The sequence below is a fragment of the Dermacentor andersoni genome, chromosome 4 (assembly GCF_023375885.2).
Source record: "Dermacentor andersoni chromosome 4, qqDerAnde1_hic_scaffold, whole genome shotgun sequence".
Taxonomy (NCBI): domain Eukaryota; kingdom Metazoa; phylum Arthropoda; class Arachnida; order Ixodida; family Ixodidae; genus Dermacentor; species Dermacentor andersoni.
Genome location: NC_092817.1, coordinates 193,449,978 through 193,522,066, shown reverse-complemented (window position 1 = coordinate 193,522,066; position 72,089 = coordinate 193,449,978). Strand labels below are relative to the sequence as shown.

The window sequence follows — 72,089 nt, the reverse complement described above, 5'->3', positions numbered from 1 at the left end:
TTATTACAAAGATAAGTCAATCAATCAATCAAAAGTTTATTTCACCAGAAAATTCTGGGTAGTCTTCAGGGCTAAAAGCTGCTCTGGGCAGCTTGACTGAGTCCCTGAAGACCCTTACATTGGCAGCATCCGACGTTCACAGCACATATATGCATATGAAATCATAATTATAACATGTGAGCAATACTGTAACAAGTTTACGTAAGGCTCACTTGAAGTTAACATACAGAGTTGCAGCAGGGTTCACATCAATTGTTTTATACAGCATAAAATAAACATCATCGTTTAAAGACTTTTGACTGTACAAGGAAAAAAAAAGGAAAACACTTGGCAGTGGTGACGACGGCACTGCATCTCGCCTAACCGCTGTCGGTTATTTGGTGCAGGTCTCCGATCGTTCAGCTGCACTTCGTCCTTCCGTTCCTGCGCATCACCATCTGCACATCACTGTTTGCTGCCTTCCAGCGACGTGTGAAGATAACATCCGGACGGAAGTTGAACAGTCAGCAGTGCTTGGAACCTGTTACAACTAGCGGCGGCGTTTATCAACCTCAAGAAAGCGCATATAAGGACCTGCAAGAGCTGCTACCGGCCACACTTGGCAGTGGTGACGACGGCACTGCATCTCGCCTAACCGCTGTCGGTTATTTGGTGCAGGTCTCCGATCGTTCAGCTGCACTTCGTCCTTCCGTTCCTGCGCATCACCATCTGCACATCACTGTTTGCTGCCTTCCAGCGACGTGTGAAGATAACATCCGGACGGAAGTTGAATAGTCAGCAGTGCTTGGAACCTGTTACAACTAGCGGCGGCGTTTATCAACCTCAAGAAAGCGCATATCAGGACCTGCAAGAGCTGCTACCGGCCACACTTGGCAGTGGTGACGACGGCACTGCATCTCGCCTAACCGCTGTCGGTTATTTGGTGCAGGTCTCCGATCGTTCAGCTGCACTTCGTCCTTCCGTTCCTGCGCATCACCATCTGCACATCACTGTTTGCTGCCTTCCAGCGACGTGTGAAGATAACATCCGGACGGAAGTTGAACAGTCAGCAGTGCTTGGAACCTGTTACAACTAGCGGCGGCGTTTATCAACCTCAAGAAAGCGCATATAAGGACCTGCAAGAGCTGCTACCGGCCACACTTGGCAGTGGTGACGACGGCACTGCATCTCGCCTAACCGCTGTCGGTTATTTGGTGCAGGTCTCCGATCGTTCAGCTGCACTTCGTCCTTCCGTTCCTGCGCATCACCATCTGCACATCACTGTTTGCTGCCTTCCAGCGACGTGTGAAGATAACATCCGGACGGAAGTTGAACAGTCAGCAGTGCTTGGAACCTGTTACAACTAGCGGCGGCGTTTATCAACCTCAAGAAAGCGCATATAAGGACCTGCAAGAGCTGCTACCGGCCACACTTGGCAGTGGTGACGACGGCACTGCATCTCGCCTAACCGCTGTCGGTTATTTGGTGCAGGTCTCCGATCGTTCAGCTGCACTTCGTCCTTCCGTTCCTGCGCATCACCATCTGCACATCACTGTTTGCTGCCTTCCAGCGACGTGTGAAGATAACATCCGGACGGAAGTTGAACAGTCAGCAGTGCTTGGAACCTGTTACAACTAGCGGCGGCGTTTATCAACCTCAAGAAAGCGCATATCAGGACCTGCAAGAGCTGCTACCGGCCACACTTGGCAGTGGTGACGACGGCACTGCATCTCGCCTAACCGCTGTCGGTTATTTGGTGCAGGTTAGTGCTCGCTAAACTTGCAGTATTTTCCGGTTCTTCTTAGACGTATTCGTTGTTGCCACTGCCATAGTTTGTTGTTTGTTTGTTTTTGTAAACATACTTCTTTTGCACTCTTCGGCTTGCTACTACAGCGTTGTATGAGTGAAATGGCCAAGGAATTGAGCAAGTTAAAAGAAGATTTTAAGGCAGAATTTAATAAACTCAAAGAGGAACTTAAGACGTCGAGAGAGTCATTGGAGAGAGACTTGCGAATTGAAATTCGTGAGCTCCGCAACGAACAAAGAAAAATGACGGAAAGCCTTGAATTCTCACACGGTACTGTGGCGGAATTAAAGAAGAGTCTGGAAGCAGAAATTGCAAGAAATGCTAAGTTGAACAGGGAAAATGAAGCTTTGCAAACCAGGTGTACAACTCTTGAAAGGCGTGCTTGTGAGCTTGAAAGACGTATCACGAATCAAGAACAGTACTCGAGAAACTGCAATGTCGAAATTCAAGGGGTCGAAAAACGTGAAGACGAACAGGTCAGCGACATTGTTTCTAAGATTGGTACTGCTATTGGCGAACCAATAGCACTTTCCGATATCGAATCCTGCCATCGTGTGCCGACAAGAAATCCTGACAAAACAAACATTATTGTGCAGTTTAAAACGCGCGCGAAACGCGACATAACGCTGAGAAAGGCCAAAAGGACAAAGCTCACTAACTTGCAGATTGGGCTTAATAGCTCGAACTCCGTTTTTTTTAATGAGCATTTGTGCCCTACTCTGAAGCGGCTTCTGGGCATGGCTATCAGACGTAAACATGAACACAAGTGGAAGTCTGTGTGGACGTTCGGTGGCAGGATATTTGCGAGGCAGTTTGATGACTCAGTCATGATTCAGATCACAGACGAGGCTGACCTTGACAAAATACGCTAGTTTTTTCGGGTTACATCTGTTGGTTGCTACTAAGAAACAGAAAACCTCCAAAAATGGATTATCACGAATTTGTCTTGCCACGTCACATTAACCCAGCTAACGCAAATTGTCGCTCTGTTCTGCACATGAATGCACGCTCAGCTTCTAGTAAGCATGTAGAAATATATGATTTTGTAACTGCATTTAGTTTCCAATTTTCTGCCGTACTAATCACAGAAACTTGGTATAATGATGGATGCACTATGCTAAATTTACCTGGCTATAATAATTTCTTTCTAAATAGGCCTCAACAACGAGGTGGAGGCGTCGCTATATATGTTAAAAAGGGACAAACGTATGTCTTAGTACCAGAGTTTTGCAGGGTTACTGATGACTACGAAATACTAACACTGCGGGACAACACAGAGTTCATAGCTGTCGTATACCGCCCACCACGTGGCAATACGTATGCATTTTTTACTTACCTCGAAAGCTTCCTAGACTACATCTCAGTAAATAATTTTAACCTTATTAGCGGCGGTGACTTCAATATAAATATCTCGGAGAACACACGCGAAACGACCGCCTTCAAAAATATCCTTGGCTCTACTGGTTTCACTAATTTAATTAGTACTGCGACACGCGTGACACTTACTACTGCATCAACTCTCGACTTAATAATTACGAACGTCGAAACCATTGTACTGCATGCGGGAACGTTGGCATCAGGTCTCAGTGACCACTGCCCCATATTTGCTGTATTTGATAGCATTATACGTGACAAAAGACGCGAACCTGAGCCTCTCGTTGTTCAGCACTTATCTGAAACAGCCTTGCAGTCGTTCAAACATGAAATAACTAAGTGCGATTGGTCACATGTTACGCGTACAAGAGACGTAAATGAAGCCTATTGCAGATTTCTTGAAACCTTTCTTCACGTGTACACTAAGCATTTTCCGTTTAAAACTCTTAAACAATCCAAAAAGATAAGGAAGCCATGGGTTACACGCGACCACCTAGTAATGATAAAAAATAAAAATAAACTGTATCATCTATTTCTACGCACACGGTGCCCGTCACAGCTGAAAGAATTCAAGGCACTACGAAATAAGCTAAACAGTGAGCTAAAGCGTGCTAAAATTATTTATTATCATTCACTTTTCTCTGATATCAATAAGAAACGCCCAGAGGCTGTTTGGAGGGTGGTGAACTCTGTTTTGGGTCGCGGCAAGAAGCATATCACTCCAGATAGTATCACAGTTAATGGTCAGCATATTACTGGCACAAATCTAGCTGAACACTTCAATGCATACTTTGTGAATGCTGGCGTGCCTGATTACAAGAAGAGCCCTACGAACGTGTCACATACGCAATTTTTGAACTACAACATTAGTGACAGCTTGTTTTTAGCTCCAACCGATGAATCTGAAATCTTCAGAACCTTCATAAACCTGAAAAACAGCAGGGCCTTGGATATAAATGACGTGCAGATAAAGCCAGTAAAATACGTCATTGCATGTATCTCTCCCGTTCTAAAGCATATATTTAACCTTGCACTAACTTCTGCTGCTTTCCCCGAAGAAATGAAGATAGCAAGGGTGTCTGTAATACACAAAGGAGGTGATCATCAGTCCATGAAAAACTACAGGCCAATATCCGTTCTGCCAGTTTTTTCCAAAGGCTTAGAAAAAATAATCTGTACGCGTATAACTGTTTTTTTCTCTAATAAACATATCTTATCAGATGCGCAATTTGGCTTTCGTAAGGGAAGGTCGACAGAAACTGCTCTACTAACAATGAAAGAAATTATAGTTTCCAACATAGATAACAGACTTTACACGTTAGGCCTTTTTATTGACTTCTCCAAGGCGTTCGATTCTCTCAGTCATGAGATTCTTGCGGACAAGTTGTTCGCATGTGGAATTCGTGGGAAACCTTTGGACTTGTTGAAATCTTACTTAAAAAACCGCCAGCAGAACGTATGTTTGCAGAGTTTCCAATCGTCTCTCCGTCCTATTTCAAGAGGTGTGCCACAAGGGAGCATTCTGGGTCCCCTCTTGTTCAATCTTTATATCAATGACCTCGTAAATATTGAAAAATCAGCAAAATTTATCATATATGCCGATGACAGTAGCATACTATTTTCTGGGCCAAACATAAATGATCTAGTCCTTCAATGTAATAACACACTTTCAAAGCTATCCACATGGTCGCGTCTTAACGAAATAAAGATTAATCCTCTAAAAACCAAAATTATTATATTTCGTGCAAGGAGTAAAGTAGTTACACGGTTAAGCCCTATTGTATATGAAGGTCTGAACATAGCTGTAGTAAACGAACACAAGATACTCGGCGTTACGTTTTCCGCTCACCTTAGTTGGAACTCGCATGTGGAAGAACTATGGAGGAAACTGTCATCAACTACTGGAGCATTATCACGATGTCAACGCTTACTCCCCTCAAAGGTAAAACTTCAAGTGTATTACGAACTGTTCGCATCCTATATTAACTACTGTAGTCTAGTCTGGGCTACCACAACTAAACGGAACTTAAATAAAATCTTGCTTTTACAAAAAAAGATTCTTCGCCATGTTGCAAACATTTCCTACCTGGCTTCAACTGAAACGGTGTTTCAGGAATATGGCATCATACGGGTACAGCACTTATACAAATTTCGGATTTTGCGATCCTTCTTCTTTTAAAACACTTATAAAGAATTCCTTGTAACTATATCAAACCTAACACCTAACTACCCTAATAGGCTTACGCGACATACCTTAACATGGTCTGTTCCTCGTTACCGAACCACCTACAACTCACAGGCACTCCACTTCAATTTACCATCTATTCTAAACGAATTTCCTGAACTAACTACTGCTAGACAACGGCAGCTATGTCAGTTCTTCACATCAATGTCGTAAATAGAGGTCGCATAGTTATCTTTGGGATGGCGTGCATGTGTCTTGTTTGCGTGGCTTTTGCCCATCCTGTACTTATTGCATTTTTTTTTTCTCTTTTTTTTTTTGGTCCTGTCATCGTTGCGCGATGTCTGTTATCAGTGCTATTTTTACTCTTTATTGTTTGTGAAACCTGTTAAATAAACAGAATTTTATTTTTATTTACATTTTTTTTTTAGACTTGGCAGTGGTGGTTATCCTATATAATGCCTACACTACTTAACAAATATGTGAAAGCTGGTATAGATTTTCTGCAGTGTAGATCGGTCGAATTGCGAAAACTGCATATGCTAGATTTTTAAATTGCGTTGCTTCTCTGGTCACCCTCATGCTTGTTCCTGTGCTTTGTCTCTTTATGAAACTAAGATATCCTCTGTATTTGTTTTTATTTTCTTGCTGTATGTTGCACGATACTGCAATTGCCGCTGCTGGTTGTTATGTACAAAGTTAGCTGTGGGCTTGTGTCAAGCTGCCTCAACGGAGAGCAACATTTACCTACAGCTTCCTTCATCAGTGTGATGATGAAAAATAAACTTTATTGCTATTATTTATTATTATTATTATTATTATTATTATTATTATTATTATTAGTCGCAAAATAAAGTGCTTTACTTCAAGAGACTTTAGCCCGCCTGTGTGTTAATGGTAACGTCAATGTCCTGGACATTGAATCCCTATACAAACAGCGATTATCAGAGCTTGCATTTTCAGATTTCAAAATTGATGCTCAACTATTTTTTTTGAGGTATACCAAACATGAATCCCATGGGGCTCCTGCATTACCCAAGGGGCGCTGCGAAATTGGTGCTAAAAAGCGCCCTTTGTCTTGAACTGGGTAGTACCAAGCTCACTCGTCTGCTTCGGAAAGCACGTTTACAATATGGACCCGCCACTTTCGGTTGTGTTGTACTACGGCTTGCAGCGAATATCAGGGGCCGAAGATTTTTTTCAGTGGTGGCACGCTGCGTAAAGGCAAGAAATTATGCAACGCCGAATACGTGTACGCCGTTCAAGAAATAAACGGCGAAGTTTTAGCGCGGTATCAATCGCAAGTGAAGCGAGTCGCGTACAAAGTAGAACTTCAGGTAACGTTTCACACTGCTAGATTCAGGTGCACAAACGCGAGGAAATGCTTGCTATAAATCAACTAACAGCAGCGATAAGCAGACGTCATGTGTATGGAACTGCTCGAGCGCACGATCGTACGCGCCGCGACGGCAGCGGTCTTTCGACATGCCGCGAAACGGAGGCCCTCCTGCAATTTTTGTTGACTGCACGCCGCTAGACAAGTAGTTATGCCTGCACTGTAGTAGCGGCCATCTGTCCCTTTAGCAACTGATAAATAACTCATGCAATGCATATGAGCTGGATGTAACGTACGTGCGAATCGCGCTGCAGCGCGAGCTCGTGCGCTGCTCGCTTGATGTAGCTTTTAATGACAGCGCTCGAACAGCAATGTGCTGCAATCAATACTACCTTTCTGCGCTGCCTCAACGTGCTGGCTTGAGGTCAAGGATAAGCCCATTTAACTCTCTAACCTGTGCGGCCCGTAGTGTGGTAGCGAATTGTCACCGAATCAACCCGACCATTTGTGGTCATTTGCACACACCTTGTAACTTCACCACTTAGCACTGGTCGAATTGTTAATTGTCGCTGTGACCGGGTCTCGAATCGTGAATCACCAGCCATGCCTGCTGCTGTGTCGGTCTGTCGTCGGGACTGTAGGTGCCAAAAACCGAATTTTAGAACGCAGATAATCAAGCAAGCTTCAAGATAGGCGAAGCAGTCAGCATGGAGCGAAGTTTCGCTTACCCAGTGCGACGAACTGCAGCTATCCAGCGCGCCCGAGGCTCCGCTTCTTGAGGCCTTGAAGGAAAATGGTACAATCTGATGTTGAGATTAAGGCCTTCTTCATTGCAGCCCATGACGCAGCAGTAACGACGGTGACGCTTTTTCGAGGCTGAGCTAGGTCGCTCAGGATCGGCGTCGCCGACTCCTTCTACCTCCAGCATTACGTAACAAAATCAACGTAATCATCCGAAGAGCGTACAAGACGGCGCTGGGCCTCTTCGAATCCCTGAGCACGACCCGCTTCTTACAACTCGGTATACAACGGACCTCTCAAGTGGAGTGGCAGTCCACGACCAAAGCCGGGAGGAAGACACTGCACGACCTGGGTATAGGACGCTCCAACGAGGCGGAGATCAAGCTCCCCCTCCCCGAAGAGGTCCAACGCCGGACCAGAATCGACCCCATACCGAAGAACATGAATCCGAGTTCAACAAGGGAAGAAGAGCGGCGAGGGCCAAGGCTCGCATCGACCTGCACGCCAAAGACGAGCATGCGCGGTACGTGGACGCTACCGGATACCAACAGAACGCCTTCGCAGCGGTCGTCATAGAGGCGCCAACCGGCCCCACGAGGATGGCAGCGAGCGTGAGAATTGCCGGAGTGGAACGAGCGGAGGATGTAGCTATCGTCCTGGCCATCGCCGCAGGCTGCCACACGGTGCTGAATGACTCGAGACAGGTGGCGCGAAACTTCGCTAGAGGCCAAATCGCGTACTGCGAGCGGCCAAACTGCAAGACATAAAAGTAAGAATGAAGTGGTTCCCGGCGCACGCGGGCGACACGTCGGAACGCAATGAGAACCCCAATGAGACGGCACACGCTGCGGCGCGAGCGCTAACCTGCCGCGCCTCGGTGACAGACCGTCCGACATGGTTCGGAGCCAAGGACCGCATGACGGACTACAACGACATCACGAAGGCCTACCGCCTGGCTCGCAAGACTCTCCCACCCCCGAACCCGAGGCTTAGTCGAGCTGAGGCGGTACTACTGAGACAGCTCCAGACCGGAACACTACCGAGCCCGGGCCTGATGCATCGCATGTACCCCGAGACATACCCTACCGATAAGTGCAGGGTCTGCCGGAGGGAGACGGCAGATTACACGCACATCTTGTGAGACTGCATCGAAAATTCAGAAGAAGCTAGATCAAGAACGATCGCGCCGTGGCTCGAGGCAGCCGCAAAGAGCTACGACCAAGACCAACAGCTCTGGGCCGTCCAGCAGGTCCTGGGGGCGCTAGAAAGGCAGGGGCCCAGCGAGTCGGCAACGGCGAGCGGAGACTAGCGCCAAGTAAAGGCAACCTCGTAGATGACGTAGGCCCTCGTCGGGGCGCGCGAGCGCCCACCTGCCGGCACAAATAAACTTTGCTCCAATCCAATCTAATGTCATACAGGTTTAAGCGGAAACACTTGCGTCGTGACCGCAGTGTCGGTAGACTTAAGTTAGCTTTCATATAAGATACGTTGGCGTAGCGAGAGTAATTACAGAGTACATATCGGACACATAAGTAATACCTAGGTCTGACGTGAAGCAGCTATTCGGGTTTAGTTTAACCCCTCGAATCTGAAGACCAAGTCGCTGTTGTTAGGCTGAGTTTGATTACTCGAAACTCGTATTCAAGCTCGGACTAAGGCAGAACGCGAATATACTTTGACCGTAATATATTGAACAGACCGAGAAATAAAAAAAAAATATTTCTCACATGGATCGACCAATATTGTTCTTAAAAAACAAAGAACATTAAACTTAGCACACCTTTACTTACCCGTAAGCTCGGCTACTAGAACTCGCTAGCAGGTGCCACAAGTGGAATCCTTGTCCCGAGTGGCGGAAAAGTGGTCCGCATCATACCCTTCTCAGGCACCCTCGCCCCGACGTCGCCCTCGAACCAGTCGGATGCATTGTATATCCAGTATTTTCTAACTCCAGTTTGATAATCTCCAGGCTGATTTTATGCTGGTCACGATGGAGGAATTTCGTAAGCTCGGTACTTCGCTAGCTTTGTTCACGATTATAGGTCCATATTCTCTGGCTAGGAATATTGATTCATAGCTCATTTTTATTGCACGTTTTTGGAAAAAGAAAGATTGACCCTATGTTCGAGTATATACGACAGTAGCGTTTCTGGTACGCTGCATCGAATCTTCAATTTCAGATAGTTCAGCAAGCATATTACTAATAAAATACTAGATTTTAATTATCTTTCTGGGGTTTTACGATTATGAAGCACACCGTAGTGGTGGACTCTGTATTTATAATAAACTTCGGGGATTCCTGCCCGTCCACCGAATGCATGGTACACAATCGCTTTTGTATTATGCCCCTAAAAGAATGCTGCTACCACGGCGGGTCCATTTATTTTTTTCCTCAATTGCCATTTCAATTGTTTCTTGGTTCGAATGTGGTTTCCATGGCCACAAGCAGAAGTTAAAAAGTCGTTATACATTTTCATGACTTGGATTGGTTATTGGACATTTCGGGCTCATACGAATGAAATTCAAGACTCAAGTAGAGGGCTGGGAGCATGCCCTTGATCGTTGTTTAGACATTTCGGTTTGCACAGTCATGATTTTCTGATTTGCAGTCTGATGCAAACACTACCGGATATTCCAATGCTATTTTATATGGAGCTATGCTGTTGTGTCGTGTATACCTGATATAGAATTTCTTGAGAGCTGCAGTGGATACACGCAAAACATCGTTTTGTGAAGCGATAGCTGAAAAACTTCCTACGCGCAAGGTATGAACTAGGCAGGTAGGAGTAAAGAATGCGAGAAACTGGCGCGATCTCGCTTTTCATAAGCAACTTTTTTCTGGGCGACGTTACGAACGCGAAGGACAATGGTAAGGTTCCCTATTGTTGGCTAGTTCCATCCGTGCGCTTGTGGCCTGAGAGAAACTGGCGCATGGGCGCGTATGTTTGCTTTTCTAATGAAACCGTTGCTATGCGGCTTGACACCCACGCCAATGGCCTGAAAGGACTATACGGTGTTGATACGAGAGAATATTGCCTGCGGCTGGGCCAAAATGTTGATGTTTATAAGTTGCATTTTTATTTTGTAGGAGATAAGTGGCATTTCCGGTCGGTCACCGAAACCATATTGTTTCAGGTAGCTTTCACGAGGTGAAGCCCATCGAAGTAGATCTGCCTAAAGCATTTGATAAAGTGAGGCATAATTTTTTCTCGAACGGCTGGATCATGTCAGTGCTAGGTATATCCTTGTTAATGGGATCAAGTTTTGCTTCCGTGGGTAGAACAGCCCGAGTATTTGCAAATGCTCTCAACTCTCATTTCCATTCTCGCGTGCCTAAAGCAACGGTCTCCACATTTTTAATATACATGCTTCGACGCTTTCTGCTAAAACGGAAGCCTGTTTGACGTGATGCGATCGCACCAGAAGTGCGATTTCGGGTGCATGCTACCAAGATTGCAGTCGCAGGCGCCGACCCCTTGTCTGCAATTGTGACCATCCGCTGAGATCTCATCGAAATTGCTCCGAGAAGCACGAATGTGATTTCGCAGTTTTTTTTTTCGGGAAATGGAGTCTGTCGCTCAAGAAACCTTGAACAGTGCTACTAATTCCGTGGAGCTTGAACCAGCTTGAACGGCGCGATCAACGTTGTTTCTGGCAGCACTGCGTTCTAGTTGAAGGTTAGGTATGGTAAGACGGAATCCCACGTCTTGCACTCTACGTCGACGTACATTGCCAGCGTGTCGGCGAGGGTCGTTCAACCACTGATAAGACCATTCGTCTGCAGGTAGTTGACAGTGGTCCTCCTGTAGCTACTTCTGAAAGAAGGGCTGAGGGAACAACAAGAAGGTAGTTGGCCCTTAGTGGTGAGAAGTTATTGTTTACGAGGACGTCGTTTTGCGAGGACAACGAATGCAATCCTTGCCGAAATGCCCAGTGACAAAGTCGGCGTTCCAATCCAAATACTTGACGAGGCTTTTTAGGTACCGCTCTGCTCGTTCCTGTTCAGCGAAGTCTTCCTTGCTTATTGTTCCTAGGAAGGCATCGCCATCCTCGTCGTTTTGGTGCGTCGGGTCAGTGTGTGACAGGCAGTCGGCATCAAAGTGCTTCCCTCCGGATTTGTAGATGACACTTATGTCAAATTCCTAGAGTATAACACTGCATCCTGCATGAGGTCCTGAAGGGTTCTATAGATTTGTCAGACGACACAAGGCGTGGTGGTTGCTTACAACTTTAAAGGCCAGCTAGGCATCTCGTGATAGCCCAAATGATGGCAAAGTATTCCTTTTCCGTCGTAGAAATATTGGCTTCGGCTCTCGACAGCGACCGACAAGCGTAAGCTATGACCCGTTGAAATCCGCCGTTATTTGGACTAGGACGGCGCCGAGGCCTAGGCTGCTTGCGTTGGTGTGGATATCTGTCTGGGTGCCTTGGTCAAAGTGGGCGAGCACTGGTGGTGACTGTAGGCGCTGTTTAACCTATTGGAAGGCTTTCGCTTACGGCGTTTGCCATTTCAAATCGACATCTGATTTAGTGAGAGAAGTTGATGGCTCGGCGATACACGAAAATCTGTTGAGGAAGCGTCTGTAGTAAGCACACAAGCCAAGGAATGTACCCACTCCCCTTCTTGTCAGTGGTCTGTCCGAAGTTAGCGATGGCGGACATCTTCTGGACGTGAGGGCGGACTCCACATTTGCTAAGGACGTCGTGCAAAAAGAGAAGCTCCTTCGTAAGCGAAGCGACACTTTTTCGGCTTCTGTTTGAGCCCTGGGGCCCTATAACGTAAAACTATTCAAATATGTTTTTATTCTAATCTCCTCACATCAAATTTCCGTAACCGCCGGTGTAAGCATCGCGCAGTGACCCGCATGGTTGTCTAAACAGAGCAATCAAGCGCTCTCCTCGTTTTTAGGAGGCCACTTTTATTTGCTTTAAGAACGAATAACCTTGTCTACATTGAGCAGGTTTTCTTATCTAATTGGCTGACAAGAGGCGAGGAGCACGCTGGAGTAAAGATGGTTTCGATGGGGCCGAGCCAGCGCAGTGAAAATAGATAACAGGAGTAGGAGCTTGGTGCCGCTGTCGGCGATTCGTCCGTTTCGCCTTAAGCCTGTAGAATGCCACTAAATAAGATCCTCAGCAAAGTTGGCTCAGCGAAGTTGTAAAGGGGCCGAAAGTGCTCGAAAACGTTACACAGCCACGAAAAAAGTTCTATTGTACGCAAATAAAGCCATGCTCTCCGGCCGGTGCGAGTAGCCAGAGCCTGAGCGATCGGCGGGAGCCATCTTTTATTCCTTTTTTTAACGAGCAGCCCTGCGACTATTCATAAAGAATTCTGTTTTGGTCGGCATATTAATGCATCTTTAACGCGTACACGTCAATTTGACGTGGAGAGCTTTCGCGGTTTTGCGACGTCGCGTGACAGGCAGGCGAAGTGGGTGCTGCCCGAAAACTTTTGACCAATTGCCGAGGGCTAATGGCTAAGAGGCGTCAAATCTGAAATACCTATTTCTCTTCTGTTCAGTCCAATCATGAATAATCAGAGTATACACGTCATATCAGATAGGGAGCTATCGAGGTTTTCTTGACGTCGCGTGACTGACAGGCGAAGTGGGGGTTGCCAAAAATGTTTTTTACCAATCGCAGAGGGCTGATTCCAGAATTGCAATAGAAAAGTTTGGAATTGCTTTATGTTATAGCGCTCTTGATTAGTTGATGGCCTCTAATACGCTTACAAGCCACCTAAGGTGACCATTGCAATTACCGTCGAAGACGACGACATCATCTAAGCAGACGAGATAGGTCTGCCACTTCAACCCAGTTAACATCGTGCCCATCACGCGCTTGAACGTTGCATGCGCCGAGCACAGTCTGAATGGCATGACCCTGCACTCATAGAGACCGTCCATTGTGATGACGACGGTCTTTTCGCGATCGCTTTCGTCGACTTCTATTTGCCAGGAGCCAGTCTTGATACGCATTGACGAGCAGTTTTATAGTTGGAGAGCCGATCGAATGCGTCGTCTATGCGTGGGAGGGGGTTGTTGCGCCTGACAGTCCTTCTGGACAAGGATGCTCCACCGCAGAATCTGCAGCTTTGAAATGGTGTTGTGGCGTCACCCCTGCCGGCAGTTACACTCCGACCACCGGCGCTGAACGCCGTACCTCGCTCCCCGCAACCCTCTTTTCGTCCGAAAAGGACCCGGGGGAGGAAATACTGGCGCACCGCGCTCCGGTGGTCTCCAATCTCTGACACCGATCAGGCGCGGAGAACGGCACTTCAACGAACTGCCAGATTCCTAGAAGGGTTGCCAGAGGTGTCGCAGCACTTCACCTAGACATTTCTGCGCCCTTATTGGACCTTGACCTTTGCGAGGGTAAAAGGTCCCCCCTTGTGCAAGTGCGTGTTCGTGAATTATAATGAGCCCTCCAAGGTTCCCAGAATGGTGCGATCCTGGCCACTGCGCGGAGAGAGGGAAAAAGAGGATTGGACCAGCCGGGCTAGTTAGGCTGGCGCACAGAGGAGAACCGCAGTCTGTTCACTGAGTTCGTTCAAAGACGTAAACACGTCTATAAAATTTTCATTCCTTCCCTGAACTTGTCCTGATGACTGCCCCGGCACGACCCCAACTCGACATCACATCGGCTACGAAAACCCAGTCCCAACAGTAGATGGCAGCTCGGTGGTATCAGCCAACGTCAGCTCCCTGAGCGTGGTGAGTGCCTGAAGTTTACCTCTCGTATTGCCAGACCTAACTAGTGTATTTTGATGTTAGTAGGTCTTGACGCTTTGTCGCAGGTTTGCAACTTTGTCCGGTCTGCCAGGAATCGGACGGTTTTACACTTTAGTTATTAGTAGAGGGCAAACAAGGCGGAGTGGAGTTTCAGTATGGACAAGTTCAAAGTGCAGGACCTCCTTGAAATTGGCTAGGAGCTGCGCATTGTGGTTGGTCACGCAAAGCTAAAACAACGCATGCTGGCGCTTATCGAGGGGGGGGGGGTGCATAGGAAGTGACAATCGAGGAAGCCCAGGAAGCTCATGCAGCTATTCGGGATAGAAAACCTGCTGCTCAAGAGCTAGAAAAGGAGAAAGCCCTACGTGAGGAATGGCAGAGAGCTGCCGAGAGACAACACCAATTGAGCCTGAAAGAGCTGGAACTTCGGATGTCCACCGAACGCCATGCTCCCACAGTGCGGGAGTCGGTAACCATGAAGATGAAAGGATTTATGCAGTCGCTTAGAGTTTCTGGTGATATCACACTCTTTCTTTCGACTGGCAGCAGTGGCATTGCATGAGCCATATGTATAAAGAATTCCTCGTCTACGCAGACACCCTGACCGGAGACTTCTCACCCCCCTCTGTCTCAATCGGCGATCTTCGTGGGGACGCATCGACGTACTGCCCTCCAGGACGCTGAATCGTCGCCACGTGGTGAAGCTGCGACTGCGTGAATACCTCGTGGCCTGCTGACATCATCAAGATTACCACTGGAGGTCGCTGCCCGGAGCACCAACTCCTTTAAATAAGTGCTCACCGTCGCCCACCCTTCACTGGCAGCAGTGGCATTGCATGATCCACATCTTTAAAGAATTCCTCGTTTATGCAGATACCCTGACCGGACACTTTTCACCCACCCCCCTCTGTCTCAATCGGCGATCTTCGTGGTGACGCATCGACGTACTGCCCTCCCGGACGCTGAATCATCGCCACGTGGCGAAGCTGCGACTGCGGGAATACCTCGTGGCCTGCTAACATCATCAAGAAGATTACCACTGGAGGTCGCTGCCCGGAGCACCATCCCCTTTAAGTAAGTGGTCACCGACGCCCACCCTTCACTGGCAGCAGTGACATTGCATGAGCCACATCTTTAAAGAATTCCTCGTTTATGCAGATACCCTGACCGGACACTTTTCACCCACCCCCCTCTGTCTCAATCGGCGATCTTCGTGGTGACGCATCGACGTACTGCCCTCCCGGACGCTGAAGCATCGCCACGTGGCGAAGCTGCGACTGCGGGAATACCTCGTGGCCTGCTGACATCATCAAGAAGATTACCACTGGAGGTCGCTGCCCGGAGCACCATCCCCTTTAAGTAAGTGGTCACCGACGCCCACCCTTCACTGGCAGCAGTGACATTGCATGAGCCACATCTTTAAAGAATTCCTCGTTTATGCAGATACCCTGACCGGACACTTTTCACCCACCCCCCTCTGTCTCAATCGGCGATCTTCGTGGTGACGCATCGACGTACTGCCCTCCCGGACGCTGAAGCATCGCCACGTGGTGAAGCTGCGACTGCGGGAATACCTCGTGGCCTGCTGACATCATCAAGAAGATTAGCACTGGAGGTCGCTGCCCGGAGCACCATCCCCTTTAAGTAAGTGGTCACCGACGCCCACCCTTCACTGGCAGCAGTGGCATTGCATGAGCCACATCTTTAAAGAATTTCTCGTCTACGCAGGTGTTCTTACCAACTCTTATTTTTCTTTTTCTTTTCTTTTTCCATACCACTGCCGCTCCTGCCATCAACTGTGATCTCCTCCTTCTTGTGTTCGAGGTTGTATTTCATTTCTTTACGATGCCAACTAATGCTGAACTCTCCATTAATCGAGGATTTAGAAGCTAAAATTAACAGTTTAGCTAAAGACACCTCTGATAAAGTGTTCGGCAGCTTCTTGCTAAAAATGAAAGATTCCGGCATTGATCTTGTGGAGTTAAAGAAGGAAGTTGAGTTCCTTCAATCAAGTACACAACACCTGAATCAACTTGTCGAGGACTGACGTGGCCAAAATACCTCATTGGTAAATGCGAATAAAGAACTAAAATATCAAAACTCCTCACTCACTCGTAAGGTCGAAGAACCAGAGCAATATTCACCCCTCAGCAATGTTGAGGTCAAGGGCGTTCCCTGTTCCCCAAGGGGAGGACTGCGTCGCAATCATGGAAATTCTAGGGGAGAAAGCTGGATATCTCCTAATGATCTCGACATTGTTCATCGCGTGCCTACACGATCTACTGACAAAAAAAAAACACCATTGCATGTTTCTGCTCTCGTACTAAGAAATCTGACTTCATCAGTAAAGCACGTAAGGCCAAGCTTTGTGTCAGTGATCTAGGCTTCCCTGGCGTTTCTAACGCACCAACTTCGTAAACGATCATCTGACCCCATGTAACAAGGCCCGGTTTTCCAAAGCCCTAACACTGAAGAAAGAAAAGAAATGGATGTTTCTTTGGACTGACAACCGCCAAATCAAGGCTAGAAAGACTACTAAGAGCAGAGTTTTCTGCATCCGTGATCATTCCGACTTGACTAGAATAGACTAATACCATAGCAACCAGTGCTCATTGTCTCAGCCCTTATAACATTAATAATGGCCTCTTTGCTGGAACCTAATGAAGTTAACTCTTTCATAAATGAATTTCATTCCATCATTCATTTCAATGCTAGAAGTCTTCGCAAACACTTTGATGAAATTGATCATTTCCTTTTATCATCTTCTAGTTCACTCTCATTAATTGCCTTGACTGAAACTTGGTTATCAGACGATGAGAAAAATCTTTATTGCTTCCTCAACTACAATTCAGAATATTATAACATTTTAACTAGCAGTCATGGTGGTGCGGCAATATATCTCTCTCCTAATCTTAGTTATCGCCGACGACATGATCTACACTTACCCATCACTAATTGCGAATCTGTCTGGATTGAAATAGTGACTTGTTCTCCCTCTAATGATGACAGAGGCTTCATATTTGGTTGCATTTATCGTTCCCCTTCATCATCAGTCGATGACTTTTTTTATAAGCTTGATCATACTTTACATACCCTTTCACTAGAAAATAAAAATGTCATTATAATGGGCGATATTAACATTAACCTACGCAATGACACATCACCAACAGTTATTTCTTACACAAGTCTACTACAAAGCTACGGATTTGAATGCTTAATTGATGTTCCTACACGACAGGTTCCTAATGGCACAGGTACGCTAATTGATCACGCCCTCTCTAACGTAACAACTTCGCCAGAGGTGAAAGTTCTTGATATTGACATAACAGATCATTACCCATTGCTTGTACGTTTTAAATATAACTCGAGTCCTTGCCCTCTTCCACACTCTAAATACGTTCTGGGCAAAGAGAGCTTCATAACTGCCATTGCTAATATAGAGTGGTCTGAAATAAAAACTTTTAATGGTCCACAGAAAGCATTTCCTAAATTTTTTACTGTAATTATATCACTCATTCATAAATTCACTTCTAAAATAAATGTAAAAAAACCATTGCATTCTCTCACAATCCATGGATGTCTAAAAAGTTATTAGCAGCTTTCGGCAAACGCGATAACCTGTACAAAAAAACTAAAAATCAGCCTTTTAATACCGAATTAATTGCCCGATATAACAGGTTACGCAACTATATAAACAGCCAGCTAAAAGGGGCAAAACAATTATATCTTGAATAAAAAAAATCTTACAAGCCGGCAATAACAGCAAGCTAAAATGGAACATCGTCAACTCCTTTCTAAATAGGAATTCTAAACCAGAACAGCTATAAAAATTATATACAATAATTCAGAGTTCAACTCCCCTGCCGAAATAGCCAACGCCTTCAGCTCCTATTTTTTTGATAATGCCACGCCCTCTCCTTCACAAGTACCTCAACTTAATCGTCTCCCTCACTCATTTTTTCTTTTCCCCACAACGCCAGAAGAAATCATCATCATCATCAGCCTAGTTACGCCCACTGCAGGGCAAAGGCCTCTCCCATACTTCTCCAACTACCCCGGTCATGTACTAATTGTGGCCATGTTGTCCCTGCAAACGTCTTAATGTCATCCGCCCACCTAACTTTCTGCCGCCCCCTGCTACGCTTCCCTTCCCTTGGAATCCAGTCCGTAACTCTTAGTGACCATCGGTTACCTTCCTCCTCTTTACATGTCCGGCCCATGCCCATTTCTTTTTCTTGATTTCAACTAAGATGTCGTTTACCCGCGTTTGTTGCCTCACCCAATCTGCTCTTTTCTTATCCCTTAACGTTACACCCATCATTCTTCTTTCCATAGCTCGTTGCGTCGTCCTCGATTTCAGCAGAACCCTTTTCGTAAGCCTCCAGGTTTCTGCCCCATATGTGAGTACTGGTAACACACAGCTGTTGTACACTTTCCTTTTGAGGGATAGTGGCAACCTGCTGTTCATGATTTGAGAATGCCTGCCAAGCGCACCCCAACCAATTCTTATTCTTCTGGTTATTTCAGTCTCATGATCCGGATCCGTGGTCACTACCTGCCCTAAGTAGATGTATTCCCTTACCACTTGCAGTGCTTCGCTACCTATCCTAAACTGCTGTTCTCTTCCGAGACTGTTAAACAATACTTTAGTTTTCTGCAGATTAATTTTCAGACCCACCCTTCTGCTTTGCCTCTCCAGGTCAGTGAGCATGCATTGCAATTGGTCTCCTGAGTTACTAAGCAAGGCAATATCATCAGCGAATCGCAAGTTGCTAAGGTATTCTCCATCAACTTTTATCCCCAATTCTTCCCACTCCAGGCCTCTGAATACCTCCTGTAAACATGCTGTGAATAGCATTGGAAATATCGTATCTCCCTGTCTGACGCCTTTCTTTATAGGGATTTTGTTGCTTTCTTTGTGGAGGACTACGGTGGCTGTGGAGCCGCTATAGATATCTTCCAGTATTTTTACATATGGCTCATCTACACCCTGATTCCGTAATGCCTCCATGAAAATACATCACGTTATATGTCACCTAAAACCCACCAGTGCTGGAATAGATGAAGTTGTACCTGCTACCATTAAAATGATTGCCCACCTAATTTCTGATATCATGCCTTATACTACTAATTCAATATTCAAGACTGGTGTGGTTCCTAACGTGCATAAGCGCGGTAAAGTCGTTCCAGTTCTAAAAAAAAGTGACACCACAATAATACATAACTACCGCCCTATTTGTATTTTTCCTTTTTTCGGCAATGTTCTGGAGAAATTAATCGCATTGCGTATAACCAAATAGCTCACTAAATATAATATTCCCTCGTCATGCCAATTTGGCTTTCGCAATGAATACTCCACAGATTTGGCACTCATACATCTAACTGACCAATTAAAAAAATAATTGACGATGGTCTATTTGCAGGTTCGGTTTTCATTGATCCAACAAAGGCACTCGACTGCTTAAACCATATCCTTTTTGCTAAGCTTGAGGCTATCAGTGTTCGTGATCCTGCACTCTCACTGTTAAAAGGTTACTTATCAAACAGAGCTCAGATAGTGTCTGTGTCTAATGTCTATTCCAGGGAACAAACCACTAACACTGGCGTCCTTCAAGGATCCATCTTAGGACCACTATTGTTTTTTGTTTGTGTGAATGACCTACCTAACTGTTTGTCGTCTACTAAGTGCATTCTGTACGCTGATGATACTACCATGTTTGCCTCTGATGAAAACATGTCACTTCTTATTAACAAGCTAAATACTGACCTAGAAAACGTTTTAAGTTGATGTAATTCTAACCTATTAACTATTATTGTCACCAAGACTAAATTTGTTGTATTTTCCTCACATCAACAACATTCGGCGTCCTCCCCTTCTTTAACTTTTGGCTCACACTCTATCTCTCCCAGTCCATGCTCACTTTTCTTGGGATTTCTCTTGACTGCTGCTTGAAATATAAAGATCACATTTCTCACATCAAAAAAAAAAAAAAATAGCACACGGTATTCGCGTTCTAATTAAAACTCATCGCTACTTTAGACATAATAAATTAATCTCGCTATACCACTCATTCATTCACCCTCATATTAACTACGGCATATTATAACACTCATAACGCTCACTTGGCATCTCTGCAGGTGATCCAGAAGCAATCCATAAGAATTATATCAAGCAGTTCACGCTTTGCAAATGGAAAATTCCTACGACATGAGAACAGCATGCTAACCATTTCAGAACTCACCAAATATAATCTAGGGATTTTATTCTACAAATATATGTCTCAGGAACTGCCATCAATCTGCTTCTTACCTTGTGACCTGATAGCTTACAGTCACACTAGATTTGCACTCAATAATTATTTCCGTCTACCTAAAATGCGAACTAACTATGGTAAACAGACTACGGAATTTCCCTCAATATCGCTTTGGAATACTCTACCACCTATAATTAAAAATGCTAAAAATGTATACCAATTTAGAAGAGAACTAAAATCATTCATAATAAATACACATTGAAATTGTCCATTTTTTGATAATTTTTTCTTTTTTTGTATTATCATTCTGTTAACAAGTGTTCTTATTACTCATATGCTATAAACGTTTTGATATTACTCTAAGCTCTCATCTGTACTACTGTTGCTTTAAACATTGTATAACATCATAAGTGTCTTTAACAGGACGTCCCGATACAGTCTTTGACTATGGGACCTCCTTATGTATACTACGCACATGTAATTATTTGTACTTTTACTAATAAATAAATTATTAAAATGAATTATGAAAATATTGAATGGACGTGCAAGAAGGAAGAGTTCTCTCCGGAATGTTGGCCGGAAAAATGGTTAACACTTCTTCCCTGCGAAGCCGACGATGTAATAGCTCGTCCCCTAAAGAGGATGCTGAAGCATAGGATGAGTTCAAAGGGACACAGTTGCGCAAATGTGCTTTGTCAACAGAAGCATTCCGACAGTGAGTGAGGCATGCGCAGAAAGCTAGTTAATCGTCTCAGGGCTTCACCTATCAGAATTAAGCTAACCTGCATGAATGGCTTAAGAGTGTGGAAGTGTAACCTGACCACAATAAAGTAATAGAATCGAGCAGTTTTTAAAAGGCATTTAGAGGAGACGAGGTTGTTGCTCCAAGACAGCCTCACAGAGATCAACTTGGGCAAGGCTGCTGAGCTTGCGGATGTATCACATTCATCGTGGCCAAGTTCTGGGATGGGAAAAGCCCGGACTTTATTGAGCGGCGGTTATATATACTGATCGCGCAGGAGAGCGCTAGTGCCTTTCTCTTGTCACGCGTATCGTGTAATGCTTAAGGCGGGTACAGTGCATGTTGCCTGGCGCTGATATTGATAAACCGGAGGAATACGAAACGCGCAGGAATTTGCGCGAAGGGTAGCAAAGCCTGGTAAAACCCAGACAAAGGATGTTGAGCTCAAGAAGTCCGAAGGAAAAACATTTCCTCCGCTTAAAGGGCACGATGGGGGGTCTAAAACAGCGGGTAGTTCAAAGCCGTCTGCTGACGTGAACTACAAGTTTGATGCGCAGAGACGAGTTGTATGTTACAACTGCAAAGAGGAAGGTCACCTGGCCAGGAATTCTAAAAAGAAAATGATGTTTGCAAGCATACGGCAGTCAGGCGAGTGTGCGATTTTTGCAGCCGTATAGGCAGGAAATGCCTGTAAACGGCAGAAGGAAGAGGGTGCTCCCTTACTCGGCCGCAACGATGGATGTCGCGCATCCAAGTTGCGTTCCTTCTCAGGGTTTTACCTGAGTGCGCTTGGATCCGACAGGCAGCCGAAGGTCAGAGTGCCTACCAATACCTAAACTAGTTCTTGAAGGTCCTTTTGGCCAACTATACACAGAGGCGGCAGTGTCGGGAAATTTGTTCGAGCATTTCCCCTACCTATTCTCAAATTAGTCTACTGAGCTTCTCAAAGAACGAGTCCAGTCGGTTTTAAACGAGGGCGTTTGCACGGCCCTCACACGTTCTAAGACTCGTGAACTTTCATAAAAGCTAGAGTTCACGCGACCACAGGAGCCACCACTGCCACTGGCAGTAAACACGAGGGTTAAATCCGTGGAGGACAGTGACGAGTCGCTCGTGTCGTCTGATGCGAATCCGGACATGCATGGGGGAAGAGGCAAGACCACTAGCCGGCACGCTATATGCCCCGAACGTGTGGAAGGCTCACTTTTAGCCACCACGTCAAATACCTGGTAGCTACTTACTGAAGTTGATAAGGCGAAATTGGTGCCTAAATTCCCTGCAAGAACATGTTAAAGACGTGATAGTGAAAAAGATCATTTCGTTCTACGAGAGCTTCGATATTATCTATCGAAGGTATACCGATTTCAAGGGTAGCGTATGCGACCACATCCTAGTACCGGAAAAATATCGCTGACAAATCCTGGATATCGCGCACGGCAATGTGTGGGCCGGCCACCTCGAGATCAAGAAAACCAAAGCGAGGCTAGCTAAGGAGTACTACTGGCCCCGCTGTTGGATGGACGTGGAGGAGTTCGTTCGCTCATGCGACACGTGTCAGTGAATAGGCAAATCCGCTGACAAATGGAAGTCACCCATGAGGTTGGTACCCGTAATTTCAGACCCGTTTCGTCGGCTTGGGATTGACATTGTTAGTCCATTACCAGAATCAGCGCCCAGCTGCCGCTACGTTTTAACCGCGTTATGCGTCGCAGCTAAATTCGCTAAAGCTATTCCTTTAAGGAGCTAAATTCAGTTGCTGTTGTCGACGCTTTGTTGTCTATATTCTCTAGTGTAGGATTTCTCTCCGAAATTCGAAGTGATAACGGAAGCGTTTTCACCAGCAACCTTATGTGCGGCATGTGTTTTTCACGGGATACAGAGAGAAAAGCAAGAAACTGCAGGGATGTTTACAGCGAAGTAGTTTCTTATATTATTCCTCTAGAGCTACTGAGAGCATACACAAAATACATTCGATGCACTGAAGCGCAGTATTACTCTACGTTTTAAAGTGAGGGTTAATGCAGGTAAAGTAAGAATACAAAGCTCGCAACGTATTCAAGGTTTATTCGTTTTGGTGCAGAAAAAATATAGTACATCGCAAAAAAGAGAAAAAATTATTTAAGTGTTGCATATCGGGCATTAACGCTTCCAAAACAAATTCATGATGCTGCGTATTTTTAGTCGAAAGGTTAAATATGCTCCTGTAGAGCATTCTTTGAAATATAAAGTTTGCACGTTCGCTTTGCAAACTTGATAAACAGTCGCGTCTCGCTGCGGAACAGAACCTTCAATTTAAATAACTTAGGTGGCAAAGCACGCGTTATAGCTGATACGAACAAACTGCACCTAAATGGAGTGTGGATGGCACGCGTTGAGGCCTCAGATACTGGGCTATGATGTCATATCCCCGCAAAACAGCATTTTAAGTTGCGTGTTCTTTAATTTGCACCATCCGTAAAAGCATTCCACGCTACAACTGTGGAGTTTTCGTGTATCGCGAGCAGCTTGTACGCAATACACAGAAAATTAGGGCGACATCCGAAGGCCATGTCTTCTGGTAAGGTACACCTCGTAGTATTTACAAATTGCAGCGCATGCGAATAAACAGAACGGTAGGCAAAAGCATATATTATCTCGACCCGAAACCAACGTGAAAAAATATGATAATGACGTCGCTTGATTAGCGACGTTGTGTGTCTAGAGACGCCTAGAATTCACAGCAGCCAATCTGACATAAGAGCTTTTATGCGCCTTGCTAGCGTGTCGTGTCTTATGGTACGTGTCGCTTGCGCAATCCAGGCTCCACTGAATTTGTTACACTTTTCGGGGCTTGTTGAGCGACAGGCTCTATTACAGATATACAGGCAGATATACTTCGATAGGCTTGACCTCGTTACAGCTACTTGAAACACATTTTAAAATAGAACGGTCAACTATGTATATACGTGTGGTTTTGGTGACCGGATATGCCACTTATCTCTGACAAAGGAAAAATGAAAGTTTTGCACATAAATGTGTTGGCGCAGTCGCAGCCAGAATACTGTAATGTCAACGGCGAACACTTCTTTCAGGCGATAGGCGCGGGTTTCAAGCCGCATAGCAACAGTTTTATTAGAAAAGCGAACATATGCGCACCCGTGTCAGTTTCCATGAGGTCACAAGAGCAGGAATGGAACACGCCAACAATAGGGAACCTTACCACTGTCGTTCGCGTGAGTCACGTCGCACAGAGAAAAGCTGCTTATGAAAGCGAGCTTGTGTCAGTTTCTCCTATTCTTTACTCCTACATGCCTAGTTCATAGCTTGTTTGTAGATGTTTTCTAGGTATCGCTTTACTTAACGGTGTTTTGCATGTGTGCACTGCAGCTTTGGAGGTATTCTATGTTACGTATACACGACATAGCAGCATAGCTATACATTAAATACACAGAAACACCCGGTAGTGCTTAGATAAGACCACTCATAAGAAAATCATAAGTTTGTAAACCAAAATGTGTAAACAATTATCAAGGGCATGCTGAAAGCCCTCTGCCTTTGTCTTGAATTTCGCTCGTTTGAGCCCGAAATGTCGAATCACCAATCCAAGTCATGAAAAAGTATAACGACTTTTTCATCTCCGCTTGTGGCCATGGAAACTGCATTCGCACCAAAGAATAACTGAACTGGCAATTAAGTAAAAAATGAATGCTCCCGCCGTGGTAGCAGAATTCTTTTAGGGACCTAATACAAAAGTGCTCGTGTACCATGCTTTCTTTGCACGGGAAAGAATCCCCGCGGTTCAAGATAAAAAAACAGCATTAGACCCAAAGAGAATATAAAATAAAAGCTAGTAGTTTAATGAGCAAGCAAGCAGGGCTTGCTGAGCAATGTAAAATTCAAAATTCAGTCGAAGTTACCAGGAACGGAACTGTCGTATTTCCTCGAGAATAGGTCAATCCTTTTTTCCCGAAAACGTTAAACAAAATGAACTACACATCAATATTCGTAGCCTGATAATCTCGACCTATATTCGTGAACAAAGCTAACAAAGTGCCGAGCTTACGAAGCTCCTTCATCGCGCTCACCATAAAGCGAGCCTGGAGATTATGCAAACTGGTGATATGAAGTGCTGCATATACCACCCAGTCGACTGCTCTGAGGGAGACATCATGACGAGAATGCCTGAGAAGCATACGACGTGGACGACTTTTCCGGTACTCTCGGCAAAGATTCCACTTGTGACACCGGCTAGCGAGTTTTAGCTGCCGAGCTTACACGTAAATAAAGAAGTGTTATGTTTAAAGTCTTTCGTTTCTTTAGGAACAAAATTGTCGACCTATGTTGGAAATACGTTTTTTTTATTTCTCGGCGTGTTCAATATACTGGGGTCAACGTATATTCGCATTCTGCCTTGTTTTGAGCTTGGATGCGACTTTTGAGTTGTCAAACTCAGTCTAACAAGAATGATATTTTAAGGTTTGAGGGACTAAACTCTAACACAGTCGTTAGCCACGAAGATCCGCTTTTTTCTAGGTGTAGACGACGGAATGTCTCCCAACAATTCCATCCAAATCTGCTAAAATGGTCGGCATGGAGTCTTGATCTGTTGACGTAATCCCGCTGGACTCGCCGGTGGGTTGTTGCGCCGCTGACAGTCTCGGCATGTCTTGACGTATTAGCGGACGTCTGCTTGGAGGCGTGGCCACTAATACCTTTCCTGTATCCTCGATATATTACGGCAGAATGCGAGGAGCGGAGTGGTCAGTTCGTCATGTAGGACGTGCAGTACCTCTGGATGCAGTGCTGAGGGGACAAGAAGAAGGTTGTTGACGCGGATGGCTGAGAAGTTCTTTACGAGGACGTAGTTTTTCAGGAAAAACGAACACAATTCTCGTCCCTAGGTAGCATCCTAGGGACAACGTCGGTGTTGCCTTCCCAACACTCGACGAGTCTTTTTAGCTCCTAGTATTCTCGTTGCTGTTCAGCGAAGCCTTCCGCGCTTATTGTTCCTAAGAAGATGTCGTCACGGTCGTCTGGCGGCGATTGGTCAATGGGCGCATGTGATAGGCAGTTGGCATCCCAGCACTTCGGTCCGGATTTGTAGATGACGGTTATCTCAAATTCCGGGAGTCTCAGATTCCACCGTGCAAGGCGTCCTGAAGGGTTCTCTAAATTTTCCATCCTACACAAGGCTCGTGTCGTCGCTTACGGCTTCAAAAGCCTGCCATAAATGTAAGGGTGGAATTTTGTGGTAGCCCAAATGATGACGAAGCAAATTCCTTTCCGTCCTAGAAGAGTTGGCTTCCGCTTTCGGCAGCGACCGACTAGCATAAGCACTGACCCTTTAGAGGTCTAGGCTACTTGCGGCGGTGTGGATTTTGGTGTCGATGCCTTCGTAGAAGTGGGGGAGCACAGGTGGTACCTGCAGGGACTCCGGAAATTTGGACCACCTGGGGTTCTCTAACGGGGCGTAAATCTAAGTACACGGGTGTTCTCGCATTTCGTCGCCATCGAAATGCGCCGGTATGTCCGGGATTCAATCTCGCGACCTCGTGCTTAGCAGCCTAGCAACAAAGAAATTCGTGCACTTCGATTCGCAGGAATGCTAATTAGATGCACCGGTGCAATCGCACTTCTGTTGAGTGGCCGCCCTTTTACGCAAAAAAAGCACAGGTTGACATTGCACTAAGGCCACAAATTGTCAAGCCTCTTGATAAGAGGAACATATAGAACTTAGCAGTCAACAAGAGGTTGCACCGTCTGATGCTGGCGCAGTCAGCAGCCGACCACTCGACCACCCTAGACCAGCGTGTTCAATCGGTGCTTGTAATTAGGAACTCTTATATTGTCCATAGCTTAAAGTTTTGATGAGCTCTCCTAAAAAACTTCACAATGTTTTGACTCCTAAACTCGCACTGGTAAACAGTTTTAATCCATGGTTGTTCACAAAGAAGACTCATATAGAAGCCTAAGGTGTATGAAATACGCTGCCCTCAAATCACGCGCGCCAGCCATCTCCTAGATCTTTCCATTCGTTTACGGCTACATGCGAAAGAGCAGTGAAGCAGGGAAATACGCACACACAAGGGACGTGCGATCGGAGCTACGTGGCGTCAGCGTGGCACACGAGAAAAAATAAGCGGTGTGGTACTGTTGCCTGCAGACTGTGTACATTCGAGTCAGACTCTCACATAGCTGTTTGTCTGGTACAAGTTCTCCCAATGTCAACTAATTGAACTACATTCACTCAGCTATGAGATACAATTCTGGTTGAATTGCGGGATGTGAATTTATGCACTTCTAGTGTCAAAGAAAGCATCCTGTACCCACCGCAAATCGCACCCAACGAACTGCTTTCGGTTCAGCAACGCAGGATTCGATGCCTACGTAGGGAGCCCCCCAAGTTTTTCTCCTTGCCGGATTATATCGGAGTGTCAACAGCGGTCAACGGAGACGCTACCGAGATGACAACTCATATCCTAGTGAACCGACTGATGACGCCAGAGCCTTCCCACGTTTTTCGCGGCAGGCGAAGCATGTGAAACGGCCTTAACAGGAAGGTTTAGCTCGGCCCCAAGTCTGATGCCCTCTATTCGAATACAAGTAAAACGCACAAACTCTTTTATGAGAGAAGCATTGGGCCAATTTTAACAAATTTGTTGCACTTGAGAGTGAAAGTTAAAGCGGAATTTTGATTTACAGTCTTAGTGTGTTTACAATCATTTTCTGCAATTTGTATTTTTGGAGAGAATAGAAGTACCAAGTTTACAAATTCATAGTTGTGCACCAAGAACAGATGTCACAGCTACGCAACCTGTATCCGTTACAACGTTCCAAGTCGACAAAATTGATTTATCAATTTATATCTTACGTGAATTTGTTACAATGTTTACAGGGATATTGAAAAAGACCCACGCACATATTGGTGGTTTGCTTGAGAGCCTCAAATATTAAAAAAATTTCTGCAGTTTAGGTGCCCTATAACGTAAAACTATTCCAATATGTTTTATTCCAATCTTCCGACGTCAATTTTGCGTAACCACCGACGTAAACATCGGGTGGTCACCCCCAGGGTTGCCTGAACAGACCAGTCAAACGCTCTCCTCGTTCATAGGAGGCTACTTTTGTTTGCTTGAAAAACGAATAACACTGCCTACACTGAGTGGCTTCCCTTATCTAACTGGCTCCCAAGAGGTGAGGAGCACGCTCAAGTGGAGAGGGATTCGATGGGGTCGAGCCTCTGCACTGGATTTCGATAACCGGATGAAGGGGGTGGTGCCGGCATCTGCGATTGATCCACTTTCCCTTACTTAGCTTGCGGTGGTTGGTTGAAAATCGCGGCGGCATGTAACGGAAGCTTAAGAATGACGCTAAAACCTATCCTGAGTAAAGAAGAGTTGGCAGAACGAGGTCGTAAAGGTGCCGAAAGTGCTCGAAAACGTTACATGGCCACACAACAAATTTTATTAGATGCAAATAAACCCATGCTCTCCGGCAGGTGTGAGTAGCCAGTGCCTGAGCGATCGGTGGCAGCCATCTTTTATTCCTTTCGGAACGAGGCAGCCTGCGGCTATTCAGAAGAAAATTCAGTTTTGTTCGGCATATTAATACATCTTTAACGCGTACACATCACTTAGACGCGGTGAGTTTCTGCGCTTTCGTAACGGCGCGTGACAGGCAGGTGAAGTTGGTGCGGCCCGAAAACGCTTGACCAATATCCGATGGCTAATGGCGAAAAGGCGTCAAATCAGAAATAAATAGTTTTCTTTTGGAAATCATGCATAATCAGTGTGTACACGTCATATCAGATGGGGAGCTATCGTGGTTTTCGTGACGTCGCGCGAAAGACAGGTGGAGTGGGGGTGGTCTAAACATGTTTTTGACCAGTCGCGGAGGGCTGATTGTAGAAATTGAATAAAGAAGTTTGGAATAGTTTTACGTTATAGCGCCCTAGATGTACTATTAGATGTAATCTACAGAATTGCGTTGCCTTTTTAATTACTTAGTTATCGAGTTCTAAACTTCATAGTATTGTTTTCTAAAAGTTTGCCATATTTATAAATTTTTGTATAAAGATTCATGGTCTCAATGGAAAATTCAGTGCCAGCAGTCACAAAATTTAGCTTTTTCTATTAAATTCAATAATACCCATAACATTTTGTGGAGCTGTTGCTGAGAAGAAAATATTTCTCTTTTTCCATGTATTTACATATGCTTCACCGAAGTAAAGCATCCTCTTAAGAGGTTCTTAATTGTATAACTACACAAATTGCAGATTATGTAAGAACAGCCTGGGACCACGAATCTTTGTTTATTGATTGCTGGGACCAGTCTTTAAAACGAGCCTTTTTTTGCGTACCATCGCATGGACAAAAAGTGACAGGCGGAATAGAGAGCAAACAGGGGTAGCCGATGTTGCAGTTGACAAAGGAAAAAATGGAGTTGGGCAGGCCACGTGTATGTGGGATAACGGGTGTTTTAATAATTGAGATAATGGGTGTTCAGGGAAAAGAAACCCAGAAGTGGATGGCAGAAATTTAGGTGGTGGGATGAAATGACGAAATTTTCACGCATAATATGGAATCAGCTGGTACACGACGACGGTTTTTGTAGATCATTCGTAAAGACGTTCGTTCTGCTCTAGGCACTAAAGGGTCCCTGAAACGGTTTAGATACACTTTGTAGATGCTTAGGGTACAGCAACAGTTAGTCATTCGCACCACAATTTGTGTGAAGCGTCTCATATTAAGTGTCTCATTATCCGTCGATCGGATAGTGACAGTCCGATGCACTGAAGCCACTCCGCTCGTCTGCTGCCTTGCAGAGGGACGCGATGCCGCAGCTTGACATATTACTGGTCGCTACGTTTACCGCCCACAACGTAACAAGGATGAACCATAGTGCTTGCGAAAAGAAATATCGAGATTTACACTGACTATGGAACTCTCTTCAACATGGGTCACGTAGTAACACAAGAAGACGACACTTGCTTTGTGCCGGAAGTGCTTAAGTGAAGTGATAAATTGCCCTTGTGCATTCTCTTTCTGTTACCTTATATTTAGAGCAACAAAAGCCTAGCATTCCAACTATTACGAAGAAGATTTGTTTACCATAAAGTTGGAAAAAATATTGATGAACCGCCCTGGCAGCCAATTGGATAGCTCGCCCTACTAGCGTCATTAGGACAATTGACGTCAAATGGTTAGTAGCGGCTGAATATTCAGCCGAGATCTGTACTGCGATCGACAGCTGTGTACATATTTAAAATTTTATAATAAATTACGCGCTTTACGCTGAGCATTTACATGCGTCAATTAATGATCAGAAGGACTTGCTCTAAGGACTCAGTACATTTGCACAATATCATCAAAATCTTTTCAGGGTCCCTTTAAAATGTTCTGGTAATAATGGAGACCAAAGTTGAAACTGTTTCACAAGAATTTGATTACACAAGCATTAAGAAAGTGCTATACTTCTCCAAATATTTTTTTGAATCCGCTAAGAACGCACCATGAAAAAGTCCAGTGTCAAAGATATACCGCGGCGGTAAGCTTGCTTGTATCAGTAGTATTAATTGTGAAGGCAGTGGCGCCACAGATATTCGGTGCGCACGCTCAAGACGTACACATTTTTATGGTGTTTACTTGAGGCGAGGTCAAGGTGAGCATTAAATATTTTTGTAAAAGGGTGATTAATCCTTAAAAATTATTGAAAGGTGATTTTCCAGCACGGTTTGTGCTGCTCAACATAAAAACTGAAATCATTGTTTTGACAGTTCTTGCAGTGTTTCGTTGTGCTTTGGTAAAGCATTTTATGGAATCACTAAATATTTTTGTTAATACTCTGATAATAAACGGAACCTCCTCCTTGTGAGATTGGCTGAAAGCGCATTTGTTCTGGGAATGAAAGAGCAGAGCCGTAGTATCATGCAGAATTATTATTCTCCAAAAATGACGGTACAGTAAACAAATAAAAAGCAGATTGGGTTTGGGGATAAGCACAGAGGAATGGAAAACTAGAAAGAGGAGTGTCTTGAAATAGTCCTTATTCGACCAGTGGTATTCGTAGCAGTGTGCTGGGTAAATGTTCTGCTGCGTGCACAGAGCAAACTCCTACATGTAGACATCACCTGAGATGCTCAACTAATGTGCACCTCAATTAAGTGTCAAATAATGTGTAGCATATGCTCTAATACTGCACGCAACTTTATAGCGCCACTTTCTAGTGCAACGATACTCCAGTTGCACATATGTGCATTCAAGTCGTCTTTAGGATAATGTCGTAAAGAGAGTCACATCGCTTACCATGGTACGTATCAAGAGCAAGAATCACTGACAATTCTTTTAGTAGAATGTACAGGGGTGAACATTGTTTTACATAATTTATAATGTGCTATATTCGGGAGCATGTATTGTTTGTATGCAGCAATAGAAATGGTACCAGGACGTTGCCTAACGACTGTTCATGCAATACAGGTAGATTTCCAGGGAGGTGAGGTTATTAAAAAAAGATAACGACAAGTTTCGAACAAATGGCGGTACTCGCGCAGGCGAAAGACATTGTTTCGTTTTGCACGAGGTCATCCGTACGAATTTTTCATGCTCAAGGCTGCAAGATAAGGCTGTTGTTCTTTCAGCAGTATAAAGACTTTTACGTTAGTATAAGCAGCATAAAATTTTATACGCAATAAGAATACTTTTACGTTAATTTAGTAAAAGTGTTTTACGTCACTGCACATGCCGCCACGTAATTATGCACGCACGCCCCAGCCCTGTATAAAATGAAACAAATTCTGCAGTGTTCGGCCATCTGAACTGGTGAGTACAGGTAAGGAATTCCACAAAATTGACCCTTGTCACGGCATAGAAAATATATGGGCTACTTTCTAATCGACGGAGGTTTTCGTGTTCGAAATAGTTATAGATAAGGTAATGCTTGCAATAAGATTGTTCACGAGCTTGCAATCACTCCTTTAACTCAGAACAGGTAAAAAATGCGGGACTTTTATACCCTAGATTTTACTGTCCTTCGCGTGCTTGAAAACACATATAATTGACTTGACAGAAGCACACAATAAATTGTAATTACCTTTTTTTTAAAATATAGTCCTACAAGTATGTACAAAGCGTGTTGCTGCCTAAGTTTTCGTGAGAAAACAATTGTTACGTAGCACGCTTCCTCTACTATATTTTTTTAATAGCTCTTCGTGTGTGATAGCTAAAGGAGGCATTCTACGTCATTACAATTTGTGAGCCCTCCTTCCGAACATTCCCCGACTGTGTTTAGAAAAAGTTTATTTCGGCAAGAGACGATACGAGGACTGAGTCACAATCACGGCACAATTCCACCAGGATGATAACAGAAAAAAACGAAACATGACACGTTTTCAAAGTGGTGTCCGAGTCCTCATTCGCCAACATATAATCACATATACCCACGGAAAGGCACAGTTACACATAAACTAAATGCCACATGTATAAAATGATGTTCCATATATACACTGTAGACAATGGTTATGTACAAGGATGATGTGACAGAAAACCTTACCCAATTTTGAAGTGACGCGCACGAGATGTGTATATACAAAAATGATCATGTATATCAGAGTACACACACACACAAATCATGGGCACATTCCCTCACTTTGCTGGTCGTGACGGCTGACTTGTTGGGCGCTGTTACTGTCTTGCCGAATAGCTCGCGCAAAGGACAGTACTACTATCTTTACTACCATTATAGGTGTCCAGGCCATTCGCCTTGTTTTATATGAAATTGTTCATTGATAAAAGAAGTGATACCTCAATATGTTATTTGAGAGAAATATGAACAATCAAGAGAAGAAATCTAGTTATTCGGGCGACCGTTCGTATCCCTTCTATGCCTATTTTTCTTGCATTTAGTCCACAATTACACGCACACATTTATCGTGACAATGCCAATTACCTCTTTGAGATGATTGCTGCGTATCGGGGATGGTGATTTCCATACCATGGCACATACACTTAATGGAGGATAGGCAATGAAGCGGACAGTGTGTTTAAAATGATTGAAGAGAAATGAAGAAAAAATGCAATGTAAGAGCTGTCGCAGTTCGTAGCACGGGTGCGCCACAGCACATGCTAGTGCGCCTTTTTACGCCAATTACGCAATTACGCAATTACGCCAATTACGCCTTTTTACGCAATTGAGTAGGAAAATTTAAAGCACGTTATTAACCACGTCTTGATAACTTAGCCTTACATAAATTACAAATTGTGTGTTGGATCTACATGTTTCTATAAACTGTATATATTGTTTGGGTGCTTCAAGAACCGAAAAAGAAAGTGGTGAGAGAGTTTCAGGGTTACACAATGGGTTGTGAATGACAATTTAGCATACATTTCACTCTTACGCAGAACTGAGGCAAATATCATGAGAAATTTCGGCGCTGCTCGTTTTAACACATGCAGTAAACTATTTCTTCAAGAAATGTCATGGTCAGCTGTTGTACAAGACCAGTGAGTGGATTTGCAGCCAGATGTCTTTCACTGTTTATGATCGGAGGTTGTTTGTGAAGGAAATTTGCAAGGGATGAGATCCTCATCAAAAACTATATTACGGTAACTTAATGACGGCAGTTAATGTGGCAAGAACAATGGGCGACACATTTAGAAATATGATATGAACTAGATTAAGTGCTTACATGGAAACAGGAAATTTTGCAGCTGCCTTACATCGTGCCTAGTTCTTGCATAAATAGGCGTCTATGGACATCACACAAGGATAAAAAGTGCGCAGTGGGGTCTATGCTAGTACGAGTTTACACATATTGAATTCTGCATGGTTGCTAGGCCACTGCTTAGGAGAAATATTGTTGAATTTAAGATTATATGTTGAGCTGTTTCGCCTGATTTACACAGCTGTGTTACGCTCGGTTTCGTCGCCGTCATGGCATCGGCACCCTTCAGGACGGAGTGCTTCCTCGAAGGTTCCTCCTCAGAAGCAGGATGCCGGCGACTCTGACCTATGCTCTTAGCGTCTCCGACGTCCCGATTTTGAAAAAAAAAAAAAAATATAGGCGAGTGAATTTTTTGTCTCCAAGGGCGCCGGTGCCATGATGTTGACGGGACAATGCGGATCACGGTTGCGTGAACGAGGCCTTGCGGTGCGTATGTGAACTGACACGACGTCATCAGTTTCCGGCGCCACGGTGATTGGCTTTCATCCCATAACAATATTTGCCAACGAAGTTATTCCTCCTCCTGGTGTTCTGGGTGCTGATTTTGTTTGTGATTTTGTTCTCGTTGTGTATAAGATATTGACTGAAGCCAATCCATTCTGCATGGGCTCTGCACACCTGAGCAAGAACGGCCTGTATTGTTTTTGGCAAACTTATTTCCTATCTAAATTTTATTTTGCAGCTGATTCATAACTATCAAGTGCGAGAGATTCAACGGCGTTTAGTCGCCTCTCCTATTTCCTGCACGTCATGAGTATGAAGTGCCTAGCCCTCTGCGCTCTCGGGGCCATAATTTTTGTCGTGAATACAAGTAAGTACCGTTTAAGCTTCGAGCATGTATACATTGCAGGTAGCACTGACATTTTGTCATATTCACATGAAGGGGACCGTCTAGACGGTGTACCACGCAGCAAGATTTAGAAGTATGTGAATGCCTCGTAGCTGGACAGAACCAAGTTAATGTTTTTTGGAGACGCTTGGAGATACTGAGATTTTTTTTTTTGCATTCCGCCTAATTACATAGTCTTATTTTATAGTCAAATTCTCAAACATTATAATTAGATGTGAAGTTCCAATGAGAAAATTGTAGAGCAACATGATAAACTTCCGATAAGGCTGTCTGCTGCTGAATACGTGCTGAAGTTCCAATGAGAAAATTGTAGAGCAACGCGATAAACTTCCGATACAGCTGTCTGCTGCTGAATACGTGCTGCATAAACGTGTTTTTTCGAGAGTGGAAGAAGCTGGTGAATAGACGCACGCTTACCGCGCGTCTGGCCGCTCGAGGCACTTTACGTGTACTGGCGCAGATATTGAGGCATGGTTCTTGTGCTCCTTGACTACGGAATGCTTCCATAACCGTCTGTATTTATACTGCATGGAACGCCTTTTCGCAGTCTATGAAATCCATGTAACTATACGAAAGTTTAGAAATGCTATTTTATGCAGGCTTTGAAGAAGTATTTTAGCTATTAGACTGAAAGATTTAGGAGCGAGGACAAACTACGAATATCTCAGCGCGATGGCAGTATCCCCTTCAGCAACGCTGAATACTTGTAAGAAATTATTCATGACCTTACCGACAAACCACAACTGTAGGCTAAAGATTGTTATGCAATTCACAAAGTTAATGTTCAATAGGCTCGCAAGAAAGCGATAATTCTAGATTGATAGACATCCTCTAGAATATTTGCAAGCGGGCGTTTACCTTGGCTGATTACTTACAGGGAATCCTTTTAGCTAAAATAAATTTTAAACAATAAAAATAAATTGGAGTCCATACAGCAGTCATTACTAAACGAAGAGTGTATAATAATTCATTTGTAATGTTATCAGCATATGAGGTAGAACCTTACAGGTCATGTGAAAGAAACTGGAGATGTTAAGGACTGGGCGAAAAACGATGGAATGGAAAATGTTAGGTATAACGTTAGCAAACCGTAAAATGGCGGTCTCGATTGGACAGCAAGCGTGGGCAGCCGATATTCCGTAGATGTAGTTGACATTAGGAGGAAGGCATGGAGTTGAGCGGGGCATGTAATCGGTAAGGCCGATAACGAGCGGCGTACTAGACTTGCAGAATGGGTACGAAGGGAAGGGAGGTGCAATCGAGGACGCTAGTAAACTAAGCAGTGTGATGAAATTAAGAAATTTGCAGGCATAAGATGAGGCACGTTGTCGCAAGACCGGTGTGACTAAATATCACTGGGGCAGGTCTTTGTCCTGCAATGGATATAAATAGGCTGAGCATGATGACGTCCACTAGCTGGCGGCATAAGATCTTCATCTAGCTCTGCTATATGCACTTCTGTCGTGTTTCTTTCTCGTCCCACATATGTCGTGCTATTCTTCGGCAGTATAGAATACTAACTCGTCAAGTATGCAGTACTTCTGTGAAGTTGAGTAAAATGTCGTAGTTCAAGGTAAGTAGCCATCCGAAATTGAAAGAAAAAAATTCATAATGCTGGTAGATACGTGGGGTATCTCACTATGATCAGCCATCCATGATACTCAGCGGATGATTCGATTGCTGCTCTACGCATTGCCTCCTTGGCCAGTAGCTTCGTTTTTTTTCCCTTACTGGAGCACAACATGCAGAAGAATAGCTAGCGATATATATAAAGAATGATCAGATTTCGCATAACAGCAGATAGAATACGGCAGCCGATTTTCTAATGAATCTACCTGAGGCAGTTTTGTATGTTACTATGACCGTTTAGTTTATTTAGATCTATGTCTCTGAGCACTTAAACGCTGTAAAAAATAAAAAATAAAGAATTTTTGAATACGGTCCGGCGCTCATACACTAGGACAGTTGCTTTTTATCATTTTATGTAATAAATATCTGATGCCTCTTTTCCATTATTACTATAAAGACATGTATGACTCCGTTTTAAATGAACGTGAGTATGATTATCCATATGAGACAGCTCGAGACTGTCCCTCTGTCAGCCATACATGTGCATTAGGCCAGTGAGGGAACTCTTAGCCAGCGCAGCTGGAGGCCTGGTGGCTTTCAAAGGTGCGTTCGCTGCACCCTAAAATATATAATACCAGTACTTGGAACAAATACGGTAATTACGCGTATTTCTCGTGCAGGAAGTTCTCGCAATTATACGAATTTTCTCATTCAACTTTCTCTGCGCTTTGGGAGACACACTTTTCACGATCGAGTAGAGTAAGCAAGCACATATTAAACAAAAGTGGTTAATAATATTTCGAATTTTGGTATTCTGGTATATACGTATACTGCAACCGGGAAGACGATCGTACTGGAAAACAACTTCATTTTGTTTGTTTCTTTTAGAGCTGTTTTGTTTGGACATGTTTATCAACAAATTCGACACTCAATATGGTAATCTAGTATACAGACACGAGATTCTCGACACAATAAAAACCGATACGCGAAGTAGCTTATTGTGCATAGAATACCAGTACAGAAGCCGGGTGGAGTGGAGAACAGCTGCACTTGTGCGAGGTAGCAGTTCCAATGCCTTCTGCTCTCTGCTGGTACCACGCGTGAGACATCGGAGGAAGTTAGTCTTGTTTGCGTCTGCCGAGACCATGAGCGCAGGTGTTAGCTCCAGCCGGCTTGTTGACATACGCTCTATGCAGAGCAAGCTACGTAGCGGGGAGGTTCGTGTGTCCAGACACACGTTCCAGAAATGCTAAATTAGGGTTTTTGAATGCACATCGAGAAATTCTTGTAAAGCTTGGCCACGCTTAATTCTAAACAAAGAGTGTGCTATTGGGAAATCTGAGACTGAGTAAAGGAGGTACCTAAAAAGAGAGTTATCTGCAAATTGTTTTTTAATTTCTACGGACCCTTTTATGTAAAACTAAGGAAATTATATGATTTGGAAGAGAACATAAATGCCTCTGTTTGACTAATATAACCGCTCCGCCTTCACAGCGTGAAATTCGCGAAATCAAGTTACTATGAGCATGACAAACAATCCTTTAGGTTCAAATTATTGTCTTGCCGTTTCGAACCCAATTTCAGTTAACATAATTCAGTTTTTACATTGACTAAATTCAAAAGCATGTGATAAATATTGTTACATGTGGAAAGACTCAGACGAAAGAGGCTATTTACAGGCTATTTACACTGGAGCCAGGCAGCCAGGCTGACACTCGCCCGCGCCAAGGGCACAGACCAATTTCATCGCCGTCCTAGCCTCAGCTCGTCTCTTGAGCATGTCTCAATGATATCGTAATACTACCCCCCCCCCCCCCCCCCCCCCCCCCTGCGGCAATAGCGCCGTCACGGGGCTGTTAAATACCCAAGGCGCGTGGAGAGCTGTAGGAATTGAGTGGGGCAACGTGGACAATGTCACTGGTTGTCACAGCGGAGGACGTAGTGGGCGTGGCTAGAACGATTTAATAGGTGACATCGGTCACTTGGCGGAGCACGCGCTATGGGCCTGTGTAACAAGAAAGCAGTTTTTCACAAAGGGCTATTTTACGGATGGTGACCAAAGCAACACGAGGGTGCTGAGCACAAAATAGACATCACGGTGACGAAGGTTGTAGCATTGCTTGTGTTTGTCTTGCGACACTTGTAGAAGAGCGCGTGCAAGTTGGCCAATATGGTCAGTACGGGCGATTGCATCGCGGGCATAATCGCTAGTTGAAGCGGTGGTGGACGGAAGCACAGTGTCTAGTGGTAGCGTCGCATCTCGGCCATACACGAGGTAAAACGGGGAAAAGCCAGCAGTGTCGAGACGGGAAGCGTTGTATGCAACCGTGATGTAAGGTAGAGCCAGGTTCCAGTCACGGTGGTTGTCTGAAACGTATTTAGATAGCATGTCTGTAAGATGCGGTTCAAACGCTCAGTGAGGCCGTTCGTTTGATGATGGTAGGAGGTGGTAAATTTGTGCTGTATTGAGATACCACGCATGATGTCGTTAATGACTTTGGCCAAAAACGTACGGCAATGGTCTGTAAGCAATTGACGCGGAGCAACATGCATAAGCATCATATCATGTAGGAGGAAGTCCGCAACAACTGGTCGGAAGAGCGCGGGGTAGTCCGCCGCCACTGCAACCCACTTGTTTCCTGATGTAGATTCCGGAAATGGGCCGAGCAGGTCAAAGCCGACACGATGGAAAGGCTCAGCAGGGATGTCGAGCGGCTTTAGGTAACCAGCGTTGAGCTGGGAAGGCTTCTTGCGTCGTTGGCAAAGTTGCCAAGCGGCGACGTAATGTCGTAGGAAACGGGCAAGGCTCGGCCAGAAAAAACGGCGACGTACACGGTCTCACGTTCCAGATACGCGGAGGTGTCTTAACGCTGCTGCGTCGTGAAGCTCTTCTAGAGCGGTTTAGCGGAGGTGTTTAGGTATTACAAGTAGGAACTCAGAGCCGTCCGGATGAAGGTTACGACGGTAAAGAGTACCGTCGCGGAGGACGAAGAGGCGTAGAGTAGCATCGGCCGGAGGGTGTTCAAAGCGGTCGATAAATGCTCTTATGTAGGCGCTACGACGTTGCTCGTCGGCGAAATGAAGCATCTACAGAGAATACGCAAGCAGCACTGGCAATATTGGAGGAGTCAGAGTCGTCAACAGGGTAACGCGGCAAGCTGTCAGCGTCTTGGTGCAGGCGGCCTGGCTTGTACACCACGGAATATGAAAATTCTTGTAACCTCAAAGCCCATCGACCAAGCCGGCCTCTAGGGTCTTTTAGCGATGAGAGCCAGCAGAGAGCATGGTGCTCAGGGACTACGGAAAGAGTGCGGCCGTAGAGGGAAGGACGGAACTTCGCAGCCCCTCAGACAACAGCAACGTATTCTGTTCCTTAATGGAATGGTTACGCTCCGATGGTGCTAGGAGGCGGCTCGCATAAGCAATAACGCGATCCTGGCCACGCTGACGCTTGGCTAGGACGGCACCTACGCCATGACCGCTGGCATCTGTACGCAATTCTGTAGGGGCATCAGGGTCGAAGTATGCCAGAATGGGTGGTGAGGTGAGAAGAGTAACGACACGGGAGAAGGCGGCGGCTTTTGAAGTACCCCACGAGAAGTGTACGCCTTTCTTCAAATGATTAGTGAGGGTTCTAGCAATTGCCGCAAAATCTTGAACAAAACGACGAAAGTACCAGCATAGCCCTATAAAACTTCGAACGTCGGCGGCTGTCTTCGGAACCGGAAAGTCTCGGACAGCGCGAGTTTTCTCGGGATCAGGCTGCACTCCGGGAGCGTGAACGAGAATGCCCGGAAGAGTAATTTGGCGGTTGCCAAAACGACATTTGGACGAGTTAAGTTGCAGCTTCGCCTTTCGAAATACATCAAGTATATTTGTTAGACGCTCAAGGCGAGTGTCGAACGTTGGCGAGAAGACGATGGCGCGGTCGAGGTAGCAGAGACATGTGGACCATTTGAAACTTTGGAGCAAAGAGTCCATCATACGCTCAAAGATACCAGGGGCGTTGCATAATCCAAGCGACATTACTTTAAAAGTGGTATGGGCCATCAAGTGTGATGAACGCGGTTTTTGGTCTGTTCATATCGTAAACAGCAATCTGACAGTATCCACAACGAAGATCAACATAAGAGAAATAGCTGGAACCATGGAAGACAGGTCCGTCGCAACCATTTTCTTTATGTTGGGATCAGCGCCGGTGGCTGGCGCGAGGGGCCTGCTAAGCTCGCAACAACCATCGGTTGATAACGCTGCCACGTGATGGTCACCCAGACAATCAACGTTGGCAAAACAAATACCTTGCGGTAGAATTTGCTTTGCCAATCCAAAGTTAAAGGTAGGCATGTGAGTGCGGTTCGCAGTAAAAGTAAGTATACTGTGAAGCATAGTAACGTCATACTGTAGTGAAATGTCGGGCAGAGGAGTGACGAGGTACTCGCCATCAGGAACTGATGGAGAAGACAACAGTTGGTGGCAGGCGAAGAAAGCCGGTGGGGCATAAGTGGCGCTGTGTTGCGTCAGAACGTTCTGGAAGTATCGGCAACTCAAGGCGAAGGGCACTGGCAGAGCAGTCAATAAGCCAAGGCCGAGGATTAGGCCGAGGATCAAGGCCGAGGATTAGGCCGAGGATTAGGCCGTGGGGTAATGAGCAGTCACTGTGAAGAGGACACGAATGCGGCAGCCGGTAATGCTGACACGTGCCGTACACATGCCGACGATAGGCACAGTACCGCCATCCGCAACGCGGACGACGCGTGCCGACGCAGGAGTGAGGAGCTTTTTGAGCCGTCGTCGGAAGGCCGCACTCATAAGAGAAAGATGTGCTCCTCTATCGATGAGTGCAGTGACAGGAGAGCCGTCAACGTCAACAAGGTTTTTGTTCGTAGGTAACGTGAGCCGATGATATGAGGGCAGGGTCGACAACGCAGCTTCACCTCCAGAAGCTGGTGCCTAATTTTGCGGCTGGATCCGGTAGGCGATAGGCGGCGAAGAGAAGCGACTGGGTTGGGGCGAACGAGACTGATGGCGTCGAGGTGAAGGCGAGCGGCTGTAGCAAAGGTTCGGAGCAGGGGCATCAGCGGCAGTGGGTTCATAGCGGGTGGCATAGGGAACAGAAGGTCGAAAGGTGCGGGAATAAGCGGCGGCGTATGTACGAGGAGGTGGTGGCAATCGGTTGCGGCCGTGACGAGCGACATGGCGGATGCGACAGCAGTGGAAGCAGATCGGCCATTCATCATTCGGATGGGTTGCGGCGAGGTGTGGCAGAAGAAGGCTGCCGGGGACGAGCAGGCCCGCTAGAGAACTGGGGAACGCTGGGCTGAGACGTTGAACACACGGAGGTCAGACCCTTGCAGTGAAATTCCTGCCTGACTACGGCCTGAATCATGGCAATCGTGGTTGCTGGCGGATCGGGAGGCGTCGTGGAGAAAGTTGGCGAACAGGCGGCCTCGAGCTCGCGGCGATCAATACGGGTGACGTCGTCACAGGTGGTGTCCTGACGCGGTCGACCCTCACATGTCGACGTAGCAGCGGTGTTGGGTAGCCGCGTGACGTGGTGTGTGATACGGCGGCTCTTAGCTTGTTCAACGCGACGCCATTCTTTTACGATTTCGTTGATAGTCTAGACGTTGCCGAAAACAAGGAAACTGAAAGCTTCGCCGGCGATGCCTTTTAGCACATCTGCTACTTTATCTGCTTCAGACATAGTATCGTCAGTTTGCGGCATAGAGCCAAGATTTCGAGGATGTAGGTAACGTACGGCTCTGTAGATGTTTGAACATGAGACGCAAGAGCCTTTGTCGCGGCAACCTTGCGTTAAATGGGGTCGCCGAATAGTTCCCGTAGCTTTTCCTTGAAACTGTCCCAACTGGATATCACGTTTGGTGCCACACGCGTGGGGTTCCACCGAGATAAAAGATGACATTGGCGAGCATAATCATTGGGTCCCACCTCTTATCAGCACTGGCGTGGTCATAGAGCTTGATCCATTCGTCAACGTCCTGTCCCTCCAGGCCAAAGAACACACCAGTGTCGCGATGTTGGGCAACCGTGACAATTGGAGCAGTTGGACAAGCCGAAGCCGTATGCAGAGGCGGTCTCGTCACAGGGAGGCATGGTGACAAACTCGATGTACCGACCACTTCGCAGCTTCGTGGCGAGGACGGGGATTGCTAACCTCCACGAGAATGTTACGTGTGGAAAGACACAGAGGAAAGAGGCTATTTACAGGCTATTTACAGGCTCGATGATATCGTAATAATATGAAAGGTCGTACATCAATGTCTAGCAGTACGTTTTCAGATGCTACATGAGAGTCTGCTGATTGAAGTGTACGTCTCTTATTGCACTGTCTCTCGATGTGCAGTGGTGTCATCGACTTCCATAGGAACGTGCAACGAGGGCCAGAAGCCTTTCTGTCTTGGACAAGGATTACAGCCGGAAGAATGCTTCTGCGGTGAGAATTTAATTGCATTCAATCTAGTATGCACAGTAGTGACATCGACTTAAAGCCATACCTGCCATTCGTCGTGCAAAATCATGCTTCAGACGTTGGCATATTTACCCATAGATTCTACGAGCATAGAGTTTGACACTTCACATTATATTGCATAAATAGATTGCCTAACGGCGATTCTCTATAATTTAGCAGATTACACTAGGTGTTCGGAAAATATTAAAGCGAAGCCTCGAAACAAACTACTGCGACTGATCAGTGACTGTGGAGTTCTGTTGCTAAGCGCCTAGACGAAGTTTTGATAGCCACACTTGGGTGCAGGAGGTATGAAAAACCGCTCTTCGGTCCTTAATAAAGTCAAATATGTATGTGCTGCTTTTTTCAATAATAATGCGGCGCCCTCACGTACAGCATTTGCTACAACCTGCTTTTCAGAAGATAAGCAATATTTTTGAGGTAGCAATATTGCAACGATAGCAATATATTGCAGCATAGAATGTTCGGAAGTCCAAATCTCCTTTGCAGATGTGAAATGAGAAAAGACACAAATTATTTTCCAGCTGTGCGTGCAATGCCGCATGCAATGAAATGCACACAGGTAGACAGGGGAACAATGGGCAATTTGAAAAACTAAAACGTTTTATTTTGGAAATTGCCTGAGCATAATGACCTGGCGTCGACCAAAACGGCATTTGAAAGAGCGTGGGTTAGGGTGTGTTGGTGTTTCATAACTGAGGTTCTTTAGCGCACGAATAGGAACGAGAGACAGAGAAGGAACGAGTGACAGAGGCAAGACGCGGACACAGCGCTAAGTTCCAACAATTGTTTTATTCGAAGAAGCGGTACACATATATATAGGTAACAGACAACACCGTACGCATGCGCGGTGTACGCGTCTTGCCTGTGTCTCTCGTTCCTTTTCGTGCGCTAAAAAACCTCAGTTATGACATTTGAAACAGTTACCTGAAGAGCGGCTCAACGAAAAATGGCAAAGACGGCTGATAAACGGGTGAAGCAGCTGTCAAGCGTAGGCGATCGAGTAAACGATGGCGTCGTCTAAATAACATCGACAGAAGAACCACTTATGTCCCCACAGTAGCGAGTCCTTCATTTGTTCCGAAGTTACTGAGGCATTAAATGTTCCGACCAGCTTGACCTTGAATTGGTGTTGGCCATGTGGCGCAATAAAGACAGTTTTTTCGTTATCCATGGAGAGATGTGCGCGAGCGCCTGTCTCCAGTTCTGACCGCTACTGACGAAGCCGGCTCTTTTGTATGTCGGTGATCAGAGGCGACATATAGTGGGCTAAATGGAGCTCGTTTCTTGCATGATGCGCACTCGGGCGTTCCAAAATTCGTTTACTCAGACGCTCTCCCAAGGCCTGCTTAAAACCACGGCTGCACGGGGCCCTCTCCAGTTCATTCACGACCGGCTCGATCAAGAATACCGGTCCCATGGTCAAGGCACGGCACAGGAACGCCTCCAGCCGTCATGATGTAGCACCACCGTAACCGTGGGGCCATGACGCTCAGCAGAGTCAGTCCGAGGCGCTCACCTAAAATCATTAATTAGGATCGCCACCAGTCCTTGAGTAAACAGTTGCTGCTGCCACTGCCCATGTCCCCAGCACTGGTTGGAGCCCACCGCACGGATGTGCGAGGCGCTCATGGAGACGTTCCGGCCAACACTAACACGGGAGGTCTACGGCACGTCTCCAGGAATACCGCTCCGAAGTAAGCTGTGGCTTGTGCCGACCACATTCCTGCCGCGGTTCCGTGTCGTTTATAGGAGTCAGCAAAACTGACGCCTGTGCAAATGCATACGCGTATTGTCACAGGCGTAGCGCCGCTGAGCCCGAGACATGGGGTCGACTGAAATCTGCCAATAGCCGGAGATAAGATCGATGGACCAAAATTATTGGGCACCATCAAGGCAGTTTAGGGCGTCACCCAGGTAAGGCAAAACAGAGACGTCTTTATTAGTTGCCGTGTTCGAATGCCGACAATCAACGCAGAAAAGACAGCTGCCGTCCTTCCTATTCAGAAGAACGACAGCGGAGGCCCACGAGGTGTATGAAGGTTCCATGATGTCTTTCGTGATCATCTTGTGGGCCTCGTTCTGAATAGCTGAACGTTCGTGGTGGGATGCGCAATATGGACGTCGGCTTATAGGGTTGGCGTCACGAGTGTTGATGCGATAAGTCGCTACAATTGTTTGGCCTGGAGGGTGGTCGACAAAATCGAAGCTGTCACGATATCACGCCAGGAAGCCGTAGAGATCGTTAGGTTGGGCTTGAGTCTGATCGTGAGCCATCATCTTGTTAACGTCGTCGAGAGGCGAAGCAACGAAACCGACGGCGCAAGGAGGCAGCAAAGATCAGCATTCAAAGAGGCAATCTTGCAGGTTTCAAGCGAAAAATGGTGGCCAGCGGCATTTTTTGCGAGATTACCTTAGTCAACAGGCCTATGTTGAGAAAACGAACGATCACTGTATTGTACGCAAGATAAATATTGGTTGGGGCAAAGGGCAATTTCGATGGATAACAGAACGTCGACAAAAAGAGGCAGGATGTAGTCGTCATCGAGAACGTCGCGCGAAGGCGTCAAAGTAACGTACATACGTATCAGCTTGAGGTGACAAGCGAACGTGATGGCGAAAACTTAAGCATGGTGGTATGTCGGCTAGAATATCAGCAACATGGGGCAGTGCAAGCTGAAGTGGACCGGTCGCACAACCAATGAGGGCATAATGACTGGAGAAAAATCTAAATGGAGGACTACATCATGGGGACACTTCTTAATGACGGCAAATTGAATTTAGGTGGGATTACCAGGAACACAGACACGGGCATGCGACAGGAGCAGCTTTTTGGCGACAATCTTCCTTCCAATTGACTTTCCTAACAAGTCTCGTAGTTTTAAATGCGTAAGCATTTCTATGCCTACCCAGCGAGGAAACAAGTCAGTCCGTCCGTCACGTAAGATGATCGCTTTCAAGACAGAGCCTGCAGCAGTAAGTGAATTCAGCTTCGTGCTGCCTCTCGCTTCAACGCGAACTAAGCGGTGAAAACACAGCATACGCGAAGCTTTCAGCACTCGGCGCGCACTTTCCGCATTACAAATCGCTGTCAACATGGGGACCGCACGTCTCGCTTCAACGCGAACTCGGCGAGAACAAAGGGGCCAAGCGCTGTGTGTAATAGTTATGAAGATGTACCGACTCGCCCAGGTACTGTACTGCGAAAATTCTATCGCAGGTGGCGCACTATGTCCCCATCGCAGATCGCTTTTAAGAGAAAGGGCCCGTGCGGCCGCGCCAAACGCAGTCGCTGGTGGAGTACGGTTGATAATGGCTGATAATGGTTGGCCGCGGATGGATAAGGCACTAAAGAGCGATAACGGCTTACAATGATCGGAACGTCATCAGCGCACCAGGCGTCGCCACTTGCAGTATTTTCCTTCCGCCATCAATTCACCTTGCGCCGCCATCCGCAGCAGTTCGTGTCGCCACAGCGCTGTCCTGTATACTGGTCCCATCAAGTTTTCCAACAATGATATTGACACCGTGCTGCGTGGCGATGAGCAACTGGCAAAATGCTTACACATGCTTAGACAAGTCCCAGAAGAGTTTCTGCGTGAATGTTCTTTGCAGATGTCCCAGTTTTCGAGCTCAGCTTTGTGGTTATCTTCCAATAGTACCACTTGCTTTTGAGCTAAAATATAATATTTGCCAACATCAGAATAGGCTCTCATCGGTTTTAGCACTCCCACGTCCGTAGTCCAACAGCCAGTCGACAACGCCTACTTCACCGGAACTGCAGTCCGTACTGTGATCCCGGGGTATACAAGCACGGTTGTTGAAGTGGGTGCTGACGTTGGTGGCGTAATATGACCCGTATCTGCCGGCAGTGTAGACAGACGTCTAAAACCGCGGTCAGTGCGGAGTTCCGCTGAGAGGCGTGACGTACACCTCACCACCACGAAAGTGTGACGCGCGCGAGAGATAGGCGAAATATTACGAACAATTTTCAGAGAAACGCAAGACAAGATGGCTGAAGTGCCACACGCGCAAGCGTCCTGCGTAATCGTTCTTTCGTCGAAGCAAGACGAGTGAAAGGCAGCGTGCTCTCTGGCAAGAGAGTGGTGGGGAGAAATTGAAGGGAGGAGGAGGGGTAGACTGGTCGCCAGCTGGCATGGTAGCTCATTCGTTCGGGCTATTCGCTTACATTGACAAGCACCGTCGATGTTTTTGGTATATCCTTTCTGCGTTAGAAATATATCGCTGCATTTTTATATTATTGGCCCCGTTTAACTTTTGCATTACGTGCTATTTTTTTCGCCAACCTTTCCACCTTGCGTGACACGGAGAGTTCCTGCCAAGGGAAGTGAAAAGACAGGATGCTAAGCGACGGAAATGGAGGAAGGGTTTGGTTTATGGTGCTTTAGCGGCCTCAGTACGATAAATAATGACACGTCACTACTGTCAATTTCTTCTATCCTAAAATATCAAGTTCCAAATTATGCTCAAGTACATGTTCATGGCTGGGCGGAGCATAAGCAGAGCAGGCCCATTTGGCTTGCACTGTCCCGTCGACCCTAGGACACGCCGATCGCCGAAGGCCTAATGCGAAGCGGCAAACCTTATAGTACGTGTGCCACAGCGACAAGGGCCAACGACTGACGACACACTTTCGCTTTGACATTGCGGAATCTATATCGGGCGCTATGGTCTCTTTTTGATTGAAGTTAAAATGGTGGTCAAACGGGGGCAAAGCAGGTCCCCCTCCGTAGTACCAAGGCAAAGCCCACTAGAAGCAAGAGTCCCCATTAAGAAGTTCCCAGATCTCGCAAAAGTGTCCAGCAAAAGTTCTGGCTCGGGTAAGTACGAGGAAGAAGCTCTGGCGTCCCTCGCAAATGGGTGGATGGATGGATGCTATGAGCATCCCCTTTAGAACGGGGCGGTGGGTTGCACCACCAAGCTTTTGCTATATTGTTGCCTAATCTCCTACCTATATCAAAAAGAAAAAAAAGAAAAGAAAAGACTAACCCATGATGAATTCCTATAACTAAAGTTTCTATCGCGAACCCCTATCGCGAACTTTGTTTTTGTACGACTCCGTTGTTTGTCGTAATCCTACTTCCATCAATCTTTCAATCGCCTCTTACTAACCTCTATCGCGCACATGTATACTTTCCCCTTGCTCTCGCTGAACCCAAGAGCTCCAAGGAGGCCAGTGATTCCTAAATCGACCGCTGGGCTGATACCTTCACATTCTAATAAATGATGCTCCATCGCATCCCTAGCTTTACCGCAGCAAGCAAACGCTTCTTCTTACTTCTTATATCTCGCTTTATAAGTGCGTGTTTTAAGGCGTCCTTATCTCGCTTCGAGTTATCATGAAGTTTTTATTTCCTGATTTCATTTTTACTTTTTAATTAGTAGTTACTCATGGCAGGTTCCTTTTCCACTGCCCCACCCATGAAATTATCTCAGCCTCTCTGACTTTCCGCTTGGCTTTCTTTGTTCCTGGGGTGCTCACCATACAGGCAGTATACTTGCTGGTACGCTCTCTAGTTCTTTTCCGCCTCTATGAATCAACGTTATTCCTGTGCGAATATGTGAGCACTCTCCCAGCCCAATCACTTTCTTCCATAGTACTCAGTCGCCCTTGAAAATTAGTTTTACTCTGCGATTCCCTCACTTCAAAACTAGTCCAGCCCATATCGTCCTGCACAGCTTCATTTGTAGTCTTGCCGTGAGCGCTAGGCGTCCCACTGACCTTTGGTTCCCATTGAGTCGTGATTGTGCTCCTCATTTAAAGCAAAGAACCGCATTTCCAAAAGTAAGTCCTTGAACCATTACACCTTTCCACATACCTCGGAGCACCTCGTACCGATTGTATCTCCATAGCGCTTTGTGCTTCATTATGGCAACATTTCTCTTCCCCTTCACTGTTATTGTTTTTTCCTGTGTTTCCAAACACTATCTTCTATTGCGTTGCGTCGTGCACCGAGCAACTTGGGTCTCAAGCACCTAGCCGGTGACGGCGCCTTCCGAGTCGGTATAGACGAGAGCGCGGCTTGCAATCACTGCGGCGGCGAGGAGACTATCAAACACGTACTTTGCAGCTGTCCTCGATACAGCGCGCACCTACTGCAGTTAGCGGCCGTGTTGGCACTCCTTCACGACAGGCCACTTTCAGAACAGACAGTCTTGGAATGCCGACATGAACTGTCGTCGCACGAAAAGTCGGGCAAGGATTTGTCTACCTTTTGACGTGACAGTGGCGTATTAGAAAAACTATAATGATCCCCTCCTTGCTTTCATGCCTTTCTCTTTGCCCTGCTTTTCTTTCCGTCTTTATTTCCCCTTTCCCTTCCCCTAGTGCAGGGTAGCAAACTGGAGGCTTTAACTCTGGTTAACCTCCCTGCTTTCCCTCATTTATATCGCTTTCTCTCTCTCCTGTATTCCAATATATGTATTGCATTCGTTTATCCATATACTAAGCTAGTTATAGTCTTTTACGCGAGGTATTTCCTGGCCCTGTAGTGTCACTGTCTGTTCGCTTTTTTCATTGAACAGGCTAAATTTCAGACCTCACTTATCGCCTTCATGTCCACAGATGTTAGCCAGACGTTGCATATCACTTCGCTTTTTAGCTAGCAACACAATCTCGTCCGCATAAAACAAACCTGGAAGGTGCTGCTCTTCTGCTGTACCCGCCTGTTTGTATGTGAGATTAAACCCGATATTACTACCTTCTAACGCCCTTTCCATCCTTACCATATACCTCATAAACAGCAGTAGGGATAAGAGGAACCCCTGCCTCAGTCCCTGGTTGGTATCAACATTCTCCTTGCACCTCATTCCTTCCCATTCAACGCAAACGGTATTTTCTAAGTAAATCTATCTGAAAAGCTGTAGACAATTGTCAGCTGAACTTCCATTTTCTGAAAAACCTACAAAATGTTGCGGCCTACGTTGTCATGCTCTCCTGTAATGTCTAATGTCTAATACATATGATGGTGCGCTTTTTACTCTTGATATTTCAATACACTGAGTAAGAACAAATAAGTTATCATCCAAACGCCTACCTATTCTGAAGCCATTCTGAATTTCTCTCAAAATGCGATTATTCTCTGCCCATGCTTGCAGCTTTAATTTTATCGCCTGCATTGATAACCTGTATATTATCGATGTAACAGTCAATGGTCTATACGAGTGAATTGTATGTTTCCTCCCCTTGCTTTTATAAATTAAATTAATTCTACTTTGTCGCCAACTGTCTGTTATTCGTCTATCGTTTAGGACTTTTTATACTGCTTTCAACAGAGTTTCGTCACTTTTTGGTCCTAGTTCATTAATCAGCCTAACGGGATCCTCGTCTAGCCCTGTGGCTGTGCACTTCGGAAATTTCTCTTCTGCTTCCTTCCAGTTTGAATTTGTCAGTGCCAGCTGCTTTTCCATCTGGTTCTCTTTCATGCCCCTTTTTTCCTCAACTGCAACCTAGTCATTGCCTTGACAATATTCGGATGTAATTAAATGCCACGTTCCCTTCCAGTTTGTTTCCATCTTCACCTAGGATATGTTCTTGTATTGTTCTGGACTTCCTGGCAAATAATTTTGTGTGGTTCCTTAATATACTAGGTGCCGCCTTCTTTTTCTCACCTATTTTGACACCCAACGTTCACTTTCACCTTTTATCTTTGCTTGCACCACTATTTGAACAATAGATTTTTTTTTTTGGAAATACATTTCCCATTTTCTGGCTACTCCATCATGCGGAAACTGCACTTTTTTTGCCTGCCTGTGCTCTCGGGATGCTTATGCTCTCGGGAAGTTCGGCGATCGCGTCTCGTATCTCCCTGTCCCACCAGCTTTTCGTTTTTTGTTCCCTTCGAATAGCCAGTTGCTTCTCTTCCCGTATTTCTGTCGTTATTACACTTAGAAGTTCACTATATTCCCACTCTTTGCTTGGCTATTTGCGAAGTTCTTCCTCAACTCTTGTGAGTATATTTGTTATTTGTTCAATGCTGAAATTTGGACTGACCATTTTGCGCTCCTTGCTCTCTTTCCCAACTGCGTATCGGATATTCAATATGATGCGTTTATGGCCACTGCCTATGCTGCTATACCTTTCTTCGTCAATTACCATTTCTCTCAACTTATCATGAATTGCTCATGTCATGAGACCGTAATCAATGGTCCATTGCCGGTTTCCACTTCCCACGCGGTCTGCCTCTCGCACTTAGTATTCACGATAACGAGGTTGTGTTGCTCACAAAGATCTAGCATTGACTTCCCGTTGTTGTCAGTATAGCCATCTCGATCCTGCGTGGGGGCGTTTATGTTACCTATTCGGATAATTTCGGCATCATTTCATCAACCCTTAATATCAGCAGGTGGGCATTCCACTAACTCTTGATTCTTCTTTGTGCAATGGTTTCCTGTCGAGAAATACTTTATGCCCAGGGAAGTGTTCTTTCCACTTATTGTACCTGATAACCAAAGCTGCTCTTGGCATTTTGAATTCACTCTTTTCCACTTGGTTCCCTGATGGATGAGTATTCCGGTTTCCCCTCCCTTTCTTTCCGATTTAGTTCTATTGCATCCTTTCCAAACAGAATTCCCAATTACTGGCGGCGCTTCCGAGTCTCTAAGGTGCGTTTCTGCAACCGCATATTTGTTCTCTAACTGCTCCTCAATCTCTACCAGCTTTCCCTTTTTTTTTCTGCTGCGCTGCATTTTTATGCAGCTTATTGCCTGGCGAGCTATCTTTCTTGTTTTCCTCCTTTCTTGTTATTGACGGCGATGCTGTTCTGCGGTTCCCCTAGGGGACCATCTTTATTCCTACCTACACTGGCAACAATTTACCTTTGTGCTGCCTGTCACTTTAACGCGAACGAAGCGACGAGTACACAGCGGTCACGGAGCTCTCAGCACACGCAGTACTCTGCCCGTTTCGCCTACCGCTTTTGAGACGCCGGCGCACGGGTCTCCCTTCAATGCCAATTAAACATAGCGCACCAAGTTATCAGCAGTCAGCACTCCGTCGGCATCGCGGATCGCTTTCAAAATACGGTCCCCGCTGCCGTGTAATGTGCAGCCGGCGGCTGAGTACGTTTAGTCGGCGTTTATAATGGTTGGACTCTGATGGTTAAGGTGCTAAAGAGCAATAACGGTTTATAATAATCGGAACGTCATCGGCGCACCTGGCGCCGCCACGTGCAGTACTTTTCTTGCGTTATCAATGCACTTTGCGCCGCCGCCAGCACCAGTTCGTGTAATTTGTACTGGCCGGGTCGTGTTCTAACAATGATAATGACACCGGGCTGCGTGGATATGAGCAAGTGGAACAATGCTTACGCATACATAGAAAACAACCTGAAGAGTTTCTGCGTGAATTTTTCCTTTCGTGGCCATTCGAGAGCTGGTACGAGCTTCAGCGCGGCGAAGATAGAGCAATATAAAGGATGCGGCATTTTGGCGAGAGGAGGTTCCGGGTCGCACCAGAAAACAAATGCCCCAGTGTGAACGAGGTATACAAGTGCACACTTTCCTGGAAACAGCAGGAGCCGTTGGCACCGCAACTAAGTGGATATGAAAGACACATGACGCTGGAGCATCCCCATTAGGGGCTCCCGCATCCCGTCTCATGTCCACATGGATAAGCCATCGGCGTACATCCACCTTAAAAAGGTGTGCGGTAACTCATTATTTCCGTTTTGTTCATTCAAGTTCGCGTTGAGGAACACAGCGCGCATTATAGTAGTCAGCTGCATCTCCGTCGATACAGCTTACAAATATGCTCCTGTCCCTCAGGTAAGAAGGCTGTCCACTCGTGTGGACGTTCTCCAAAGCAGTAGTTCTTAAGGGCAAAGAGAATAGCTACATGTAAAGAATTATCAAATGATCATTTACTTTCTAAAAAATTGATCGCCCTTCCACTACTGGGAAGAGGGCTGCAAGTGAAGATCGGGATCCGCAGCTCTTCGTTGTCGTAATGCCTCGGCTTCACGCTTGCTCGCGACGATGTCGGCACGTCAACGACAAGCCTTTCTCGAGCCACTTCGCGGTGGCGTTCATCACACGCCACCTGTCTTTCAGACGAACGTACGACGCATGGCCCGCTCCCGCTGCCCCTTCCTTCAACGCAGCCTGCTCTTCGGCAAAACGAACCGTACGCGGCCTCCCCATCTGACTGCCGCACCTGAACTGGCGAGAAACGGCTGGCGCGAGGGGATCGAACACGCGATCACAGCCTTTCCCTCCTCCTCCGGCGGGAGGGGACGCCTGTGATCGGGTCGCACCTTGCGCTGCGTCTGCTTCTTTGTGCATATAAAACATCACTTTAAAGGGCGCGTGTGATGAACCTACATAAGAGCTTTAATAGTGGAATAGCTGTAGCATTACACCGCGTGATAAGGGAGATGTACGAGAACAAGGAAGCACCTCATTATTTTCAGACATCGCAAGTTATTTTAATTCCTAAAGCGAAAAATCGCGCACGACTTTTGGCGCTTGAAGCCTACAGACCAATAAGCTTGACAAATACAGACTATAAAGTTTGCACAAAGGTGATTGGTGAGACGATTGCAGACTGTTATAAAAGAACTTGTGGGCCCCCACCAAACATGCGGTATCAAAGGCAGATTGATCTTTTCGAATATACCTACTGCAAGGGGCATACTGGAATGTTGCCATGAAAGGAAGGACAGAGTCGCTATGATACAAATAGACCTTGAAAAGGCTTTTGACAGACTCGTCCATAATGATATATTTTGCTCTTAGAACATGTTAAAGCAGGTGCACTGATAACCAATTGAGTAAGAATGGTGTACAATGATTGCACTGCAAAGTTAGTAATTAATAGGAAATTAGGCGCCAGTATAAAAGTTGAATCATCAGTAAAACAAAGATGCTGTTTGTCGGATCTCTTATTTGCCTTGTATTCAGAGCCGTTTTGTTTGAAAATAATTAAAAGCCAATCTATTCGTGGGTTTATCTACGCAGGAATTGAGCCTAGAGTTTTGGCTTATGCAGATGACGTGGCAATTCTGTGCCGTGATACAGAAAGCGTGGTTGAAACTATGAAAGAGGTTGTTTCTTTTTGCGCCGCAACTGGAAGTCTTGTCAGCTGGACTAAGTGCCTAGGTTTATGGCACGGCAGGTGGTCACAGGCGCCGGAGTATTTTTGCAATACGAACTGGAGCGTTACCCCTGGAAAATATCATGGGGTGCCATTAGAATATTATCGTGACAGCGCCGCGTATTGGATCGAACAAGTAAAAAGAGTTAATGACCAGACAGTAAAGTGGGGCGGGCATAATTTTTCGATGTTTTCAAGAGCTAGCGGTTGCAATTTGTTTTTAGCTACAAAGGTGTATTATGTGCTACAGGTGTTATGCATGGCAAGAATTTCGGGGCAGAAACTTCACCGAGTGTTTGCGGTATACATATGGGGATGCACTTGGGAAAGAACTAGCCGGTGTAACTGGTTTCATTCCGTAAGGAATGGATGACTAGGGCTAACACATTTGTTTTTGAAACAGATTGTTAGTAGGTTCTTTATCTTAAGGGACGAAAGTGATGTATTACTGCGTACTCTTATTCAAGTGAGATTAAGTTCTTCATTGCCTGAGTGGGTTGTCTCATCAACAAACGAACAAACTCAAACACTAATCGGCTTTCTGATGGAAGTTATGTCCTTTTCTTTACTGAAAGCGCATCTTTAGAATGAATTTTTGACTTCTGTGACGCGTAAGAAACTTTATAGTGATCTGGTTGATGTTTTCTTGCTGCATCCTGTTTATCGCAGGATGTATAAATTAGGTTCGGAACTCAATGTGCTGAAACGCGTTAAAAATTCCTGGTAGATTTTCAGTGAAAACGTTTTTTCAATTGCATTCTGGCACTCTCCTTGTGAAGTCATGGTTACAAAGCAAGGGCTTCTTTGTTCCACGGTCTGTTAAGTGCATTATATGTAAGAAACCTGAAACTATTGTGCACATGTTTTTGGATTGCCATGACTTCGTTTTCTTGTGGGATGTTCTCAAACGAACTCTGAAGAAAGAACTGCCGCCAAGTCCTTTCGGTATTCGGTTCTTACCATGCCCAGACACAGGGGGAGTACCGGCTGAATTGATAATGCTTTTGCGTATGGTCAGCATGTGGAAAACGCGTATGGATGTGAGGAATGCCCGCGTAGATGAAAGGTCTGCGAGGGAACATCTAAGTGAAAGTCTAAGGTACACGCGTGATGTCCTCAAGCACATGACTGAACCGCCAAAGTGGTTTGAGGAGCTTGACAGTTTGGTGTCTCTGAAATCCTCTTTGAGGGCCTTCTAAATATGTACAGTCTCTCAAAATGATGTCGGTCTGTCAGTCAGTCAAGAACTTCATTGAAGTCCTCAGGAGTTTTAAGCAGTTGGAGATCCCACGCGGGGAGCTCCGCGCGCCGAAACCGTAGGCGACGCCAAAGTCGGGACGGGAACGTGGTGACGCTCCGCCAGTTCTTGGGCCCTCTGGATGGCCTTGAGTTGGAGTTTGAGGTCCTGGCTTTTGAGGGCTTCTTCGCATTCCGGCTCACTGGAGAGAGGGCCCTTTGGTAAAGCGGTACATTGCCATAGCATGTGCGAGAGCGAGCAATAGAGTTCTTGGCAGTCTGGGCAATTTGCCGGGCTGTCCGATTTATAGTGACTCAGTAGGCCTCGTGACGAATACGAGTCCGTTTGTAGCATTCGAAACGCGGCCGCCTGCACGCGTTCGAGTTTGGAGTGCGGGAGCGGGTATATGATTCTGCGTTTTCGATAGTGTGAAGCGATTTCCTGTTAAGTCAGTAGCGGGTCATTAAACTGAATGTCAAGCCTCTGGGAGGCCGTGGGACGGTCGTGGCGGGCAAGTTCTCGCACACGGTCGTGGGCCGTTTCATTGAGGTTTGGTTTTCGCAGGTGAATGTCTTTCCCCATGGGAGCGGGGAACCAGGAGAGGCGTCGTTTGCTCTCCTTTGAGCTCGCTATGAGTATATGCGTTACTTCTTTACATACGTTGCCGCTTTCGTAGGCCCGAATTGCGGCACGCGAGTCCGTCAGGACATGGGTAAATGTGGGGTCTGTCATGGCGATGGCTACGGCAATCTTTTCTGCTTTAGCGCTGGTGGTCGTTTTAACCGATGCGGATGATCGTAAGGTTCCGTTGCCGTCCACGACTGCTATCGTGAAAGGGGATGTGTTGCCGTACTGGGCCACGTCCACAAATTCGGTGGCTTCACGATCTGTGTCGGCGCGGTCGAGAATCGCGCGGGCGCGGGTGCGGCGCGATTGAGGGACAGGTCGTCTATTGCGCGCAAGAGGTTGTTGCCGCTAGGCGTGATTGTGGGGTTACCCCACAACGGGTAGGGGGCGTTGAAGTCACCTGCGATAATGAGCGATGAGTTTCGTGCAAATGATGTGACTTTAGTAAGGATCGCGTGGAAGGATTGTTTGTAGTGCGCCGGGGAGCTGTAGACGTTTAGTACAAAAACGCTTTGTTTTAGGAGTCGGTTAGGTACGAGCTCGATTAGGGTCGCCTCGATGCGACTGTTTTTCGGTAGGACGTCATGAACGATGTGCGCGAATTTTCTATAACGAGCGTGACGATGCCTCTCCTGGCGTCCCCTCCTGTTTGGGAGACAGGGCTGTACCCTGCGATCGTGAGGGATTCGAATAGGGTTTCTTGTAATAGTACTACGTGCGGCTTTTTGGGTTGAACTTTGAGGTACTGTTGCAGCGATGATTTGCGTTTCGCATAGCTAGCGCAGTTCCTCTGCCAAATTTCTAAGGTATCCCTTGTCGTGTTAGCCATGATGGTTTTGCGGGGGATTGATTGGTGGCGAAGTGTGCGTCGTCGTGTCCATCTGGTGTGGCTCACTAGCTTTGTTTTAAATTTTTATGGCAACCTTGTTTTCGACCACCTCTACACGATTCGCTAGGGTACGAATACTTTTTAGGCTCTCTCGCGTGAGGCGCAGAATTTCGCGTAGGGTGTCTTGCGGTGCATGACTCTCCTCTTCCGTCCCTGGGAGCGGAGAGGGTTTGCGTTTGGCTGTGCTTACTTTTACGTTTGTCTCTTGGTGAGGTGCTTGTTTTGGAGCTTTAAGATTTTAAATGATGTATAGTGATTTTTCTGCACCAAGTGACCTACCTGCTTTGTATGCATTTACGTGGTATTGTAATAAATGTAATAAAGAAAAAAAATGCCTACAGTAGCTGAGTCCGTTCGCGTGGTGGTCTCGCGACCCGGGGGTCGGTGGTTCGAATTCACAGCCCGACAAGCAATTTTTGCTTTCGCGCGGCTTCTGTTTATTTGTACGGCAACACCAACGCCGACACTAGTGAGGCAACAGAAGCTTCACTTGAAAACACAGTGGCTCTCAGGTTATACTGCCGTTTCTCATGTACTACGCCATAAACAAGATCGACAACGCTACTTGTTCACAAGCGCCCCTAATGCAAATCTCTCATCGTCTCGAGGTGAAAGCCCAATTTTTGCAAATACGACTACACGTGCAATAGTAGTATAGTGCGTCGCAGTGGTTTTACCTATACGCAGTTCGCTAAGGACACTGGCTTGTAAGACAGACCATTATAACATGAATTGCTAGAATTTAGTAAAGCCAGCATGTGACTCCGCTTCTATTGAGTATAAATAGTGGGCTACTCAGAAAAAATTATATAAAAAAGGCATTATTTTGGTTCTTATTGCGAGATAGGAAAAAGGGCCTAGTAAGTGATGGCGTCAGGTCGAGTTGCATATGCGCGCGTGAAGGCATAGATCGCAGCAATAAGTTCATCATCATCATCATCAACCTGGTTACGCCCACTGCAGAGCAAAGGCCTCTCCCATACTCCTCCAACTACCCCGGTCATGTACTAATTGTGGCCATGTTTTCCCTGCAAGCTTCTTAATCTCATCCGCCCATCTAACTTTCTGCCGCACCCTGCTACGCTTCCCTTCCCTTGGAATCCAGTCCGTACCGCTCAATGACCATTGGTTATCTTCCCTCCTCATTACATGTCCTTCCCATGCACATTTCTTTTTCTTGATTTCAACTAAGATGTCATTAACTCGTGTTTGTTCCCTCACCCAATCTGCTCTTTTCTTATCCCTTAACGTTACACCCATCATTCTTCTTTCCATAGCTCGTTGCGTCGTCCTCAATTTAGGTAGAACCCTTTTAGTAAGCCTCCAGGATTCTGCCCCGTACGTGAGTACTGGTAAAACACAGCTGTTATACACTTTTCTCTTGAGGGATAATGGCACCTTGCTGTTCATGATCTGAGAATGCCTGCCAAACGCACCTCAGCCCATTCTTATTCTTCTGATTATTTCCGTCTCATGATCCGGATCCGCGGTCACTACTTGTCCTAAGAAGATGTATTCCCTTACCACTCCAAGTGCCTCGCAACCTATCGTAGTCTGCAGTTCTCTTCCGAGACTCTTAAACATTACTTTAGTTTTCTGCAGATTAATTTTTAGAACCACCCTTGCGCTTTGCCTCTCCAGGTCAGTGAGCATACATTGCAATTGGTCCCCTTAGTTACTAAGCAAAGCAATATCATCAGCAAATCGCAACTTAGTAAGGTATTCTCCATTGAATCTTATGCCCAGTTCTTCCCATTCTAGGTCCCTCAATACCTCCTGTAAACACGCTGTGAATAGCATTGGAGAGATCGTATCTCGCTGCCTGATGCCTTTCTTTATTGGGATTTTGTTGCTTTCTTTGTGGAGGACTACGGTGGCCGTAGAGCCGCTGTAGATATCTTTCAGTATTTTTACATACAGCTCGTCTACACCCTCATTCCGTAATGCCTTCATGGCTGCTGAGGTTTGGACTGAATCAAACGCTTTCTCGTAATCAAGGAAAGCTGTATATAACGGTTGGTTATATTCCGCAGATTTATCTACCACCTGATTGATAGCGTGAATATGGTCTATTCTTGAGTCGCCTTTACGGAATCCTGCCTGGTCCTTTGGTTGACAGAAGTCTAAGGTGTTCCTGATTCTATTTGCGATTACGTTAGTAAATACTTTGTAGGCAACGGACAGTAAGCTGATCCGTCTATAATTTTTCAAGTCTTTGGCATCACCTGTCTTGTGGAATAGGATTATGTTAGCGTTTTTCCAAGATTCCTTTACGCTCGAAGGCGTGAGGCGTATCGTCTACTGGGTGGCCAGTTTTTCGAGAACAATCTGCCCACCATCGTTCAACAAATGTGCTGTTACCTGATCCTCCCCAGCTGCTTTCCCCCTTTGCATAGCTCACAAGGCTATCTTCATTGCTTCCGGTGTAACTTGCGAGATTTCAAATTCCTCTAGGCTATTCTCTCCCATTATCGTCGTGGGTGCCACTGGTACTGTACAAATGTCTATAGAACTCCTCAGCCACTTGAGCTATCTCATCCACATTAGTAATGATATTGCTGGCTTTGTCTCTTAACGCATACACCTGATTCTTGCCTATTCCTAGTTTCTTCTTCACTGCTTTTAGGCTTCCTCCGTTTCTGAGAGCATGTTCAATTCTATCCATATTATACTTCCTTATGTCAGCTGTCTTCCGCCTGTTGAGCAACTTTGAAAGTTCTGCCAGTTTTATTCTAGCTGGTTAGAGGCTTTCATACATTGCCGTTTCTTGATCAGATCCTTCGTCTCCTGCGATAGCTTACTGGCATCCTGTCTAACGGAGTTACTACCGACTTCTGTTGCACACTCCTTAATGGCGCCCATAAGATTGTTGTTCATACATTCAACACTAAAGTCCTCTTCCTGAGTTAAAGCCGAATACCTGTTCTGTAGCTTGATCCGGAATTCCTCTATTTTCCCTCTGACCGCTAACTCACTGATCGGCTTCTTATGTACTAGTTCCGTCCGTTCCTTCCTCAAGTCTAGGCTAATTCGTGTTCTTACGATCCTATGGTCACTGCAGCGCACCTTGCCGAGCACGTCCACATCTTGTATAATGACAGGGTTAGCGCAGAGTATAAAGTCTATTTCATTTCTAGTCTCGCCATTCGGGGTCCTCCACATCCACTTTCGGCTATCCTGCTTGTAGAAGAAGGTATTCATTATCCGCATAATATTCTGCTGTGCAAACTCTACTAATAACTCTCCCCTGCTATTCCTAGAGCCTACGCCATGTTCCCACACTGACTTGTCTCCAGCCTGCTTCTTGCCTACCCTGGAATTGAAGTCGCCTATTAGTATAGTGTATGTTGTTTTGAGTTTACCCATCACCGATTCCACGTCTTCATAGAAGCTTTCGACTTGTTCCTCAGCACTGGATATAGGGGCGTTTACAACCTTGAATTCGTACCTCTTGTTAAGTTTCACTACTGGACCTGCCAGCCTCTCCTTAGTGCTATAGAGTTCCTGTATGTTACCAGCTATATCCTTATTAATCAGGAATCCGACTCCTAGTTCTCGTCTCTCCGCTAAGCCCCGGTAGCACAGGACGTGCCCGCTTTTTTGCAATGTATATGCTTCTTTCGTTCTCCTAACTTCGCTGAGCCCCATTATATCCCATTTACTGCCATCTAATTCCTCCAGTAGCACTGCTAGACTCGCCTCACTAGATAACGTTCTAGCGTTAAACGTTGCCAGCTTCAGATTCCAATGGCGGCCTGTCCGGAACCAGGCACCCTCTGCTGCGTCGCAGGTCTGACCACCACCGTGGTCAGTTGCTTCGCAGCTGCTGGGGACTGAGGACCGGGGTTTGATTGTTGCATTCATATAAGAGCCTGTGGTCAAGTACTGCACTAGAGTGGCCAATCCTGCTCTGGTGAGGGAGTGCGTTGGTGGTTCTGGTCACCGGGATCAGGATGCACTCCAGGCCTGTTTATGCAATTTTATCAACACTCGGAATTTTGTTTCTTTTTTTAATCCGGTGGAAAATTGCGCGGCACCGTGATTCGAACCACAGTCCTCTTGCACGCGAGGCGGATGCTCTATCCGGTACGCCACCACTGTGCCCAGTTAATCAAGGGTGAATATCATGTGAAGGCAATCGTCTGTAGTCGGTGGCACAACACGGAGTTTTCAGCAGAAACCTTCAGGAGTCGAAAAAAATCTTCCGAGAACTCTACGTCCTTGCGGCTTCGATGTACAGCTACGTCGCGGGAAAGGCACTGTTGATGTGGTGTCGATGGCAGGGCACAAACAATTTTTTCCTTGGTGCCCAGGTTTTGTGAACTTAGCTCCAGCTTTGCGCACATAGTTTCCCTAAATATCACTGACTTGCAGGTGAGAGTGAGGGCCAGTTCAACGATATATCCTTCCTATCACCTATCAGCACGCCGTCTTATGGCTTACTCTGCCTCGTATTGCAACGTAGCACCGGGAGGTTTAACAGTATTTCTTGCAACAATTTGCGCTGTTTTAATGTGAAACTTTTTTTGACCCTTCTCCCAACATGTAGGATGTTGGTGGCTGCTGCCGTATTGAGTACACAGTTGCTTGAACCAGTTGGTATGCGCTAATGCAAATATGTTGGGTGCTGGTTGCTGGCTGCTGTCTGCGGCTATGCACAATTGCCGTCCCGTATATAGTGCAGAACAATACGGGATATAGTAAAAAATGAGGTATGTGGATGCTGCGAGCTGGCAGTATTGCATGATTGCGGCCCAGGTATTGACCTTTTTCGTGGAGTAGTTTGCTCTAGATAATCGAGATGGCGCTTTCGGCGGCGTGCCGCGTGTTGCCTCAGCGAAAAGGCGCGTATGCGAAACCATTATCGTTTCCACTCTGCTACTGTGCGATCAGCTGTCGGAAATTCAACTGAGTGATCACTAACACATTTCGCTCTGTTCATTCTTCATGATGTGGAACGGTAAAGACATGTGCAGTAACTAGGTGAAAAAAATAGTGAGGGGCGTATCAAGGAATGGAATGAATCAGTATGGCAAACTTCACAGGCCATTGCTGCATAGGGTTTGCCCGTATTTCCAGCGCTTCACGATGCAGGGCTTTTCTGAGGGATAAAAGAATTCACTTATCCGTGAACATTATATCGTGTATCGTGTAAGGGTGCAGTTTAAAAAATCCCAGGTCATCGAAATTATTCCAGAGTCCCCCACTACGGCGTGACTCATATTGAGATAGTAGTTTCGTCACGGAAATCCCAAAATTTATTATTAGCATTGTATTTCTAAGCTCCAAAGAAGGGACTTCAACCCCAAAGCGGCGGCAAGAGGGAGTACGGCTCGTTACATGGTGACAAAGGGAGTAGCACCGCTCCTTGGCATACTAAGTTCCTGGCACATTACCTACACACGTCCACCTCAACTCACACTCGAGCGTACGGCCACTCTGTTCCCCACGTATCAAGAATAAGTGAATAGGCGCACTCTTGAATCGATGCGCCTAAGCATGGGTGACTACACTGAAAGCCCATGAAAGCTCGGGGCTGAACGTTTCTTGACGGTGCACAGATTAAGCCAGTGACTTGCGAGAATAGGTATTTTATACAAGCTATTACAAAGTACAGAATGTCTACGTTTCAAGCCTTTGTACGCGGCAACAACAAATCTACCACCAGTGAGCCAACTGGTGAGCGATTAGGCATAAAATAAACAATCAGATAGTGACCGCACTGAGGAAGGTTACTAAGTCACAAGCGTGATAAGCCGCGATTTCAGAGTAACTGGGAAATAAATAAATAAAACATCAAAAGGTACTCATCTTCATTTTACTGGGGAGCGGAAAGTTTGGACAGCTCGGAATACATTTCTAGCCTCTCCTGTAGTAAAAACACAGTATACGCTACTCACACCGTATGGACAAGTTGCAATGAGCTCCGAAAGCATTCATGCGGCCCCTTAAGCTGTGGCCAAAGTTTCGTGTTGTCCAACCAATCACTGTCTATACGATGTCTGTCGAAACCGAGGTTTCCTGAGCCGCACCGGCGTTATGCATGTCAATTGTAAAAACGTAGGCAACGGAGCAAGCTGAAGAAAGCAATGGCTGAGGAAAGCAATGTTTGGACACCACGCGATCAAACATAGTGGCACCCATGAGATCGCCGTGAATAGGGTCTATAGTGTAGACTAGGACTGCATACAATGCAAAGCCCGATGGCCAGGGGCGGCAGAGGAACTACGCAAGTGCGCACATGAGATCCAATGCATACTTTCGTCGTCACGTCTTCAAAGTCGTTCCTTGGCTGTCGATTCGTCGCCTTCATTCCCACCGTCCCCATTTTGTTGTCGTCATACCATTGACGTCACGGGACCCTCGTCACATCGTCGTTGTCATGCAGTTGTTATTCCATCATCGTAATACATTTGTCTGCATGCGGTCATCATCATACGAGTGTCATCAGTTTAGCGTCATCATGCAATCGTCGTCAAGCCGTTGTAGTCATACATCTGCCTTCCATGTAGTTATCCCATTGTCATCATGCCGGTGTCATACTATCGACATCATGCGGTCATGCTCATTTGATCGTCGCCCTTTTGTCATAGTGATTTTAATGTCCTCAGTCCATCATGTCATTGCATCGTCGTCATACAATCATTGTTTTTCCGTCATGATCCTTCCAGCGTCGTCATTTTGTTGTGTTTCCAGCGTCATTAAATCATTGTCATCATTGTGCGGTCGTCATGCAGTCGCTGTCTTGCCATCGTGGTCATTTCATCTGTCATTCTGTCGTCGTCATTCCTTCGTCATCACGTGTGGGATGCTCAAGATCGGGTGCCACAAGTTGGTATAGCAAGGCGGTCTTCGCAAACACCTATCGAGGCTTCCCTTAAACCGGTCACTACAGTGCGTGTGATCCGCGATTTTTTTCTTGTACTCTTTTAATAATGCGTTGTTCTTGTTGTGTCGGCGACGGCAGGTGCGTGCAGGTGTACGCCAACAATGGCTCTAAGGGTGTGGAGTCAGTGCACACAGCTCGCGCGTGAAGGATAGAAGAAACCACGTTATTTGCACATATATGGGAATCTCGTACACTGCCGTATTATTCGGCATCCGGGTTCCAGGAAGGGAATGATGAAAGTTTTGTTGACACAAATGCAAGGTACAGGTAACTGATACATGTCGCATCCTGAAGAGAGGTCGCTGAGCAGTCATTAAGAATTTTGGCGCCTTTGAAGACAATTGTGGTGAATTCCAGGAAGTGACCAGGCATTTCTAGCGCAATAATTGAGAAATTAGGTATGAAAAATTAAGGTACATGTAACAAAACAGCTGAGTTATGCTTGAAGATGTGGAAAACAAAGTACGGCTACTAAGTACAACCTTAACCGTTAAGAAAATGGTGACTAAGCGACGAATATTGTTCAAGTGCCTAATAGTTTCCGACTCTAAGGCGACGGTAATTCACTTCAGGCACTTCGTAAAAACTTAAGCGCCATCAATACCTTACACAAATTTTTATGCTCGCTCAATATGGCGCACTACGAATAGCTATTAGATGAGCATATCTGATGTATATCACAGATTTATTAAGAAGCTTGTGACTGCCCTTCATAACAATAAAACTCGAAAACCTCATGCTCTCGGAAGGCGTTTGACCTAACATAGGGGACTGAGCAATCATTGAGGCAATATTTTGAAAGTGGGCTCAACTTAGCATTGGCCACCACAGTTTTGAAGGAAATCGGAAAATAGATGTTACGTTCGATTAGTAATATTTATTGTAATGCCTACATTACTGAAATTAAGCATGATATATTTCAGTTTCCACTAACAGTTCATGCCCACCCCCGACACATAATCAATGTCCTGGAGGCCATGAGCCGAATTGCACGGATGCTCCTCGTGCGTGCCTCTGCAGATGCTGTGAGTACATCAACTGCGTATTAAGATAGCGTTGAAGGAAACCTTGAGATCCGCTTAGTAGGCGAATTATGTAGGATGCTTTTTCAGATGATATGAACGTTATATTGTAGCAGTTTTAACTAACTGCTACAACAACAAAAAAGGAAGTCAAGGGGTGTGCTAAGGCGGCCTGCAACACTTTTCTACTGAGATTCCACTGGACGCGAAAGAATGCGTAAATGTACACCGGAACCAAATTTCATTCACTTCCATGCACAGCTGAACGCGTAATGTCACTGTAAATATCGGTCATGCTTTTCTACAGCTTCGTCCAACCACCGCCACCTAAACTGTACATAATAACAGAATGCACCCTCATGCGACTATAGGCTGAATCTGTGAACACGTCACGATTAGTAATAACTTATGAAAGGCCACAAAAATATCTGCAACAGTAACAATGTTCATGATACTTTACGTATGAAACGTTTAAGAAATATTCCTGCTGTGAAAGCATCCAAATAAGTATTAAGTTTCGAACTTTCAGTATTCGGCGGCCATCACCTGCTCTAGTTGTGCCGGGTCCAGCGATGTTCATGGTGTTCCAGGGAGCATTTGTCTCGCTGTATAGAATTTTCGCACACATAGACTCACTTGCATGCGAGTAGACGTACAGTGCAGACGCTGCATTTGTCGTGTTTGGCGCAAGAAAACCCTTCACTTTTTCTTTGAACTACTTTGAAGATGCTTAACGCAACAGCTAGAGCGATAGTGCTTGCCACTGCAGCATATAAATTCAATAATAATGAAACCAAAAGTTGGCAGCAGCCTCTGAGTAAAGCCTGTCATAACTGCAAAAATCCAAAGTGGCTGCATCTACGTGAACATTCATAACGAACTTTAAACTTGGCGCCAAAGCGACGCGTTCATTGTGTGGAACGTTGGGTTGCGAGCACCGTCCAGATCCACCACAGCCTTCACGGTGCAAACCATTGAAGGAGGAGCGGGAGCACCGCGCAGTGTACAAAGGGAAATCTTTGATTGACAATAAGTTTACTTGTACAGAACGCATTCAAATACTATTTAGGGAAAAACATTTATAAATAGTATCCTTCTTGCTAACTTCACTTAAAATATTTGATAAAAATATTGAAGGGGCCATTTATTTGTGCTTAGCATATTATTTTGCTGATATTTAGGATGGCGTGGCTACAACGTAAGCTAATTTACACCCATAAGGTGCTTCATGTGTCTACAACTCACACCATTGCACACCTCGAAAGGTTTGTCTCGTGCAAACAAACATTTTTTTCTAGGGTCGAATTCACATCATTGCACCCTTAGCAACGTGAGATTTTCAATGTTGTAATTGCAAAATTACACTTACAGGCAGGAAAATAAATCTTGTTCAAATCTATCTTTGATACGCTCTCACTGAATACTCTAATCTGTATCAAATTGTATTGATTTAAAGCTGCTAGGGAAGGCAGGCGAGATCAAATGCGTTGCTGTAGCCCTACCGTCTTAGCAGCATGAATCAGCCCGTACGAAGCACTGCCGATTCGGCTAGTTGACTTGCGCTTCGTCATTACATTTGTCCCCTGTATAAAAAGGCGCCGCTTTGGTGATCTGAGCAAATTTCGAGAGAGGGAGAGAGAGGGCTCATGGAAGAACTCTAGCTAGTCTGTGTGAAGAGTCTCCCGACTATGGCGGCGCTGATAAAGACACGGAGAGGCATGCTCTCCAATATTTTTTACAGGAGCTATTTGCGCAACCACAGAGTACCGGTAGCTAAATGTGAAATGCACAGTCAAACCAGTGAGCCAGAAGGAAAAATTGGAGGGTGAAGGTCAAAACGACGGTACTTCAGTGGCACTGAGCTGCAGTCGTAAGGGAGTGGGCGAGCTGTCAGCATCCTGGAGCATTCTGCCAAATTGAGGAATGAGCGCACATTACGAAAAGTCGGCCTCGTTTGGTAAAATTGTATCGATGGTGCAGGCATGTTTGTGGTTGGACACTAGGAAAAATTGTGATAAACCAGTGGTGACTGGAGTGTCAGTAATATAGGCGAATGTGACTAACGGAAGCGGAGTGTCCTAGTTGGAATTGTTGGTCGCGACGCACATGACCAGTATGTCACCAAGATTACGCTATAAACATTCAGTTAAGGCATTCGTCTGCAGCAGGTATACGCTATTAATGGTGTGTATGGTTCGACACTCTTTCGGAAGCAATAGTCACATGAGACTCAAAAGCGCGCCCTCTATCAGTAAAAAGTTCGCGAAAGAAGCCCGTGACGAAGAACGATGTGACAGTAGCAGGATGAACGATGGCACATGTTGGGCAGTTGAAGGTGGGAGGGCAGCGGCCTTTGCTTACTGTTACGCTGCGCAACTCTTACGTTGCTTATCGTTGCTCAACTGCCTTAACGGCAGATATATTCCTTAGTTGCCGTCACTGGTACATGTAAGTGGACCGTAGAGATCTATTCTGATCCGATGAAAGGGATGGGCTGGAAGAGCTTTAATTAAAACCTCTTTCAATGGGCTGAGCAAGAAAGCCGTTGTAATGACACTACAGCGAAATGATGGATTGAATTGCGGCTCCTGCACTCGAAACAGGAGCGGACGTACTTGTGCATTCGAGGCCAGTCATATCAGAGCCGAAGGCTCAGGTGTAGGTCTTCAACACACTACCGTTCGCCCGCTGGAGATCAGTGTGGAACGATGCTGCGAATAAGGGATCCCAAAAATGACACGGCATGACAAGAGCCATTGCCATCTCTCAGGAAGATATTTCCGACGGTAGAGGAATTTGTCGTGAATAGCAAAAAGATGCGCCTGCCACCATAGAGGCCCAGGTACTGGAACAGTTGTAGAAGCAGCGGGAAAGTCTAAAAGAGGTGAGCTATTTGTAGTTACGCTGCTCAGATGGCATCACACGCCACGTAACAGACTGGGAACTTTTTCGCAAGACCCACGGCATTGAAAGCGCACCCGTCCTAAAACACCTGGAAGACTTGTGCGAGTGAATCAACAGTGACGCGGAGTCGCCCACTATGAAGATCATCACCGACGTCGAGGTACAGAACATGGACAGCAGGCTAGTCCATCTGATCGAGGCCAAGCAGGCGCTGCTCCTCCGATGGAAGGGACAAAGGTTCAACCAAAGATTGAGGAAAAAGATATCTGAGCTCAACAAGACTATTGAAGATCACTGTCGGACCCTCGGTCAACAGCAATGGTACGGGAAAGTACGCAATGGGAAGTCCGGGTGTATGCTCAAACATCTTTTCAATGACGGCAGCACCAGGTCCAATTAGAGACATACGCTCGCTAGAACCATGCACGAAGCTACAAGGTCCTATTGCGGGGATGAGCTGGTTGCGGAGCTCCTGGCGTAACACCTGTCCCTAGAGCACGGAGACGAGGAAGTCCGGCTTCTTGACTACCTCGGCCCAGACCATCTGGGGTTGGATGAAGACTTCAGCTTGGGGAAAATTAGGCAAGCCATTTTCGTACTCAATGACAAGTTAGTGCCAGGTGCGACAGCATCACCAACAAGACGCTGTGGAAGCTTGACGACCGCTTTATCGAATACTTCATCAAGGAGATGGTGGAGCACGTCGTCCTCAGTAGACTAACCAGATGTCTCGACGACAACAACGTCGATACTCACAACATGATTGGCTTCCGCGCTGGCCTCTCGACGCAGGACGCCATGAAAATGATCAAACATCAAATCATAGACGGCAGTACGAGGGAGTGCTCGGACTCGACCTCGAGAAGGCATTTCACAATGGTCGCCACGAGTGCATCGTGGCGTCCATCGAGGACCTCGAGCTGGGCCTTAGACTATATAACTACTACCGTTCGTTCCCGACAAGAAGGAAAGCAAAGCTGCGGATCGGCGACTTTATTTCCTACGAGGGTCTCCTGGGCCCCCGGGGCACGCCACAAGGCTCGGTCATTTCGCCTGCTCAATTCAATATCTGCCTTGCCGGCCTCTCGAAGAAGCTGGCCCAAGCTGAAGGCATCAGCCACATCATCACGCTGGCGACATCATGATCTGGTTCACCGGCGTAAGCGAAGGACAAGTGGAAAGCGCCATTGAAGAGGACGTACACGTCACGGAGCAGTACCTGCTACCCACATTACTCAGGTGCTCCCCGACCAAATCCTAACTTATGCTTTACTGAAAAGAAATAAGGGGCAAATACAAGGGCTGGAAACCGGTCTCCGAAAGTGACATTCACCTGTACACTCGGAGCGGTGACCTAATTAATACCCAGGGTCGACACCATTAGAGTTCTGGGTATGTTCAGCGAATCGGGTGGTGGCAATGGCACTGCGTTGCGGAAAATCATTGCAAAGACCGAGAACGCTTTTCGTCTCGTGCGAAGGGTCACGAACAGACATCGTGTCCTCAAGGAGGACAAACTGCTTTGGCTCATCAACGCCTTTGTGCCGTGTCAGTTCACCTACACAGCGGCCATGTTCAACTGCCTCAGAGGCGAGCGGAACAAGGTTAATGCACTCATTAGAAAAATTGTCAAGAGATCCCTCGGGATGCCCATCAGAACGCATACCGAAGACATCCAGCTAGGCATACACAACACCATAGAGGATATAGCCGAGGTTCAGCAACGGGATCTGCTAACTCGGCTGTCCACCACGTCGGCGGCAGGTGGATCTTCGAGGAGATCGAACTCGCCCCCACCAATAACTTGACTTACAACACTCACATCCCCTAAGCTGCTATAATCCCCTAAGCTGCTATAAATAACCTGTATAAAGAAAATCTTTCTGAGAGGTAGAAGTGCCTGAAAGCGGTATTGCCAACCTGTCAGTCGCAAGTTCTAATCATCAAGGCACAATTAGAATTTTGATCTTTGTAATTTCAGTCAATTGATTTTATGCTTCCATAGACGAGACTGGCTGACATCAAACGTGCTCGAGAAGCGAGCCGACAACAGCTATAGCTGTAAAAAATCACCGCCCCTTCCAGTCATTGAAGATGGTCGAACAGTGAAGCTGTGTTAGTTACACCGAGTGTTACACCATGCAAGTCAAACTTCGCAAGCAGTCTATATCGTAAATCTTTTGTTTTACCCTTCTTTCACCTCATTTTCGCTTTTGTGGGAGGCAGCTTGACCCCCAGGAGTACGCACTACTCGTGGTCTTCCCATAGTTGTAGCTGAGATGGAATCTGCGGAACTACTTATCCAAAGCTCCGTATATTGTGCGCAAGGCCCACAACTAGAGATGCGGGTGCTGCAATCGTTTTGACGATTGGTTGGATTGGTTTGACGATTGACGTCTTTGTGTTTCGTAATGATGTTACACACACGCTCGACTGCGATGGAGAGAACGATGTCTATGACGGCATGCCCGCAGTCAATGTTTCTCGCTTGTGTTCGATGTCTCGAGTTTGCTTGGTGGTGTGGTCAGCAGCATGGGCCTGTCATTGCCGCTTGCGGTTCTTCAAAATTAAATTGCTTCAAGATTAAATCAGTCCCTCACGTAAGACAACTAATGACAAAAACCCCCTGAAGCAGTGGCTCGTACCCTTTACGGCCTCCCCATTACGACGACAGAAGTGAAATTCGACGTTGGAATGACGAGCGGCAACGGAGCCAGCTGTGGAAGAAGACGACGACGACAACGAAAGCGGGAGCACCCCTAGCGCCGAGGGGCGCTAACGAGCCAACTGTGAAAGAAGACGACGACGCTCGAGCCATTGATGATGCTGATAGCTTCATCGAACTCCGACAACGACCGTACAGGGTCGGCATAAACATCTTTGTTGTAGAATTAGCAGTAATGTGCAGTGGCCGCTTGCTACTTTTATTGCGATACAAATTATATGGAAAGCCAAGGCGCATTTTTGCCGTCATTGTGGCCGTCGCTGTGATGTTACGCATAAAGTACAAGGACGATAGCACCGTCTCCACGCATCGTATGCTGTATGTGCGAGTGAAACCGGGCGAGGGTGAGCCGACCATCGCGGCTTAATCTCGCGCGTCAGATGTAGGAAAGGCGGAGGAAGCGGGCCGCTTTCCGTCGCGCGCAAGGAACCGGGTGGAGGCGAGGTAGGGGGCGTTGCACTTCGGCAGCGACTCCTATGGCGAGGCCGCGCGTGGTCCCGCAGTCTTTATCTTCAAAGCGATGTTCTTCGGGAGCAGAGTCTAGGTGGGCCGATGGCTTGTAGTTTGCGGTGTGCTGTGTTCTCGCGGCTCGGTTTGCGTTGATGGGATAGACCGTACGAAGGTCACATCGCTAGTTATTGTGGCCGCGCTTGCTCACGCCAGCGTTTTGACAGCGAGTGTCAACGGCCATCGAGTGCGATGCGTTCATGTTTGCCTATGCGCGCTGGCGCCATGCTTGTTAATATAGTTAGTAAGCGAGTGCTTACATATTTATAGAGCCTATAAAACTACTATTCTTACTTATTATAGCTGTCAACAAATTTGCTATCGCAATCGATGCTTCGCCTTACGAGGGAAACTGCGACTCTTCTTAAGTTGTTACAACTCATGAAAGTCATGATTTCATCATATTTACACGTGATCTTTTTCTTATGTTGCAGAAGCTGCATAAGGATTAACTAAGCGAACCGGGGGATTACCACTTTCAGCTGGTTGTCTCACATAATAAAGTGAGGTTGGCTGTGTTAATAAACGCTTCTGTTTTCGAAATGCCCATTTGTCGTTCACTGTAGTTCAGCATCAAATTTTATTGTAATAAACGCCTACACCTGAACCATGCAAACGTTCTGGTGTATGGTATCAGTGATAAAAGAAAGGAACAACTGAGCGAACCTGTACACAATGTCTTTCGATAGAATCCATTAAAATTTCTGCACATTCAACGCGCCCGTTGATATATATGTGAAGTGAAGCTATCGTTAAGCAGGTAAATTAATGATATATAATGTAAGTACATGTAAAATTTGTAAAGAGGGAAAATAGAGGAATTCCGGATAAAGCTACAGAACAGGTATTCGGCTTTAACACAGGAAGAGGACCTTAGTGTTGAAGATATGAACAACAATCTTATGGACATCATTAAGGAGTCTGCAATAGAAGTAGGTGGCAACTCCGTTAGACAGGATAACAGTAAGCTACCGCAGGATACGAAAGATCTGATCAAGAAGCGCCAATGAATAAAATCCTCTAACCCTACAGCTAGAATAGAACTAGCAGAACTTTCCAAGTGAATCAACAAGCGTAAGACAGCTGACATAAGGAAGTATAATATGAATAGAATTGAACATGCTCTCAGGAACGGAGGAAGCCTAAAAGTAATGAAGAAGAAACTAGGAATAGGCAAGAATCAGATGTATGCGTTAAGAGACAAAGCCAGCAATATCATAGCTAATATGGATGAGATCGTTAAAGTGGCTGAGGAGTTCTATAGAGATTTATACATTACCAGTGGCACCCACGACGATAATGGAAGAGAGAATAGTCTAAAGGAATTTGAAATTCCACAAGTAACGCCGGAAGAAGTAAAGAAAGCCTTGGGAGCTATGCAAAGGGGGAAGGCAGCTGGGGAGGATCAGGTAACGGCAGACTTG

The 72,089-nt window shown here is 46.0% G+C and overlaps 1 long non-coding RNA gene across 1 annotated transcript; it reads left to right on the top strand.

Moving 5' to 3' along the window:
• Window positions 1-31,920: 31,920 nt before the first annotated feature.
• LOC129384726 (uncharacterized) lies at window positions 31,921-64,526 on the top strand. The gene is made up of 4 exons (XR_008612382.1): window positions 31,921-31,952; window positions 34,526-34,654; window positions 42,627-42,716; window positions 64,431-64,526. It is a non-coding gene; the product is annotated as an uncharacterized lncRNA (long non-coding RNA).
• Window positions 64,527-72,089: the final 7,563 nt, after the last annotated feature.